This window comes from Hibiscus syriacus, unplaced genomic scaffold (assembly GCF_006381635.1).
Source record: "Hibiscus syriacus cultivar Baekdansim isolate YM2019G1 unplaced genomic scaffold, ASM638163v2 tig00110163_pilon, whole genome shotgun sequence".
Classification (NCBI taxonomy): Eukaryota; Viridiplantae; Streptophyta; class Magnoliopsida; order Malvales; family Malvaceae; genus Hibiscus; species Hibiscus syriacus.
This window is the reverse complement of record NW_024062610.1, coordinates 1,658,832-1,730,920: the sequence shown is the minus strand read 5'-3', so window position 1 is coordinate 1,730,920 and position 72,089 is coordinate 1,658,832. Positions and strand designations below refer to the sequence as shown.

The window sequence follows — 72,089 nt, the reverse complement described above, 5'->3', positions numbered from 1 at the left end:
TATACAGAGACTTTATTAGCAACAACTGTGTTTTTCGGGACCTCAAAAATCTTCAACGTTCTCTAGCGTTTAGGTGATCGCTTTTCATGGGATGCGTAACCTCAAAACTCGACCGGCTGCCGGCGGTCTGTTTGTGCCGCGACCGCGACAGCTTCCTCCGGAATGCTGGAAGCTACGCCCTGGCCCATGCACACGTGGCATACATGCAGTCGCTCAAGACTGTGGGCCCAGCTCTCCACCATTATTTCGATCAATGTCTCAAATCTACGGCCGGCGGTGACTCCGCCGTCTTCTCCGAAAAGCCTCCGACGCTAAGTTCGCCGCTGTCTTCGCCTGACCACTCTTTTTCGAACTCAAACTCCGATTCGCACATTCAATTCGATACTGATTCGGAAGAGGAAGAATCGGGCGAAGATTTCAGTAAATATATTTACGAAATCCATCTAAATTATCTTAATCAGGGAATACTAACATCCCATCCTTTTCCTAATCATGATTATCACGCTAATAGTGGGTCAGGCTTGAAAACACCTCCACCTCCGGGTCCGAGGAGCGCGGCTTGGGATTACTTGAACTTCTTTGATGAAATTTACGAGAGATACGAGGTGCCTAATTTTTGGACCAAACCAGTGAAGAAATAGGAGGAAATCCGAGCGGAGAAGCTGTTTCAGTAAATAACGGTGATACCGAGATTGACAAGTTTCAAAAGAAGGCTGATATAGATGAACCCGAAAATCAAAGCGCCAAAAAAAAGTGTCTCTGAGGTAATCACAGAATTACAGGTCCTTTTTTAGAAAGCTTCGGAGTCGGAAAATGAAGCACAACTAGTGAATCAAGTTCATGTAGATGAGAAATCTAGTGCAAATTTTACAAAAGAAATAGGAGGAAATCCGAGCGGAGAAGTTGTTTTAGTAAAGAACGGTGATGCCGAGATTGACAAGTTTCAAAAGAAGGCTGATATAGATGAACCCGAAAATCAAAGCCCCAAAAAAAGTGTCTCTGAGGTAATCACAGAATTACTGGTCCTTTTTGAGAAAGCTTCGGAGTCGGAAAATGAAATTTTGGATATGCTTGATATTGGAAAATTTCGCTACCATCACAGAAAGTCTATTTATCAAGTATAGTATTTTTTAGCATTATCTTAACTAATTTATGGTTTGGTATTTCAATTCAATAGTTAATTTTTCTGGTTTCTTCAATTAAAAGGTTTATTTAGGTTCTGTGTGTTACGGAAGACGGCTATCGGATAGAGTAAAATCGTAACTGATAATTTGAGAAAATAAAAATGAAGATAAAGAAGACACAAATTTTACGTAGAAAACCCCTAAATAATATAGGGTAAAAACCACGGGCAACGGTAGAAGAATTTACTATGAGAAAATAGGAATTACAACTTCTCTCGATCTAACAAGGAGAAAACAATAACAATTTTCTCTTGATAAAAAGGAGAAAACAACTCTAAAGAAAACTCTCTAAATTCTCTAGTATTGGGAGAAAACTAGAATGATTTGGGATGGTTTTGAAGCTAAATGAGCTAGAGTATTTATAGTTGAAGCTTAAAGACTAAACTTGTAAATACCCTAAAGTACAATGACTAAATTATGATTATCCCTTTACTAAAAAATCAACAATTGCAAGCTGTATAATTTCGGTGCATTAATGCACCGAAAGCCACCACCGAAATCTATGTTTAATTTGTCAATTTAAGCTGCCACCATATTTGACTTTCAACAATCTCCCACTTGAAGATTTGATTAGAACAATCATATATTTACACCATTCTTTCTACCTTGTATCTTCATGTTTATTACGTCTCTGACATGCCACAAGAGGATCGACACCAGGTAACTTTATCATCATTTATTGCCTTCGTCATGAAATCTGCTATGTTGTCTTTGGTATGGATCTTCTGCATATCTACCGTATCCTCTTTCACATTTTCACGAATGAAATGGTACTGAACTTGTATGTGCTTTGTCCTTGAATGAAATATTGGATTCCTTGCTAAATGCAAGGCGCTTTGACTGCCACAAAAAAGAGAGACATACTCTTGATTGTGCCCAATCTCATCCAATAACATCTTCAACCAAATTGCTTCTTTACTGGCTTGTGTAGCTGCTACATATTCTGCCTCTGTTGTGGAAGTAGCCATAACTGACTGCAATTTTGAAACCCAGCTTACATCTCCACCAGCAACTTTGAACACATATCCTATAGTAGATTTGCTTTTATCCAAATCCCCTGCATAGTCAGAATCAACATACCCATTGATAAGTAAATTTGATCATCCGTAACATAATGCAACATTTGAGGTCCCTTTGATATATCTTAGGATCCTCTTTACTGTATTCTAATGCTCTTTGCCTGGATTCGCCATGTACCGACTAACCACTCTCACTGCTTGTGCAATGTCTGGTCTTGTACATATCATAACGAACATTAAACTTCCCACTGCCGATGCATACGGTACTCGAGGCATCTCCATCCTCTCTTCTTCACTACTAGGACTCATACGGGAGGATAATTTGAAGTTAATAGGAAGAGGGGTAGAAATTGGCTTACAATCTTGCATGCTGAATCTTGACAAGATCTTCTTTAAGTAATTCTTTTGTGAAAGCCAAATCTTCCTATTATTGCATCCCTAGAATCTTGTTTGCTGATACCAAGTCCTTCATGTCAAATTCCCTAGCCAGTTGTGCCTTCAATTCTTTAATATAATCTTTGTTGGGTCCTGTAACCAACATGTCATCCGCATACAACAACAATATAGCAAAATCGTTATCATCAGACCTCTTGAAATAAGCACAAGGGTCTGTATTAAGTCTGTTGTATCCAAGGCACATAATGAATGAATCAAATCTCTTATACCAATACCTCGGCGTCTGCTTTAGACTGTACAAAGATTTGTTTAACATGCAAACCAAGTTCTTCTTTTTTTTTCTTCAAAACCTTCAGGCTGGAGCATATAAATCTCTTCTTCAAGATTTCCATGAAGAAAAGTTGTTTTAACATATAGCTGCTCTAGATGTAAGTTCAATGTAGCCCACATTGCCAAGACTACTCGAACTATTGTTAGTCGAACCACAGGAGAAAATATTTCATTGAAATCAATACATTCTTTTTTAGCATATCCTTTGACCACCAGTCTTGCACGATACCTCTCCACTTGATCGTCATCATTTCTCTTGATTTTGAAGACCCATTTGTTACTAATTGGCTTCCTTTCTTGTGGTAGTGGCACAAGGTCCCATGTATTATTTTTATGAAGGGCTTCAATTTTTTCTTGCATCGCCATCATCCAAAGTGAAGCATCTGAGCTGTTTATTGCCTTCTAGTATGTTGATGACTCACCGTTCTCTGTTAAAAGATAATATGCAATATTTCCTTCTATAACATAATCTGAGTGCCAACTGGGACGTCTTCTCACACGATCTAATTGACGAGTTGTTGGAGCTTCAGAACTCTCTGGTTCTTGTTCATCATGTGCTGGTTTTGCTTCAGAAGAATCTCATTGTTCAACCTCCTTTTCCACATGTATCTGTGTAGTCTCTAACTTTTCAACGCTATCATCGTATTCTTTTCTTTGTAGCTTATCTTCTACAAAGATAACATCTCTACTAATGATCACTTTGTGGGCAGTGGGATCTCACAAGCGATACTCCTTTACACAATCAGCATACCCCAAGAATTTGCATTTCCTGGATTTTGGATCCAACTTTAAAATTTCTTGGGAGTTGTACATCATGTACACAACACTTCCAAATGCATGGAGGTTTAAATAATCAGCTGGTTTACCAGTCCACAACTCCATTGGTGTTTTCAGCTTTATTGCAGTTGATGGAGCTCGATTCACCAAATAACAGGCGGTATTGACTGCTTCTGTCCAGAATGATTTTTCTAGGCCTGCATCCCTCAACATTTCTCTTGTTATTTCTAACAAGGTTCTGTTCATCCTCTCTGCCACTCCATTTTGTTGAGGAGTGTTCGCCACTGTGAACTGTCTTTTGATGTCTTATTTCCTATAAAATTCATCAAATTCTTCACTTGTGTATTCTTCTCCATTATCTGTTCTGAAACACTTGATCTTATTTCCAGAATCAAGTTCCACCCGCGCTTTGAAGTTTTTGAAAGTGGAAAACACATCTGACTTCTTTTTAATAAGGTACACCCAACATCTCCTGGAGTAGTCATAATAAATGAGACAAAATATTTTGCTCTGCCTAGGGATGTAACTGGTGCTTGCCACACGTCAGAGTGAACCAATTCTAGAACACTTTTGCCTCTAGAATTTGATGTGTTGAATTTCAACTGGTGCTGCTTACTTGTTATGCAATGCTCATACAAAGTAAGTGATACATTCCTGGAAGTAGCTTTTGCTCCACAAGGACTTTCATTTTTTTATTTTGACATGTGTCCAAGTTTTTAATGCCATAGCATTGCAAAATCTGAACTACATGAAGCAACAGAGGCTTATGCTTCTAGCAAAGTCTCTCACTTCAGCATGTACAAGTTTGCTGCTATCTTTTCACCTTTCATCATCATAAGCGCTCCACGGAACACCTTCATGATTCCTTTATGTGTTTCAATCTTGCTTGCATTATTATCCAACAATCCGTAGGATAATAAATTTTTCTTCAGGTCTTCACGTGCAACACATCTCGAAAAACTTTAATTGTTCCATTATACATCTTTAATTTGATGGTTCCAACGCCAACGATCTCTAAGGCATGATCATTGCAACTATTCACAGATCTTCCTAAGACAGGTTCGTATTGATGGAACCATTCTATTCTTGAGGTCATGTGATATGTTGCTCCCGAATCAATAAGCCATATATCTGCAAATCGTTTTCTACCTTCCATGGTGGTTGACGCTTCACAGCATAGAGCATATACATCACCTGAAGTGTTTGCGCTATTGCCTTGTGGATTGGAGTTTTTATTTAGACTCCAACAATCCTTATTCAAGTGACATTTCTTTCCACAGTTGTAGCACTTTAAATTCTTCTTGCTTCTCGACTTCGATCTACCATATTTGTGACTACTGCTTTGGCCACGTTCTGTTGATCTCCTTCTCATCGTTGTCAACGCTTTTGCTTGTTGCAGATTTACTTGTCTGTCTTCCTTGTTCTTGCGCCGATTTTCTTCTTGTAGAACAGCAGTTGCAACGTCATCGAAGACTAGATTGGTGATATTATTATTTGTCATGTTGATGATGAGTTGATCATATGAATCAGGTAGACTTTGAAGTAGAAGTTCAACACGTTCTTGTTCTCCTATTGTACATCTTAAGGATGTAAGCTGAGAAAATAACGTGTTCAGTGTATTTAAATGCTCCGTCACTGAAGTAGATTCTGGCATACGGAGAGTGTACAATTTCCTCTTAAGGAAAATTTTATTGTGCATTGATGTGGCCTCGTACAGTTTGGTGAGATGATCCCATATTTGTTTAGCTGTCTTCTTCTCCTCGATGCTTGACAATACTTCATCTGCTAATGCTAGATGAAAGTTTGTCATAACATTCCCGTCCATTTCGATCCATTTGTTGTCATCTGTGAAATCTACCGGCCTTTCACTGATAGCTGCTAGACAACCGTCTTTCCTCATGATGGCCTTCATCTTCAAGTTTCATAATGAGAAATTTCTCCCATTGAATTTTTCAATATCAAATTTCATTGCCATAATTTCTATTACGGATAGCTCCTATTATTTCACTATCGTGAATAGTTCTCTGGAACCTTCAAAGAATGGGTAATACCTTCTTACTTTCTTATGTTAGAGGATCCACCTTTTGGTGGCAACCACAAAGATAATAAGTAGATATTACATACTCAGATCTGGCTCTTGATACCAATTGTTACGGAAGACGGCTATCGGATAGAGCAAAATTGCAACTGATAATTTGAGAAAATAAAAATGAAGATAAAGAAGACATAAATTTTATGTGGAAAACCCCTAAATAATATAGGGTAAAAACCACGAGTAACGGTAGAAGAATTTACTATGAGAAAATAGGAATTACAACTTCTCTTGATCTAACAAGGAGAAAACAATAACAATTCTCTCTTGATAATAAGGAGAAAACAACTTTCAAGAAAACTCTCTAAATTCTCTAGTATTGGGAGAAAGCTAGAATGATTTGGGATGGTTTTGAAGCTAAATGAGCTAGGGTATTTATAATTGAAGCTTAAGGACTAATCTTATAAATATCCTAAAGTACAATGACTAAATTGTGATTATCCCTTTACTAAAAAATCAACAATTGCAAGATGTATAATTTCGGTGCATTAATGCACCGAAAGCCACCACCGAAATCTAAGCTTAATTTGTCAATTTAAGCTGCCATCATATTTGACTTTCAACACTGCGAAGATATTTCATATGATTACTTCAAGTTCATCGGAAACAAAGTCGTTACTGTCAAAAGAGAAGATTGGTTCTATGGATAAAGATGAGATTTTGAGTTCACAAAATCTTTCTTCTACTATGAGGTAACTGTGCATGTGGGAGAAGAAGCTCTTTGATGAAGTCAGGGTATGGTTCAAGAATCAATATGCTTTTGAATTTTACTTTATCTTTTCACTTTTTACTTTTTAGTTCATGGTTGTGTGTTTTGAAAAGATGAGTGACTTGGTAAATATTAGTCAGAGTTGATATGCTTGATTTATACTTTTAAAAGTTCAGTTTCCAACAATAAGCTGTTTTATATTTGGACAAAAAATTACCTACTAGAAAAGGGCATTAGCCATTGGCTCGAATTGTTTGAGATTAACTCAGTAGAGAAGATTGTAGAAATTTTAAAACTGAAGGGTAAAAACATCACTTGTTTTGATTTAATATAGTCCCTGAAAGTACAGTGTTTCACTAGGATTAGGTAACGCCTTTATATTTTTGATTTAGTATGTTCGATTTGATTGTTGTCCAATATAATTAAATTTTCCCATTTTTTTCCTTATTTACACAAGGTTGCATTTTTAAAGATAGCGAGTCTTATTTACTTGTATATTTTAAAGGCCGAGGAAAAGCTGCGTATAATTCATCAAAAAAAGCATAGCAAGATGAAAAGTATGGATCAGAATCTGATGCTCAACGAGTTGACTCCACACGAACTTCGGTTAGGTCCTTATCTACTAAAATGAGAGTTGCAGTTCAAGTTATTGACAACATAGTGATTACTATAAATAAGCTGATGGATGAAGAATTGCGGCCACATATCAATGAACTGATTCACAGGTAAATTGAACTCTAAAGAGATTACTCTGTTTTACATTGTGCAACTCTCAGGAGCATAAGTGAGACTTCAAGAGTACATCATTGTTCAACTTGTCAATACACCATAGTTCTTTAAAAAATAGAGGACAATTAGATTGATCAACTTGCATTTAAATTAGGAGGCTTTTGCAACTAGCTATATTTTGAACTGATTCATTTATTATAATAGTTGAATTCTCACACTAATAAGATGATTTGAGCTTGCAATAGTTCCAAAGTCTGTGCTAGATTTAGATGTTCACAGTAGATACCGCAGATTCTGGTTAGTAACACGGGAATAAGTGTTCAGTCAATTATAACCAATAGAAAATGGTCTGATAATAGATAGATACTTTTGAGTTTGAAAAGAAGCCTTAGAATAACTGTAGCTTCAATTGTTTGTCAGTTAATGATGGAAGTCAGGATGAGGGAAATCAATCTCATTGGGAAAAAATAAAAAAAAATTCTTGTGATTAGATGAATCTCGGTCTCTTTTTTTACCTTTTCATTTTTGAAGTGACAATAAATTGCTTGGTTTCTGAATTTGGAGAGGTGGCTAACTCCAATTAACTTGTTTTAGATTGTTTCGAATGCGGAAGGTAATGCTAGAGTGCCATAGCTGTCAGTTGACTCAGTTCCAAAAGGTTGTGGAATCCAAATGTTTGGATGCCATCACTCTAAATGAAAATCTTAATGACACTCATCTCGAAGTGACAATGAAACTAAAGCTCGAGCTTCAAAACTGGATTCTTAGCTTCTCTAGTTGGATTGAAGCCGAAAGGGACTATGTCAAAGCTTTGAATGGCTGGCTACATAGAGGTCTCCTATATAAACCCAAGGATGTAGTAGCGGATGGTGTCTCATCTTTTGCTTCTAATGTATGCGGAGTACCCCCAGTATTTGTGATCCTTAACCAGTGATCGGAAGTCATGGATAAATTGTACCAAGTGTTGGAACACCATAATTCGACTTTGCCGCAAAGGATTATTGCTGATAAGTATATGATAATAAAACTGAAAGACCTAAAAAAAGAGGAGCAAAAGATGCAAGCTCGAGTAAACCAGGGATACTCCTGCTGGTTTACAATATGGTCTAAAGCAGATTTTCATGGCAATGGAAAAGGTTGCTTCCGAGTTCAAGCAAGCTTACGAGGAGCTTCCCCAATGCATTGAAAAGTGCAAGGCCATGGCCTCTCAAGAAAATGCCTAATGTCCTTATCAATTCAATCTCATGGTTAGGCACATGGGCGGCTTTTAAATTGCTTAGCTATGAAGCTTTAGTTATTAAGTATTCATTTGTGGATTCTGATGACATCTCATATATCTATTAAGAACTGGTTGATTGAAACCTGTTTTACACAGCTGATTCTGATTTTTAGCTGATTGGTTGCCTTTCAATTGCTGAAAGCCAACGAACAGAATTTGTGGTTCCTGATCCTGTTCAAGCTGTTTGTACCTGGTGGGGGAAGGATTGCTTCACAAATGGATACTACTCCCATATTGCTATTGGTTCATCGGGGGCTGATTATGATTTTCTTGCTGAGAGTGTTGGGGATGGCCGAGTCTTCTTTGCGGGCGAGACAACTAATAAGCAGTATCCTGCCACAATGCATGGAGCATTTTTACGTGGCATGTGAGAGGCTGCTAACATGCTTAGGGTGGCAAGAAGGAGGTCGTTACATATGACAGACAAAATTAATACTGATTTTGAAACGTGATAGTTCGAATAAATTGCTCGAGAACCCTGACATAACATTTCAGGAGCTTCTCAGCTTTGTATGATCCCCATTCAGATGATATGGGATCTCTTGCATTAATAAGGGTCAAGTTCCCGGGGATAAATTAGAGTTTGGTCACTTGTGTCTTTATGGCTTGATGATGAAGAAGCAAATCATTAAGAGAAATGAATGTGTTATGATTTAGGATAAAATTGATAGAAAGAAATAGGGATTTCAGAAAATAGAGAGAAAGAAATACAGAAAACATGTAATTTCATTCCATAGATGATCCTTAAAGGATTTGGTACAATTTATATATAGACAAGAACCATACAGCTGTCAGTACAGGAAATCTAACAAAATAACTACCATATTGGTGACTCACCCAATCCAACCCTCTGCTACAAACATTGAGTCAGTTTAGTCTCCAAGCCCAAAAGGTCTACTGTAACACCCCAAGCCCGTACCCGACCCGGATACGAGTCTGAAGTGTCACATTGACTTTTCAAACTTTGACACTTAAAGAAAAACATGGAAATTTTAAACTTCCATTAAAACAAAATACGTTAATTTACATAAAAGAGACCACAAAATACAAAATTGATCAGAGCATTTATAATTAACAACTTATTACATGCCAACACTCTATACACAACCCAAAATACCTACTTTGTCAATTACTTCTGATCTGATCTATTAGTAGTGATGTTGTCCTTGCCACTTCTATTCCTGCTCATCTTGTTTCTTGATACCTACGTGTAAATCACTTACACGCTAAGTCATAGACTTAGTGAGACATAATCAAATATAGAAGAAAACTCTAACTATTTAAACATGCATGAACAGGTAATCTTGTAATGCCGTAACAAACAATTATAACATTAAATATAATGTAAGGTATATATATATACATATCACACATCGTTTCCATCACAATTCTTACTATCATATGTATCTTGTAATTATATCCTCTTGTACCTAACCTTTTAATAAACATCTGATTCATTTAACTGAGCAATACATATATCATCCGATAAATCATACAATTAATATCACAAAAACATATACAACACATGTTATTTATTTATTAGCCCATGTATATAAGTGAGAACTATAGATATGTGCGGCTATTGAGGTTGTGCACTATGCTGTCACCATAGCTCGTATGGGGTCCCACTAGGGGCTATGAGATTTGTCCTGAAGGACCACTATGAAATATCCCAAAGGATCACTGTATGTCCCGAAGGACCGCGTAGACCCTCGACTCTTGGCATGCCAACTATACCTATAGCTCTCGTATTATATAACATGGGCATTATTATTTATTATTTCATATCTCCACATGTATTTATCACTGCTCATATGATTTCATATGCATATATCACGTAACTTATAACACTTCTCTTGTGTTCATATAACATGTATATCATTGCTATTTATTGTTCACATATGTTTTCTATAAATCCCATAATACTCTTATATCCTTTTTCATATCATCATGTGTTCACATATACTATATACATTCATCATGTATCATATAAACCTGTATTCACACATATCATTTAACATATGCAATAACCAATAACGCGCATGTATCATGTCAAACATATGCTCATATTAATGTGTTCATGCATTCTACTATAGGTAATAGACTTATCGCAAGTCTTACTTCCATTAAACATAACACACTATCTAATATGCACTCACATTGTCTTCACTGATTACTAATTATTCCTATGACTTCCTTCCTTTCGATTGAATTCTAACTCGGTGATCGTTCCAAATCTTGCTCGATTTCGGTATCTACATAATCATACATGGATCCATATCAGTATAATAATTGATATATTCTAAACTATCACTCCTTAGGCTAAAAAGAAAGCTATTTTTATCTTTTAATGAAGGTATGCATCGATGCACTACACCATGTATCGATGCATCCCTTGACGGGTGCATCGATGCACCATCTATGCATCGGTGCATAAATCTCATTCGATGTTTTGTATTTTAAGCAGGTGCATCGATGCACTCCTTATGCATCGATGCACTAATTGCATTCGATGTTTATCTATTTGAGAGTGCATCGATCCACATTGAATGTGCATCGATGCACACAACCCAGAAATTGTATTTTAAGCCCGAAAATCATCAATTCTTCACTCAATTCCTCTATTTAAAACCCCTATCATGTCATTAAACCCAACCATCACTACTTAAACCAACTTATATCCATGAAAATCATATTTAACCTCAAAATCATATCTCTCATATGTAATTCAAGAATCATACTCAAATTTCAATATGTTCTAAATACAATTCTAACACTTCATATTCCTTAATTAGCACGATGACAAGTCAAATTCAATTTATCAACTCTTTTCCATAAATTCATTTAAAAACCCATTTTATTTAATCTCTTATAACTTCCTCACCTTGTGGCTTTAAAGCAAATTAAGCTTTCCATAAGCTTAATTAGCATCTAAGGATCAAAACCAGACTTAAATTTCAACTAACACACAACTTATGAGAAATCTCACCTTTGCTATGAGTCTTTACGTTGGGAGGAAAGAAGAGAAGAAGAGAATTCTGGAAGCTTAGATATTTGCTTCCTCTCATACACGTGGCCTCTAATATACCTAACCAAATTAATTATTTTCCTTGTAATTGACCATTTTGTCCTTCCATATTTCATTCTTTAATATTTAAATCCTACACAACATTTTTCACGTGATTCCCCAAAACTTTCAATTTATCCACTTTGACCAACAAATTCGAAAATATTTCAATTTAGTCACTCACCCGATATTGAGGATGTTACAAATATCTCGTCCTTTAAGAAAATTCGTCCTCGAATTTTCATTGTACTAATAGATTAAACTACTGTCTACCCGTCTCATATTCATATTCACATATTACCTCTTTAGTTAATCTCGAATTATCATAACCTGACTTTATATATCCATATCATTTGCAACACAACAGACTTATCCTTCACTATCTGAACCGAGAGAAACATTCTTTCAATTATGCTTTAACTTCTTTAATACATATAACTAAATCATTATCTACTTATCTATAACATTTACTCCTCATCATAATTGGTGAAACCTATATTCTAAACTAAACCGTGTTTCCACAACACTATCTATCTTTTCCTTACTTCCTTATCAAACCTATAATGCACACTTTACACTCATTTCCAATTAATTTTTTTATATCTATTTTATTCTTCATAAACCACCATCTTCTTATCTCATAAATCACATCTTTTTCCTTATGCTTCCATAATCCTTTCATATCACTTATATTTATCTTTAAATAACAGTCCTCATTGTATTTCCATAATTATGATATTTAACACTACTTGCACAACCTCATTCCTTGTAAAATCCTTATTCAATCAAAACATATTTATTCCTCATAACATATATCTTCCAACACTGATATTTCTCATCCGTCTAAGCTGATTAGTTGTACCTCTTCCTAATTTACAATCATCATTTGCATATTAACTATATAACTAGCCCATCTTCAATATTATTATTTCCAATCCCTGGAAAATAACTCTATTGGATTAACAGAGAATTCAATTCCCTGAATCCAAATGGAACACATTCCACATATCTTGTTTACTTGAGCATTGTGCCCTACTAAATTTGTCACTTTATCTTACTACAAATGACTTCTATCTAAATTCCCAATTCTCTCACCCATTCACTACTCATATATAGATATGCAACTCGGATCAACCAATATCATAACGCATTTACTGTACAATAGAAAAATAAATGCTACTATCTCTGGGTCATCACAATCCTCATTGATCTGGAGATTATATACTCTAGCTGTGGAGCTTTTTTCCTGTTGAGTAGAAGATTCAGTCTGATTTCTTCCTCTACCTCTACATCTACCGCGTCCTCTCTGAGACATCAACGAAAATCGCTCTGACTGTACAAGCTCTCTATCCCTCAACGAACAATCCTTCATGTAATGCCCTATTTCTCCACATCGAAAACAGGCTCCAGTGATCACTCTATACAAATCTAACATTGTATAATTTGACTCTGCTGTGCTCGCTTATCACTAGACCTTCCATACTGAGTTTGTTTAACTCTCATTTGATTTGATTCTTTAACGGAGGATGCCATCGATTCTGACGGTGCTTGAGATCGGAAACTCGAATCTCTACTTTTCTTGGGTGGTACCATACTCGATGAAACCCTAGTTCTTTTAAAAGATTGAACTCTCTGCTCCCCAAACCGTTCATTCTGAGCTCTTTCAAGAGCTTTCGCACGATTTACTACCTCTTGAAATGAGGATAAATTTAACACGATTAACATTTCTTTTAATCTCAGGCGCAAGCCCTCTACAAACCAATCACATGCATCTTTCTCGGTTGGAATCAACTCAGTTGCAAAAAGACTTAACTTGTTAAACTCGCACTCATACTCATACACATTACGATTCATCTGCTTCAAATTCAAAAATTCTTGCTTCATTTGCTTGATGAACTGATCTCATATATACTTGTGCTTAAATTCTTCCAAAAACAAATATCAAGTTATCTGATCACTTGGCATCCTCAAAATGACATTCGTCCACCAAATTCTCGCTTGCCCACGCAGCAAGGAGACTACTCCATCTAACTTTTCCATATCAGAACAATGGATTTCTTCAAGCATGATTTTCACATCGTTAAGCCAAAGGCCCGCAACAACTGGACCTTCATCGGCTTCACCTTTAAACTCATGAGCTCCTAATCCTTTTAACTCTTTTGCCATATTCATTCTCTGTGTTGAGGAAATAGGAGGTTGGAAATGCGCCAATATTGCGTCTAACGTCCTAAAGAACACATCTTGATCAGCTACAGGCACTCCAGAAGGAGCCCATTCTTCACCTGGCCTGGCCAGGGCAAGTGAATTATTACTCTCAGCTAACCTATCATCTCCCGCTTTACCTCGGGAGCTATATTGTTCGGACATCTAATAAAATATAATCAAATCGTTCTATTAGCAAAACAATATACTTACTATTATATCAGATCAAAAGTTTTCATTATTTTGTTAGCATGTATACTTTATATGGCACTCTAGACTCCGATTTATGCCGAAAATCGACTTAATCGTAGCTCTGATACCATTAAAGGTAACACCCCCAGCCCGTACCCGACCCGGATACGAGTCTGAAGTGTCACATTGACTTTTCAAACTTTAATACTTAAAGAAAAATAGGGAAAATTTAAACTTTCATTAAAACAAAATACGTTAATTTACATAAAAGAGACCACAAAATATAAAATTGATCAGAGCATTCATAATTAACAACTTATTACATGCCAACACTCTATACACAACCCAAAATACCTAATTTGTCAATTACTTCTGATCTGATCTATTAGTAGTGATGTTGTCCTTGCCACTTCTATTCCTGCTCCTTTTGTTTCTTGATACCTACATGTAAATCACTTACACGCTAAGTCATAGACTTAGTGAGGCATAATTAAATATGGAAGAAAACTCTAACTATTTAAACATGCATGAACATGTAATCTTGTAATGCCATACCAAGCAATTATAACATTAAATATAATATAAGCTATACATATACATATCACACATCGTTTCCATCACAATTCTTACTATCATATGTATCTTGTAATTATATCCTCTTATACCTAACCCTTTAATCAACATCTGATTCATTTAACCGAGCAATACATATATCATTCGATAAATCATACAATTAATATCACAAAACATATACAACACATGTTATTTATTTATTAGCCCATGTACACATGTGAGAACTGTAGATATGTGAGTCTATTGAGGTTGTGCACTATGCTGTCACCATAGCTCGTATGGGGTCCCACTAGGGGCTATGATATTTGTCCCGAAGGACCACTATGAAATATCCCAAAGGATCACTGTATGTCCCGAAGGATCACGTAGACCCTCGACTCTTGGCATGCCAACTATACCTATTGCTCTCGTATCATATAACATAAGCATTATTATTTATTATTCCATATCTTCACATGTACTTATCACTGCTCATATGATTTCATATGCATAACGTAACTATAACACTCTCTTGTGTTCATATAACATGTATATCATTGCTATTTATTCTTCACATATGTTTTCTATAAATCCCATAATACTCTTATATCCTTTTCATATCATCATGTGTTCACATATACTATATACATTCATCATGTATCATATAAACATGTATTCACACATATCATTTAACATATGTAATAACCAATAACACACATGTATCATGTCAAACATATGCTCATATTAATGTGTTCATGCATTCTACTATAGGAAATAGACTTATCGTAAGTCTTACTTCCATTAAACATAACACACTATCTAATATGCACTCACATTGTCCTCACTAATTACTAATTATTCCTATGACTTCCTTCTTTTCGATCGAATTCTAACTCGGTGATCGTTCCAAAGCTTGCTCGATTTCGGTATCTACATAATCATACATGGATCCATATCAGTATAATAATTGATATATTCTAAACTATCACTCCTTAGGCTAAAACGAAATCTATTTTTATCTTTTAATGAAGATATGCATCGATGCACTACACCATGTATCGATGCATCCCTTGACGGGTGCATCGATGCACCATCTATGCATCGGTGCATAAATCACATTCGATGTTTGTATTTTAAGCAGGTGCATCGATGCACTCCTTATGCATCAATGCACTAATTGTATTCGATGTTTATCTATTTGAGAGTACATCGATACACACAACCCAAAAATTGTATTTTAAGTCCGAAAATCATCAATTCTTCACTTAATTTCTCTATTTTAAACCCCTATTATGTCATTAAACCCAACCATCACTACTTAAACCAACTTATATCCATGAAAATCATCTTTAACCTCAAAATCATATCTCTCATATGTAATTCAAGAATCATACTCAAATTTCAATATGTTCTAAATACAATTCTAACACTCCATATTCCTTAATTAGCACGATGACAAGTCAAATTAAATTTCAAATTCAACTTATCAACTATTTTCTATAAATTCATTTAAAACCCCATTTTATTTAATCTCTTATAACTTCCTCACCTTGTGGCTTTAAAGCAAATTAAGCTTTCCATAAGCTTAATTAACATCTAAGGATCAAAACCAGACTTAAATTTCAACTAACACACAACTTATGAGAAATCTCATCTTTGCTATGATTCTTTACGTTAGGAGGAAAGAAGAGAAGAAGAGAATTCTGGAAGCTTAGATATTTGCTTCCTCTCATACACGTGGCCTCCATATATACCTAACCAAATTAATTATTTTCCTTGTAATTGACCATTTTGTTTTTCTATATTTCCTTATTTAATATTTAAATCCTACACAACATTTTTCATGTGATTCCCCCAAACTTTCAATTTATCCACTTTAACCAACAAATTCGGAAATATTTCAATTTAGTCACTCACCCGATATTGAGGATGTTACATCTACCCCATAAGTTGATGAGTATTTTGGGTTGAATTTCGATTGGCCCATCAGGCTAAATTATCTTCATCTTCTTTGGTCTGCATTTCCCAACCGAGTATCCCATCCATTTCCTTTGCTTCACCCATCCCCTCATCTGGTAAATTCTTAATCCCTAATTGCTTTTGATTCTCCCCTATTTTTGGCTGCTCCATTCCCAATTCTTTTATTCGATTTTCCCCAATTCACCACATTCAAACCCTAACTCACCTTCCATTGTGACAATACCCCCTCCATCAGATGATCCTTGTCCCCAAGGATCGAAATCAAGAAACTGGATCTTCAGCACTGTAAAATCTTCCCAGGTGGTCCCATATTCGTCCACTGGATAAGAAATTGAGTGATTGTCTGATTTTGTCTCTTCACTAGTCTCTTATTCAAAACAGTGGGTAGATAAATTTTTAGTTGACCATCAGATGCTACTTCTGGAGGATTTATCGAGGTAAGTCCCTGTTTTCCAACTTTCTTCTTAAGTAGGCTTATGTGAAACACCAGGTGTAACTTGAACTCTAGTGGTAATTCCAATTTATAAGCAACCTGACCAATTCATTTTTGTATTTTGTAAGGACCAAAATACCGAGCAACAAGCTTTAGGTTTTTCCTTAAGGCAAGGGAAGTTTGTCTGTATGGTTGAAGTTTCAGGTAAACCTCATCTCCTATATGAAATTCCTTGTCAGTGCGATTCTTATCAATAATTTGCTTCATTCTATTGCTTGCTTTAAGTAGTTGCTCGCGTAGGAATGAGTTTAATTGATCCCTATGTTACATCATGTCATGTACTGCATCAACCCTTGATTCTCTTGACCAATTCAAATTAGGGACCTTATAACCATATAAGGCCTCGAATGGGGTCATTTGTAGGGTTGTGTGGTAATTAGTGTTGTACCACCACTCAACTTGTGTTAGCCACTTCGACCAAGAGGTTGGCTTTAAAAAACACATGCACCTGAGATACTGCTCTAGACACTGATTAAGTCTTTCAGTCTAGCCATCTGTTTCTGGATGATAGGCAATACTAAAATATGTAGTTGTCCCCAATTGTTTAAGTAATTCTTGCCAAAATAAACTGGTGAAAGACTTATCTCTATCAGAAATAGCTACTTTATGAGGACCATGCAATTTATAAACTTAATCAAGGTACACCCTAGCAACCTACACCACTGTGTAGGGATGAGACAATGACATAAAATGAGCATACTTAGTAAATTTATCAATCCCCACCAAGATACAATTGTAATTTTCTTAAGGTGGCAAGCCTTCAATAAAGTCCATTGTTATCACTTCCCAAGCATTATTTGGGATTGTAATAGGTTGTAACAACCCTGGCTTAGGAATATGCTCACTTTTAGTCCTCTGACAAACTTCACACTGCTTAATATGTTATTGAATTATAATCTTCATTCTTGGCCAGAAAAAAATAAGATTTAATTCTCTAATAAGTAGCTTGAATACCTGAGTGTCCTCCTTGTGGGGAATCAAGTAAAGCTAAAATGATTATTTGTCTAAGCTCTCATTTGCTACCTATATAATTCTTGTATTTAAAGTATAAAACTCCTTTAGCTAATTTCCAGTCCTCTATACTGTCTGGTTGAAGAAGCAAAATATGAATTTTTTCTTGAGCTATGACATCATCTTCATAACTTTTTTTCAATGTCATGTACCAAAGTAGGAGTTATGGCTGTGACCCCCATCTGTAGAAATTCATCAGAATCCATTTGCTATCTAGAGAGTGCATCTGTTACCTTATTAGATTTGCCTTTCCTGTACTTAATGGTATAGTCAAGCCCCAATAATTTTGTAAGTCATTTCTTCTGTATAGTTGTAGTTAACTTCTATTGTAGGAGATGCTTTAAAGGTTCATGATCTGTCTTGATTACAAATGAACCACTCTCCAAATAGTGTCTCCAGTGAGATATTGCCATTAAGATATCCAAATAATCTTTCTCATAAATGGAAAGATCTGCATGTTTAGGACCCAAAACCTTACTCAAATAAGCTATAGGCCTACCTGCTTGAGATAGAACAATTCCAATTCCTCTAGAACTAGCATCAGTTTCAAAAAAAAATTCTGGTCAAAAATTAGTAAAGCCAAAACTAGAGCTCTACACATTACACTTTTAAATTCTTTAAAAGCTATTTTGGCTTCTGGGGACCAATGAAATCCTTCATTTTTTAACATATTGGTTAAGTGTTTACTCAATTCTCCATACCCTTTGATAAATTTCCTATAGTACCCTATTAACCCCAAAAATCCTCTCAAAGCTTTCAGATTTTTAGGTAAAGGCCACTGTTGCATAGCCTTAATCTTAGCAGGATCAGTTGTCACTCCTTGAGCTGAAATTAGGTGCCCCAAATATTCTACTTGTTGTTGTCTAAAAAAACACTTACTTTTTTTTGCATATAACTTATTTTTCAATAAAATCTCCAAGACAATCCTTAGATGTTGTTTATGCTCTGCCAAACTAGGACTATAAACCAGAATATCATCAAACAACACAAGAATAAACTTCCTTAAATAAACTCCAAAAAAAAAATCATTCATCAAAGCTTGGAAAGTAGCTGGAGCATTAGTAAGGCCAAAAGGCATGACTTTAAACTCATAATGCCCTTGGTGAGTCCTAAAAGTAGTTTTATGAATATCTTCATCTTTAATCCTGATTTGCCAATAACCAGACCTCAAATCAATCTTTGAAAAAAAAGCAGCCCCATTTAGTTCATCTAGTAAGTCTTCTACTATAGGAATATGAAATTTATTCTTATTTGTAGCAGAGTTAAGTTGTCTATAATCCACAAAAAATCTCCAAGTTTCATCATTCTTTTTAATAAGAAAACATGGAGAAGAAAAAGGACTTTTACTTACTTGTATGATAGAAGAGGATAACATTTCAACAATCTGTTTTTCAACTTCAGTCTTATGATGATGAGCAAATCTATAGGGTCTTAGATTGATTGGTTATGTTCTTTGTTTAAGAAAAATGGCATGATCATGTTTTATTCTAGGAGGCATCCCTTTTGGTTTCTATAATACTTCCTGGAACTCTTCCAATAGATCTTGTAAGGGTAGAGGAATTATACTTTCTTCAACTTCAGCATTCAACAAATAAATCTCCCCACTCAATTCAACATCTTTTTCAACTAACTTCTTAAACTTCTCACTTGTGATGGGTCTGATTAGTGGTAATTTTTTAGTACCTCTAATAACAACAGTCTTCTCATCCTTCTCAAAACTGATGGTTTTACCTTTAAAGTCCATCATTATGGGATTAAATTCTTCCATCCAATCTACCCCAGTACTATATCACTGCCTCCCAAAGAAATACTTTAAAATCATGCTGAAATTCATAGGCTTGCATCTTCTAACTCAACTTATTGCTTCTAGTAATACTGAACAACTTTTCACCATTAGCTACTGTAATTACTAATGATTGAGTATGCACTAATTCTACTCCTTCCTTGGCCCACTTAGGAGTCACAAAGCTATGAGTGATGCCACTATCAATCAGTACATTAATAGGTTTTGCTTTGATGAAACCCTGAATTCTTAAGGTAGTGTACCCTATATTTCTTGTAATAGCATTGATAGAAATATCCAAGGCTTCTTTTGCTATTTCTTCCACTCCCCCAGACTCTCCTTATGTCAATTCATGTTCATTGTATTCTTGTTCTTCCTCCATGCAATTCAATTGCCTGACTTTGCACTGATGCCCAGGAGCAAATTTTCCCCCACATTTAAAACACAAATTATGGGCTCTCTTATATTCCACCAAACTCTACTTTGGATTTGTGTTGGGATAAGTCGTTTTAGGCATAAGACTCTTATTCCCACTGTTTTGTTGACTGCTCGAAGGAGTGAGAAAAAAATTTATTAGAAGATTTATACTTCTTTCCTTCAATCTCATTAGCCAGCTCATAAAGTTTTGCTTGCATGTAAACTTCAGATAATTTCTTGGGCTCTAACACCTAAACTTTATGTTTTAATTCTTCTTTGAGACCACTGATGAAACTAGAAACAAAATAGTCTTCCCCCATATGCATATTCTGTTGTCATAAATAAGGTCTTAACTCCTCAAACTTCTCTTGATACTCCTCTACACTTCCCTTATGCATTAATTTATTAAATTCTTCAATAATGTCAGAGTAGTTTCTGTCACAAAACCTGTGACGCAAATCAACTTCAAATTCAAGCTAGGTGACCCTATACTTCTGCATAATGTAGCCATCAAACCAGGTCTCAGCCTTCCCAGTTAAATACATAGCAGCTATTTTCATTTTTTGATCTTCTGGTATTCCCAACACATTAAAATACTTTTGGCACTTCCTAATCCAACCTCTAGGATTGTTCCCATCAAACATTTTTAGCTCCAATTTTGGTCTAGGTAACACATAACTGGTGTTCCCAAAAGAGCCTTTAGAGAAGTTTCTAGTGTCAACATTTTCTTCACCTCCCATTTTAATTTCACTAAAACTACCCATATTATTTTCTTCTTGCAATTTCTGAGTAAAAGGTGTATGACTTGTCAACCCCACTGGTTTAGAAGCTAGTACCCCTGGTTCATTAGGTTGGTAAGAATATATTTCCTTATCTCCTATTACTATAACTTGTACTGATTTCTTACCCAGAGATTTAGAAGCATCAAGTTCATTTACCTGGTTATTTTTACGCTCAACACTTGTTTCCTCTTCAGAAGTTTCCTCCCCTTCCATACTCCTCAGAATCTTCAAGATGCTCGACAAATAACCTTTCTGCTATGCAAACTCAGCTTCTAAACTATCCAACCTTTTCTCTTTCTGTTCCCACCATTTTGGCACCTTTGAATCCTCCTTAAACTCTGCCATCTGCATTTGTAATTCTTTAACACTTTGTTGAATGGCAGCCAACACTGTCTCTTCTGCCATTGTTTGAACTTTCTTCTGCTTTCCCAGTTTTTCTAATTGCCAGGAATCAGGCTTTGATTACCAATTTGTTATGATTTAGGATAAAATTGATAGAAAGAAATAGGGATTTCAGAAAATAGAGAGAAATAGAAATACATAAAACGTGTAATTTCATTCCATAGATGATCCTTAAAGGATTTGGTACAATTTATATATAAACAAGTATCATATAGCTGTCAGTACAACATATCTAACAAAATAACTACCATATTGCTGACTCACCCAATCCAATCGTCTGCTACAAACATTTGGTCAGTTTAGTCTCCAAGCCCAAAAGGTCTACCCCATAAGTTGATGAGTATTTTGGGTTGAATTAACGTGTAATTTCATTCCATAGATGATCCTTAAAGGATTTGGTACAATTTATATATAAACAAGTATCATATGCTGTCAGTACAACATATCTAACAAAATAACTACCATATTGCTGACTCACCCAATCCAATCGTCTGCTACAAACATTTGGTCAGTTTAGTCTCCAAGCCCAAAAGGTCTACCCCATAAGTTGATGAGTATTTTGGGTTGAATTCCGATTGGCCCATCTGGATAAATTATCTTCAACTGCTTTGGCCTGCATTTCCCAACCGAGTAACCCATCCATTTCCTTTGCATCACCCGTCCCCTCCTCTGGTAAATTCTCAATCCCTAATTCCCCTTCAATTCCTAATTACTTTCGATTCTCTCCCATTTTCGGCTGCTCCATTCCCAATTCCTTTCTTCAATTTTTCCCCAATTCACCACATTCAAACCCTAACTCACCTTCCATCGTGATAGAATGGAGATGGGCACATGATGAATTGGTTACATCGCAACTTTGGGGTGAAGTTGGTCGGTAGGAAAGGCCGAAAGGGTATTAAATATCGGGGAGTCTCTTATCTCACGCATCAAAGTAGCTAAATTCAGGCAAAATGCAGGCGACAGAACCTAATCCTGTGTCATTTTCACCAGCATTTCAAGCAATAGGAAGATGTTTTTTTTTGTTGGACAATTGGGCATGCCTTCCATTTGACTTTCTTTCCCTTTTACCGCCTAGATTCATTGAAATAGTGTGTACTGGTAATAAAATTCATAGGGACCCATATTAGTTAAATTTTGATATTGAAAAGTAATCGTTCTATTGCCTGATACTCCTGATGCGTAGTTTAATTCCTTGGAGGAGATGCTGTCAATCCTTCTCACAGCAATGTGCAGTTATTGTTGTAGTATTATTATTTATTGAAATTCGTTTTAGATTCTTGGTTGATTCCAGTACCTCTAATTCCATTTATGTGTCTGGGATATTGGAAGTTTGGTGATTTTGGTCTTCTCATGTCTGGAATATACTTTGTGTTGCTCAGATAAAGGGCAAGAATGGTTCATGCTTAAAGCTATTGAATAATATTGGCCGCTGGGCATTATTCTTTGACATTAACAATTAGTTATATTTCTTGGTTGTCCTTTAGTTTCAAGGTTTTGCCTTGATTAATCTGGATCGACCCTGTCACACTCCTAGTTTTTGTGGGTGAGTCTTCTAACGGAGATTTTCTGCATACACAAGAACTCGAACCTGAGATATTGCTTAAACGATATCAAGTTGCTTACCTCTTGAACCATCTCTATTAGTAACAATTAGTCATTATTCAAACAGTTGGTATTATGGCATTGAACATGAGTTAGAAAGTATCTTCTACACCGACAATGTTCACGTTAAGCCAAATAAACAACTGGAGTTCGATTAAGTTGCAGACCCCAATTTTAAAATTCTTCCCCTCAGCCGGTTTTAGTTTTCAATTACATATTTGCTATTGTTGCAATTGATTCCCTGTAATATAACTCCAAAGTCTAACCTCTCAATATAGTAGGTGGTTGCTGGCAGTCCAGAAAAAGCTTGTTCAAAGTCGGCAAGGGGATATTATGGGTTTAGACCAACCGTCCCAAATCTCCAGGAAAAAGAAACAAGGGACCATAATGGCCAATAATTGACAATTTTATCATTTGTAAAAATGATACATCACCTAACAAAGGGAAATCCATTAATCCAGTGCTTCACTGTGGGCGCCAGCCACCAGGGACCAGCCTTGGCTTTCTTTTGTACTGTATGTTATGGTATACGACTCACGACCAGTCGTTAACTGAGGGGTGTAGAAAAAACAGGATGACAAAACGCCTTTAATTATTATGTGGGGGCTCAAACAAGGCCTACTTGCAACTATACTGGGTCCAGAAGGACCACAGGCTCATTAAGGAATCCCAAAAACTTTGCTAAACTCTCCTCAGTGCCACAGAGTCATTTTCATTTGGAAGGGAAGAAAATTTGGGTTTGGTTGGGTTGTTTTCAGGGTGATGTGGAGGAGAAGTAATGCACTGGTGTTGGATGGGGACTGATTCTCTTGGTCTCGACTCCTTTGGCATTTATCCCATTAATTTGTTTACTGGTTATAAAGGCATATTGTATCTGGAGTTCCCGAGTGCATGCATTGGGACCAGTGTATTAAACGTCGATGAGTCTAGCTTATCAAGTGGGGATAGTATACATGAGCTGTATTCCTCCAGCGGAAGAACCAATCTGTGTCGTTCGCTGTTGAATCAAGTGTTTTTGTGCTAAGGATGCCATACTATTTGTTAATCAACATAAGATAATTACAATTGTAAGGCAATTTGAGAGGGGAATGGATAAAGTGAAGATGATCGATGGGAGAAGGAAGCACCGAGCAGCAAGAGGTTGATAAAGACGGATCAAAATAAATCTGTGACATGCAAAAAGTTTACGCTTAAAAAAAGGGTAGTGGTACAGGCTGAGATCGGTTGCTCGTTGTTGGACAGGGCAGAATTCGGATAAGGTACGCGTGTGAAGTGGTTAGTTTCAAATATCAATGAATTCGTTTGCACCAACCAGAGTTAGAATTCAAACTATAAAATCGTACAACTTTGGACACTGGAGTTTGAGTCATATACCTAAATCGGTTTGTAAAATGGAAGGGGAGAAGTAAAACCATCCCAAATGCAACAAGTAGAAAAGACAAACATTTCTATCTACACGTAAATTAGAGTTGTAAGAAAACACAAACATCAACTGTTATCCTTATAATCTGAGTTGATTTTTGTTTACTCGTTAAACCCAGTCTCTTGCCCTGGAAAGAAATAAGATGATGACAACTCTGATATAACTATATATTAAGCCCAATGGGAAACCCTTGGATGATTAAGTGTGCATTGGTTTAAGATGTTTGGTCACATTCTCCCCATTGTGTCTACCTGCACACACATCTTATTTTTTAAATTTACTTTAAATTCTCATAATATTTCGACTGTTTTCAGATTATCCTCGCTGTCTTCCATCGAACAATATACTTGTTCTTTAGCAAGTAATATTTTATTTTTTTTTGAGGATTTCTTTAGCAACTAATTATATCATCTTTCACAAATTTCCTTATTATTTATCTTCATCACTCTTTTAAAGTTCAGATATAGTTGTGGAATGTTCGATGAAGTTCTACAGTACGGCAACTTAATATAAGGGTTAAAAAAAGACGTTATCGATTTTGTTATTATTTAAATAACAAAACTGGTAAAAAAATTACTTAAAACATTATTATTTTTACTTAAAATATTAATTTTTTTAACATTTTCAGTAAAAGTGTCCAATAATAACAAAATTAATAGAAAAAATAACAAAATTGGTAGTTTTTTAACAAATCCGGTAAAGCGCTCAATAATAACAAAACTGGTAGTGCTTTATCAAAATCGGTAAAGAGTCCAATAATAACAAAATCTATAAAAATAATAATGTTTTCGATAATTTTTTTATCGATTTTATTATTTAAATAATGACAAAATTAATAGTATCTTTTTTAAGTCGTATATTAAACTGTCGCAAATGAGTATTTTCAAGAATGTTCGTGGTGATTAAAAACTTTTTTTTTACCTAAATCATTTGTTTCCCGAGCTACCACTTTAATACGTAGTTGATTGTCACCCATTGTACAATGTTGTCATTATACTATTGTCGACTACCTTTGCTTTTTTTTTTAAAGTTAAATTTACTTTCTAAAAAAATTATTGAGTGAAATATTTTATTCATTTAAAAAACAACAGTGCTCCAATGAGTAGTTTATTGATTGATTTTCTTAAATATTATAAAAGTTCGCCTTAGTTCAAATTGGAAAAAAATAATAATTTATTTGAGTTAATTAAAAAAATGAATAAATCAAATGACTAGATTTGATTAATTCAAAAATAATTTTTTTAATTTTAAAATCGAATTAAATATTTGTCACATCTAATGATATGTTGATTAGATATGAGTAAAAATTGATTTAATTTTAAAAAAATAAAAAAATGGAATTAATCAAATTTAATTATTTAACTTAATTTAAATTAAAGGAATTATTGTTCCTAAAGCTCACGAGTTTGAGCATCAACGACTACAATTAGGAGCATTTATTGTCAAATGATTGAAAATATTTAAAATAGATACTATTATGTAATCACATTAACCTAATAAAAAATTAAATTAAAATAATAAAATATCATTGATTAACTCAACTTATTCAAAAATTCTTCATTCAATTCTATCCGCACCAGGCCTTAAAATCAGCCCTGTCACCTTTTGACCGTTGAATATTTGGCGGCATTTGAAAAAGATAAGTCGTCCCCTACCTCCCGACTCCTTGAGTCCTTGTAGACTGATAATGAGCCCAAATTTTCTTTAGTTTTGAAGCAGTCATAAAAAAAACTTTAAATTATCAAGGTCTTTAATCTTGAACATGTCATGCAGATAGGTTTTAACTTGAAAATTTTCTTCCATATCTGCACTAGCAAGAGTAATATCATCAACATATATGACCAAGGCTGTAAACTTAGAACCTGTCCCCTTAAAAACATAGAAGAGTCAGAAACAGCCTGTATAAAATTCTGAGAAAGCAAAACGGCAGTTAACTTCTCATTCCATTTCTTACTTGCCTGTTTTAAACAATATAAACTCTTATTCAGCTTACAAACAGCAATAGACTGATTAGTATTAAAACCAGGAGGCAAATCTATGTACACCTCTTCTTGCAAATCACCATGTAAGAAAGCATTATTAATATCCAACTGACACAAATTCCAATTTTTTATAGGGAAAATCCTCAAAAACCTACTTTTATCATCAACTACAGTAAAATAATAAATATGTCCATATATGCTCTTAACAGGAAAAGGTTCCCACACATCCATATGAATTAGATCAAAACAAGCATTAGAAACACTTTGACTAACAGGAAAAATAAGTCTTTTATGTTTGGCTAAATGACAAACTTCACAATCCAAAGTACAATCAATAGAAATATCACTGTTCAACTGAGAAAAAAAAAACTCATACTCTGCCTAGCAGGATGTCCTAGCCGATTATGCCAAAGACTATTACTCATAGTAGAACAAGCAGAAGATTCTTGAGGTTCACTAGTTTCCAATTCATACAAACCATCAACTAGATTAGCTATACCAGTCGTCTTCCGAAGATTCAAATCCTGTCTAACACAAGAAGTAAATTAAAAAATCAAACAGCAAGAACCATCTCTTGTAAGCTGTGAGGTAGAAATTAAATTGAAAGTGTAACCGGTATAAAGAATACATCCTTGAGAATTAACTTGGTGAAACTTCAACAGTTCCTATACGAGTCACTTTAACTAATTGATTATTAGGAAGACTAAAAAACTTGTTATCAATAGGATAATATCCCTAAAATAACAAATGGAATTCACAATATGATCTGTAGCTCCCGAGTCTACAATCCATTTAGCTCTAGGAAATTGACCAAAGCAAGAAAAGCCATAGCTGACCCAGACAGAGATGCTGCACCAAAAACCGAAGACAGTGCATTGACTTGAGATGCTAAGGTCTGTGAAACCTCTTTCTATTTTATCAAAAATAACAAGCTATTGTATTGTTCCTTAGTAAGGGAAACAGAACCACTTGTTGCGTTCAAGGAATCAGAACTTATAGATTCACGCTTATCAGAATAAGAAACTTGACTTGCTTTTCCAGTCTATTCTCAATTAGAAGTTTTATAGCCAGGAGGAAAACCATGCTTGCGATAACACTTATCAATAGAATGCCCATAGACACCATAGTATGTGCAAGTTGGGTTTTTTTCGAGAATTAAAGGGCTTCTTTGAATTAAATCCATGTCCAGAATTATCAAAATGGGTATTCCTATTATTATGCATATTCCTTCCAGCAAACAAAATGTTACTCATTTGCAGAACCGCTAACAGTAATTGACCTCTCATGTTGAACAACAAGAGCAAAAATCTCATTTATAGCAGGCATGGGTTTCATCATTAGAATATGTGATTTCTAAACAAAGAATTCTCATTCAAATCTTTCAAGATTTAACTATAAAGTCTTGCTTCCTGTATTCTTTTACAGTACAATCGCATGCAGTCAATGGCCGCAAATTGCACATTTCATTCTGTACTATTTTCAATTGCGTGTAATAAGCAGTCACAGTACGTGTATCTTGTTGTAAAGAAAATAATTCTTGTTGCAAGTCGGAAATTCGCATCAAATCTCCTTGAGAAAACCTATCAAAATGATCAACCCAAAGATCGTAAGCGTAATCGATCCACATTACGTTTTGCCCAATTTCGGAATTTAGGGTTCATTGAAGCCAAGAAAGGACAAGATTATTGCACTTGAATCACGCCTGATACATCAGATCGTCTTCTCACGGTGCTTTGATCGAACCATCGACAAAACGCAACTTGTTCTCGGAGATTAACGACATCCGCATCGACCTCGCCCAACTGTGATAATTGCTTCCAGTCAACAAAGCAGACGTTAGAACAAGTGAAGGATTCTCATTTGAGTGGATGTAATATTCACTACTCGGGTCATCATTCTTGAAAGACTGAAACGAATCGCCCGAATTCAAAGAAGCAGTATTCTCTGATACCATAACAGCGTTTGTAGAAAAGAGGAAAAGAAACTTTTTTTATTAAAAAGTAAACTAAGCCTTTTACAATTATTTATACACTGCTATCAACACCAAGTATGACTAACTATAACTACGTAAGTTTTTAACTAACCATACACATTAACACACACTGTTAACGAATACTCCATAAGAGATCGTTACATTATCCAAACTCCAGAGGCTGAAAAGATTTGGTAGAAGCAAGCAATAGCGTGAGAGATGGGGGTCTCTGCACAGCACTAGAACGGAAACAGCAGGCGTGGAAAACAGAATTTAAAGCTTTTATGGTTTTTGCTTGGTGTTCTTTTCCAAAGGAAGCATATATATGGCACTGAAAATTACCAACATCCATTTCTGTCCACAAAGGAGTTAAAGTTAACAAGAAACAACCATGAACATATATTAACAATTTTGATTCATTAATTTTTCGTCCCATGGATTTTCTTCTTTCTATCCTCCACAGTAATACAGTTGACGCAAAATTTGAAAGGATAAACCCTACCCTACCTACTTGCTTACTTACATTTGCAAAATATTTTTTTTAATTAAACAAAATATTAAAATTAAAAAATTAAAAGGGAGACCATTGTTATCTTTCTTTAGCTAACAAGCAATTTCAGTTTGCAAAGATGAATTGAGCTCCAATTGTTTAGCCTCCCACCTTGCTTTAGCAATAACTCCATCATGCATTGGCACGTATTCCTATATATATATATATAATATATATATATATATTCAAACAAAACGCTATCCTAAGTTTTCGGAACACATACATAAATACACAATAATATAATTGAATAATATGAAAAGCTGAAAATAAACCCACCTCGAGTTTTTGGACAACTTGTCTTGCAGTTGGAGCAGAGACAATGATATTACGTTGGGTTGGTTTGATGAAGCCATCATCCACGGCTTTGTCTAGGAAGGTGAGCAAATAATCATAGTAGCCATCCACATTAACCAAGCCAACCTGTTGGCCATTACATGAAACAGAAACAAGTTAAGAATGTTGGAGAAATAGTTTCAGAAAACCAGTTTCGACCAACAGATTGATTCATCAGGATGATGAGACATGAAATGTCTTTACAGGCTTGTCGTGGATTCCAAGCTGGGCCCATGCTGTGACTTCTAGCAACTCTTCAAGGGTTCCATATCCACCTGGTTTAATTAAATTTAGTTGAAAATAAACAATAATTAAGTTAATTAATTACTTATAAAGATACAATTCATGAGTGGCTGTGGCATACATTTGAAAGTTGAAAGGGACCTGCCTGGTAAGGCGATAAAACAGTCAGAATGGCGGACCATCTCGGCTTTCCTTTGGTGCATGTCTGCAACAGCTTTCACCTCTCCCACTGTTTCCCCAGTTATCTGCTTAACCAAAACACAAGGGCATTAACATTAAGAAATAGGAAAATCAAGATTGAGAAAGTATATACCTCTTTGTTCATCAGTGTTTTGGGGATAATTCTGCGGAATGAATCAAAGAAAAATCAACAAACGAGATATGAAATGTACATAACAGATCCCAACCAAGAGAAGAATATGCATGTATTGGTATTTGGTACCCTAAAACGTGGCCTCCACCGCGGTGGACTTCCTGAGAAACCAAACCCATTAACCCCACGCTTCCTCCTCCATAAACAAGATCCAACTTGCGGGACACCTTGAACATGGAATGAAAACCCAAGGAATCGAGATTAGTCGCAAGTTGTTAGCATGTTACGAGGAAAGAGTAGAGTACCAGTTCTTGTCCCAGCTCTAGGGCAGCATCGCGATAGCAGTTTCTCTTGCCGGGGCTGCTTCCACAAAAGACGCAAACTCTTTTGAACCTGCTGGAATTCAATGCTTTATTCTCATCCATATCTCTCTTTTCTTTCTATTTTCCTCTACTTTTGGTGCTTGATTTTGCTGCTCTCTCTGTTTTGATTGATTTAACCTAAAAGCTAAAGGTTATATCCAAAGTTTCTATCAGCAAGGACGACCCTATAGCCGAAAGGGAACATGGGAATACACCATTTATAGGAGCCCCCAAATTTGTAATTCAATACTGATCATTTTTGTTACACGTGGTACCACGCTGTGCCTCGAAAACCCCGAGATTTTTGCTATACCAAATTCGCCGACAGTATTCCTTTTTTTCTTTTCTCCTACAAACAAATTCTAAATACACTTAATCATTTTATAATAAATGATTAATCATTCTAATGTAATTATTAATGTTCGAACTCGTGATCTTTAATAACAACATCAGTTCCTTTTAATCATTATAGTAAGTTGATTCTGTCTTTAATAGTATATTATGATTTTGGATATGTGTGAGAGTAGTGTCCATCAATAAATAATAATGCAATCACTATTGGTCTATCTTATAAGCCTATCAACATTATGATGACGAAGCGAATGGATCCGTCACTAGTGGTGGAACTTAGTGATAGAATCTGGGGCGAGTTAAAACTTAAAAAATGGGAGGTTTAAATTAAAATTTGTAAAAATTTTGAGGGGTTTAGTTTACATTTTAAAAAAAATTAGGGTCTAACTAAATCTTTTGAAATTTTACTAGGCTTAATAATAAATTTTAAAATTATGGGAGGATATTTAATTAAGAATATTAACAAATTTTAAAGTTTAATTTGAATTTTTTTAAAAATATTAAGAGGACTAAGTTAATTTTTTTTGAAAACTTTAAAGGTATGAATTATAATTTTTTAAAGGATAAACTACACAAATGGTCACTAATGTTTGAGTAAATTTTTGTTTTCATCATTAATGTTTCAAAAGTTACAAATCGGTTACTAACGTTATCGTTTGTTACAAATTGGAGAACACACATTTGTTACTAACATTTTCATCATTATCGTTTGTTACAATCGTGATGGAAAACACACGTAGACCGTTATCTGCTTACCTATATTGTTGATCACCATAGTGGAGAATTGTTAAAATCCCTTTAACATGTGCTTTACCAAATATTTAATAAAAAATAATTAATAAATCAATTAACGGTGGAGAATCAAGATTTAATAATAAAAGAAAAAGGTCTAACCTTTTTCAAATTTTTAACCTTTTCTTCTTCCATTTCTCCATGAGATAATCAATTTCAAAGAGGGTTTGAGAGAGAAAAGAGAATCTACAATTCTCCTTCACTTGAAAGACTGAAACTTGTTCATTCATCGAAAACCCCAAGCAACACAACAGCCAAAATCGCCTTCCCATCTCTGTATAAGCTGTGAAAAAAGCTGTATCTGGAAACCCACCATTGATAACAAGCTTCCTCTGGTTCAAGTTCCCAAAAAATGAACATTCCATTCTAGGATGAACAAGCTTGAGGTATTTGGCTACGACGAACTTAGCAAAAGAAGAATATGGGTTTTGAACTAGAAAGAATTTCGGCTGAGCAGTTTTCAAGCTCTTGAATTCGTTGAAATATTCCTCCTTTGTGACCCCGAAATCATGAGAAACAAAGCCTTCTAACATTGTTTTACACACAAAAGATTCAAAGACAAAGCATCGATGGCTTTGTTTTGCCAGAATGGTACCAGGTTCAATACTTTTATGAGTTACATCAACATCCCATTTTGCTTTCTCCATCTCCTTCATCATCAACCTCACGAACTACAAACAAATTTTATTGTAAAGTTCAAAACTTGAACGAAATCACTTGGATTCATCGTTGTGAACTTGATATTATCGAACATTGAAAGAAGTCCACTTTCGTTTAGTTTCTTCTCCATGGACCTGTTTAAAAAGGTGCAATCTTTAAGCTGTTTATGGTGTAAAGCAATGTCTACAACTTTTCTTTCGATATCATATTCCAGCTTCTTGATATTGATCTCGGCAGTGCACATCAAGCTTTGTTGTTCTTGGATCTCGGCGAGCATCAAACTGACTTGTGGTGAAACATCAAGCTCATGCTTTAAAAACTTGTGCTTCAGCTCCGAAAACACTTTGAGTTGTTCCACGACAACTTGGTCGGCGGCTTGAATGGCGTCGCTGTTATAAGGGTTTTGAACCATTTGTAGCTCGGCGTAAGCAGCTTTGATGGAAGTGAAACTGGCGAAAACCATGGCCACCAGAGCTTCCAAGGCAGCACCTCTTCGGTTAACATCGGAGGCACTGTGGGAGCCATTTTCAATCCCATTGCTTGAAGCAATTTTTGTGGTGGTTATTAGGTTGACGACCCTTTGAAAAGTTCTTGCTAGTTTGCTCTTATGGTTGTCATTGTTGAAAGCTGGTTTGAGTTGGATTGTTTACATTGTTGAGCTTGAGCATAAAAAAGAACAAAAGTGAAGATGGTATGTTTGAAAAGCAACAAATGAACAAATTTATTATTAAACCTTGATTTCCCCATTAATTTATTTATCAATTAAATTTTCATTAAATATTTGGTAAAGCACTGGTCAAAGGGATTCCAACATTTCTCTATTGTGGCGGTCAACCATCCAGATAAGCAGATAACGATCCACGTGTATTTTCTGTCACGCTTGTTAACGGCTGTTAACGTCGAGTAACTAATTTGTAACAAACGATAACGTTAGTGACTAATTTGTGACTTTTAAAACATCAATGGTAAAAACAAAAATTTACTCAAATATTAGTGACCATTTGTATAGTTTACTCTTTTTTAAATTTTAGGGGCTATGACCCCACTAGCACCTTTTTAGTTCTGCCGTTGTCCGTCAAGTGTATGTCATGGATGTGTCAAATAACCTCATTTTAAAATAATTTAATATTCTCTAATAATTTTTCCAAAGGATGTGTTACCAAGGCACAACCATGCGTAATAACATATAGTGGGAAGGAAAAAAACAAATTTAAGGATGGAATTGTTGAAACCAAACTAATTGGAAGTCAGTGAAATTGCAAATTTGGGTCATAAGATAGTTCCAAAAGTAGTCACACGTATGGAGCATGTTTTTGAGTGGGGGACACAATTGCTATATAAGTCGCCGTTACATTACCATTTAGTTCCCAATGCCGATCCCAACTTCATAAAGCCATTTCGATCTATAATATATCAACATTACATTCCAATGATTACTAATAAGACGAACTCTCAGTGGTTTTAATGATATGCACTATGATAAAAGGGCAAATGACAATAATCACAGTGCACTGCAATATGAAATTTAATTAAATGATAAAAGGGCCTGTGGAAACTGGAATAACTACTACTTACAAAATCCAAGTGAGAATGCTACTTTAAACCACTATTTTATTCAATTATAACTTGAGGAAAATCTCGAAGCCAAGTGGAGAAGGCGCGAATGGCCCACGGAAAAAAGACAGGTGGTCCGGTCGCAGAGCTGGCAAATGAGAGGCCCATTTTTAAAAAATTGATCAACTTCTGGGCGTCGACTAGTTCCGTATAGCATCCCAAGTCCAACAATATTACCACACGTGGCGTAGATAAGAAACACTTGGATATCCTTTCGGAACTTTACAACCCACAAATTTACGCTTCCCCAGTTACCGTAGACTAGTCCAACGGAGTTGGCTTATATAGCAGTCAAATTCGAATTTTTTTATATTTGTTAATGTTTATTGTTCTCATTATTTCCTATTTTTTTTTATTAAAATTGTATATAGACATATCTGCTTAAATTCTCAATTTTAATTTTATCTTTTATTTGTTTATAATTAATTATTCTGATTTTGATTTTTGACTCATCCTTCTATTGAAGCGAATATGATTCAAGTAAGAAGCCAACTACAGTGCCAAGTATTGAGCCTTATCAATGGAGAAAGGAATGGGGTATGGCTGTCATTTTCTTCAAAGGAAAAATGGTTTCTTGAGTTGAAAATAAGGAAAGGATATATATGCATATGGTATATGATAGGATGTCTTATCCCCAAAATGATTTTCAACTAATTGAGCCAATCCTCGTCTTGGACCTACCATATTCCTTTTACTTCAACAGGGCCTCCACCCTACCCACCAACACAATCACATCCAAATACAGTAGTAAATATTAACTAATTCTACACTAATCTTATTTCGTTAATCTTTCTCAAAATATGTTGCATCTTAGTTGCAGGAATTTTCCTTCGTCACTTCTAGTTGCTGCAACTTGCAAGTATAAAAACAAAACCATGTATAGAGGTCTAGGTTTATATATATATACACTTTGATATTTTTCTAGCTATGCCTATATATATCAAAAGATCACTCGACCTGATTTCAATATACTATATATATCTTAATAAATAACTCTATGTCATTTAGTTATTGGGTTCACGTCCATTTACACAATATAATTTTTTTAGTTTTACATTAATTTAAGATTATTGGATGAGTGAAGATAGGCGACTGAGATTATCTACTCATTATTTTTTTCAATGAATAACTTCTCATTTCATATTATATTAATCTCAGTTGTCTATTTTCATTCATTAAATGACTCCAAATTAGTGTAAAATGTTTTGGTTTTAAATTGTGTAGTTGGATCATACTTATTGATTATTATATCGATTATAATACTTTATTTTTTAAAATTATATTTTAGTTATTTAACTAAAAGTTATTATAAACATGCCATTATACTTTTGAAAATAAAAGGAAAGTTGAAATGTTTAACGCAATATAGTATAATAATAATAATTTTAGTCTTCAAATTTATAAATCTTGTTTAGTTCAATTCAAATTTGAAAGAATTTAATTACTGTAATTTTTTATATTTAAAAAGATAAAATACTAAAAATATACCTTAACTGAATAGTTATTTTAGTATATATCTCTTTAAACACTTTAACCGATAATCTTTTTGTTTTTAATCAAAATATTCATTTTTGGGATAAAAATCAGTAATTGAGTAAGGTAAACACTTAATTTTATGGTCACGTTTGATATGAAAATATCATAAAAATATTAAATTGATAGTAATTTTTCTAATATAAAATATAAATTTATTGAATTATTTTAAAATTTAAAAAATAATGTATTAAACCGCATTAGGCTTTCATTTTAAATATAATGGTAAAAATAATCAGTTTGTAATAATAATTTAATAAAATTAACAAATTATTTTTTTTACTAAAGAAATATTTGTTTGTAATTAAATTAATAATTGAATGACTTAAAATATAATTCACCCTGTATTATTGTTTTCATTTTGGAGGCAGAAATTTGCATATGAGATTTGATATCCATTATATATATTTATGCCTCTTTCGTGCTCATCAGGTTTATCTTTAATATAAGAAAATTATATTTGTTATTTTGTGCTTTACGTATACAAATTTTTAAGATTTTTGTTTTCCAGAAAACATTTTGATTCCTGGTCGCGTCACAAGCAAACAAAGTAGCCAGTCATTTTAGGCGTTATTATATTAAAAACCCTCAATAATTATTTTTCTTAAAAAATAATCCCCTTAGTAAATTTGTTAGAAAAATATCTTTCAAACTGTGATGATGACTTCACGTTCTGTAAAAAGTGATGTTAAATCTTACGTTTTATGAAAAATGAGTTTTATGCATTTATTATTAATTTATCTAATATTAAATGACTTTGTCTAAAAAAAGTTTATAGATTTCTCTATTTATAAAACACGAGATTTATTAAACAAATTTTATAAGACTCAAGATAATCTTACATGATCCGTTTAAAGGTATTTTTCTAACAAATTTAATAAGAATGTACCATTCAAAAAAAATTATGAGGAATTTTTATATAATAATGTCTCGTTGTAGTGGAAGCCTTTTTAGACCTTTTGCAGGAGAAAAGAAAAGTTGTCCCATTAAGCTTTTTGGTCTGTAATGATATTTAACTTATTGGCTGAGACTTTTGAGGTTGGAATAGTAAATAAAATTTTAAATTAGTTTAAGGGTCATCTTTGTCTCTATAATAGATCAGATTTATTATTTTCACTCATATCGTATTTTCGTATTAATTTAGTCATCAATGTTATTTAATTTCATTATTCTATATCATTCCCCTAACCTAAAATCTTAAATTATAAATCCTAAGTTAGTGTTTATAGGTAATAGGATTATGATTTAGGGTTTAGGCTTTATAATTTAAGGTTTTAAGTGAAGGGTAGGGTAATAGAATGATGTAATTGAGTAACTTCATGAGTTAAATTAATGCGAAAATAGATATGAATTAAAATAATAAATTAAGTCTATTACAAGAACAAAAGTTACCCTTTTGCTTCTTCGGTTTAAAAACATTGTAAATAGTGTCACGAAGACTAGCTTTGTTCCACTCACCTGTCAAATAGAGAATTTAATCCTTTAATAAAAATTAGGAAAATTATTGTGTGTATGTTTTTTTTCCCTAAATATTTTCATAAATGTCCAACAGTCGCACGATTTTGAACTAAATTTAAAATCAAATTAAGTAAAACCCTAAATATGAGGGTGCAATCAATTTTTCCTCAAGTAACTAAATATGGCATTTTCAATTAATTTTGTTAACTTTTGCATTATCTTTATTTACTTGCTGTTATTCGCTAAATGTGAGATTCATTCCCACAATATTAAACCCAGCGAGCAAATGGATCGAGACCACAATCACATATTTCATCCTCTCATGGGATCTATAAATATTGAAGAAACTTCACAAAAGTTTATTGGAAATTCCCCAGGAGGATTATTATTGAATCAAGTTTTACATACAGGGTAGACATAACCAGCTTATTTACAACTCTAACGTCAACTATTTCTGGAAAAAAAAAACAAAATATATAATTGGAGCTTCAGTTTTCGTCTCATCATGATCACAGTCCCATTTCATCATCACTTTATTTAAACTGGAGAAAATTAACAGAACACATTCAGAGCAGCATCTGCGCGGGTCATCCATAAGAAAATAATCTTCTTCAGGCTACGGCTAAACACATTGCCACTAATCATTGAAGTCGAAAGCAAGTTTCGTTCATGTCGCATTTCATTCTATAGTAAGTACTTCCTAAACATGCTTATATGCACATCTTTCTATTGACAACAAACACATAAAGAGGGGGAAAAGAAATAACCATCGACTGGCAAAACATATTAATGTTAAACTTCCTAACTCCAAACTAAATGAAAAAAAAAGGAAAATATAAAATTACATAATAACTATATAGCTATTAATGCTGATGCAAGTCCTAGATTTATCTCTCCTCTATTCTTGTTTTAACCATGATCCTAAATTCTTTATGTATGCAAATGTCATCAATTATGTTACAAATATAAACACCATTACACTTTCAACTTATAGACTTGAAGCAATGTATAGTCATAATAAACTAGTGTTACTGAAAAATAAATAAATAAATAAAGTTTTCGAGCATCAAAGAATAAATGACTCCCCTTCCACCTGTGTTAAACTAACCTATCAGAAATGTGCCAAATTACACAAAACAGAAACTAAACAAGTCATGCTAGGCGATCACATGAAAACAAAAGCGGTACCTAATGCATGTCTCCATGGTCATAAGAGTGGTCATCATGGCCCTCCCAAGGGTGTCGCCAACCCTAAGATTAAGAGACAAAGTCAGCCCAAGAATGAAATGAAGTTACAACGAATAAGGAAGATTATGAAGACAGTTGAAAAGAGGAATCTCTTACCAAAACTACAGGACCATCTTGCTTAGCCCGATAAAGGACCCAAAACCTGAACCACCAGAATTTGAGAAACTTTAGAAAATCCACCAGCATTGTAGTATCAAAGTTTTCAATTTTGCAAGGAACTTTCTACTACAATTATTATTATTATTATTATTATTATTATTATTATTATTATTATTATTATTATTATTATTATTATTATCTGTAGCATAACACACCAATAATAAATATTCGAATGAAAGTCACAACTTCCATGGATCATGATCCCTAACGAAAATTTTGCAGCCTAACCCGGAAAACAAGCGAAGTCTAAAACATAAACTCCCTGAAAATCAAGTTAATTTGATTCAAATTCAATCCTGTACTTTAGAAGTTGATTCTTCCCTCTCAAGGTATATCATTCTTTTAGCTGTGCTAATTTAAATTGCACCCAATTCGCCGATGAGTAGCTCAGCATATCCATTCAATAAAAAAGCAAAATTGACGGATTGGGAATTATATAGTTAAGCGTGTTTTATTCGATAAGACAGATTTAAAGCTACATATTGACGAAAAACATGACAAATGAATATTCAGATTGAGGCAAACTAAAAGGGAGGGAGGGAAAAGAAGAGATTACCACATGACAGCGCACAAGACTTTTCCGGTGACGGCATGCCATCTCTTAGGGTGATGCAAAGTTACACCTTTGTACCTCCATGACTACCTCCCATCCCTCTATCTCTCCGTTAACTGAACCCAAAATCACCAGAAATGGTCTCAGATGTTCGAAGCTGAAATTGTGGCTCTCGACTCAAACTCAGCTGAGTTTATCACTAGATTGTATTGTATCTTTGATTTGAACGATCCCAACCGTCGATGGGAAATTGAACAATGAATCCGCCTGATTCTTATATGTGCTGGACAGGATCATGAGCTCGTTTCTGATACTGGGCTTTTGGGTATTTATTCTTACAATGAGATCCACTGAAACCCAAGCTCTTTTTCATCCGCTGTGATCTTCGTTGAATTCATTGTGAACTCCGTTGTAGGCTCAGCAAAATCCAAAACAAAGCAACGCATAAACGTACGCAAATATTTCTTTATAAAAAGAATCATGCATAACTCTTTGGTGACACCATTATATCATTGTAATCAAACGGTAGTTAAAGTCATCATTCAAGCTATATATGCATATATTCATATTAAGATCATATGTTTGGTTTCCCTTGCATATTCCTCGATTTGGGTTGATTGTTTGACTTGCAATTCAGGACAAATTGTTAACAAAAGTCAACCATGCTTGCATAGCATGAAGAAAAATAAATTCATAGTTATCTTCATTAATTTGTTGAGTATTCTATTTTTAATATTGTTTAAAAAAGTGTATGTACTCATAAAAATATAAAATTATGAAATATATTTAAAATTTTGCATAATATAATTTTATAGTAATAAAATTAATTCAATAAAAGATAAAATAATAAATTATAAGGTGCTTGTTCCACTAAAAACAGATTTTGAAAAATGTTAAAATTTATCAAACAATGCAAAATAGTTTAACGGTATCATCCAAAAACCATAAAATAATTTATTTAAACTGTTTTTAGTATGTACTGGCAGAGTTATTCGTACCAGAACCTGTTTACAATTTTGAGACAGAAAGAAAAGCTAAAAACTTTCTTCTTGTGACTGCCACTGCAGGCCGTGTTTATTCGCATAATCAGCTCAAAGAAACTGGTGGCCCTAGGAAGGAAGCGGAAAACGGTGGCTGGCATTGGATTTGGAAGAGGCAAGTCATTCTGTCGATGAGACACGTTTTGTTGTTCCCTTGGCGAACATATCTCCGCACCAACTTTTTCAAAAATCTCTTCAGATTGTCGGAGGAAGAGTTCGGATTGTCTAGAATGGCCCTAAAACTTTGCCAAGTGAGCTGCATTCTCGGAGTATGTAGTTTCATTGGTTCAAAGACACGTCTCCGAATTACCAGAGGCATTGTTCGTGTTATCGGACTTGACCATTGCTTAACAAGAATTTTGTTGAAGCTCATTATGCCGTGAAAAAAAAATCAAAATTTGATTTTAGAACTACTTTAATTGTATAATGATTTTTCATTCGAAAAATGACTAATTTAAAACATATGAATAGTCAAATAATACATTTACAACTCTTAATAATTGAAAAATCATTTGTATACTTTACCTTTAATCTTTTTGTCCCGTGATCGGGTTAAAAAGGAATTTACACCATAAAAGTCATCTCACAGTGCAAAATGACGTGGATGATTTATATGCCAAGGGAAGGCTTGATTGGGGTACCCCAATCAAACAAGAGACAAGACTTTGATTTTCTGCGTTCTAAATGCCCTGGGGATCATTGCTTTTGCTTTAAGAGGCCATACACTGACTTGAATTTCAGGTTTTTAATAAATTCCCAAGAGATTGGATGTCTCGATCAAAAAGTATAAATAGATAGAGAAAAGGAATTATTAAGTATTGTATAATTTAATAGTGGACAGTAGAACTCTTCAACCTACGTGTACTATTGATCTGTTGCAAATCAACTTTACGGGTGTATCATTCATACATGCAAAAATGTTTCAATCACTCACGGCATCTACTCCTATTCTCTGATGTCTTTATGACCACAACCAAGTCTGCATACGTTACAAAATAAAGCAAACATTGTTTAATACATTCCCACCTGGATCAGCATTCTAAATTTAATTTCTCACAGCTACGAATAGGGGAAAAAAGGTAGTGAGAACCGCCCTGTACCTTAAAATTAACTGCTACCCAGTTCAATTAGAGCATCCCAACTTTCCACCTCAATTAAATTAGACTCCCCAATGGTTCCTCAAATTTTGAGGTGATCATATCGAAACCGTATTCCAGCATCAGCTAGCCTTGGGCCAATTCACATTCTCTTTACCACAGTAAGCATGAACAAAATGCAATGATCAATAGATCTCAAATTTAAACCACAAGTTGATCCCTTTTTTTTAAAACCCAAGCCAAGCTTCATGTAGTTCTACATAGATAACGGAAGAAGCATCCTCCTTTTCTTTTTCCTATCCAATCTAATTTGTTTTGTGATTTTCATGCAGAGAAGCAATAGCATAGTTATGCATACTAGGATAAAGGCAAGTTGCATATGCCTAAAATATAAAGAAACAGCTGAAAAAACCAGGAAAGCTAAAATAACAAGTTCCCATATAACAAAGAGCACAACATCGACCCTGCAATCACGAAACAAGAAAGTGCAATGATTAGATAACAGGGCAAAGAAGACCAAATGAAAGGATCACAATAAAACTAGCTAGTCTGTATGTCACATTCTCAAATAATAGGTTGGAATCTCCTGCCTCGTATAATTTATTTAATCTAATTGTAACCCTACAAATATTTCAAAACTTTTTGGAACTACACATGCATAAGTAGCAAAAAACATCAAATGAACACATGCTGCAAAGTATAAGTTCAATGTCAACAGCTTAATGTTTTCAACTTATGGCATCAAGGCTTCTCAATCTGAGCAATAAGGACACCTAGCCTAATGTTCAATGATCTCGGATAATCCAAACAAATTCTGAAGAACCTATTCCCAAGATTGATAAGCATTCTGCTCTTCTGGATACTTCAAAGCTGAGAAAAAACTAGAGATACACATAATATACAACCGTTACAGCTGAACCAACGGCATCTACCATCATACAGTTAATTCACACTAAAACCACCCAATTCATTGATTCAGTTGAAAATATAAAATGTAAAACCCGGCAGACAAGTAGAAAAGTAAGGGTTAGCAAGATAACAACAATGTCATAACTCATAAGTACACCTAAAGCTGATTTGCGAGGGCTACCGTATTATCAGAACCTGTACTCATCTCCACAACAAACTCTCAGTCCCACGAATCAGCTACATGATACACACTGGAGGAATTTTCTAATTCTCTGGTCACCCCCAAGGGGCAGGCTTCTTCCAGCCATCTTATTTCTATTTCTGATGAAAACTAAGATGAACCAACGGTTTCAAATATTATCGGTCTATACTTTTTGAGGGTCTAATTAACATATTTCGGCCTCAATAGCAGTCCATAAAAACTAAGAGTTAATTTCGCTTCTTGAACCAACTAAAATTTCAAAGTATTTCCAAACAATAATTTGATTGCTCTAAAAATCTTTGCTCCGCCCCAATTCTTAGTAAATGTATCATTGGATTGAAAAGTGGAATTTATTTTTGAAAAATAAAAAATATAGAGAGAACCACAGCTGAACTTTTTATCTGAATTATATTATAAACGCAAACCGGTAAAATTTTCCGATCGAAGTTCAAACTAATGGAAAAAAAATCATAACCATACCGTAAAGAACAAAGATCTTGATATAGAATCAAAACCAGGTTAAAACAGTTACGAATTCCAACGTTATATTCGAAAGAGAAAAATTAACGGAAAAAATACCGAAAAACGCAAATAATGGAATTAGATATACCTAGAAGAAGTAAAATTAGACGTTGAAGTGAAAATCGAAACGGAGGCCCAATCGTGCTTGGATCGAATCTGATACTCTCTCAACTGCTCTGCTAAATTTGATCGCGTTATCATCGCTTCCTTCCTTCTTTCCCTGACTATCGACCTTCTGTTTTGCTGGTGTTTGGAGGTTAAAAATTCGTTGAAATTTGAGAATTTACTGAGCAGTATGCGGATCGGAGCTATAAAAAAGTAGGTGACAGCATCAATTTTAGATTCAATTTTGGCCTCGGTTCGTTGCGTTGGCATTCCGTAGACCCTCTCTTAATTTTCTTTCTACCTCACTCCAATCCTAATTTTTTTTTTGACTCGAAAAATTGTTTTTTTACTTTATTCGATTAAAAAATTCAACTCAAAAATTTCATAAATTTGAATCTACGGGAAAAAATTTAAGTTCAAATCGAGTTGTATTATAACTTGAATAATTAAAATAACTCAAATTTTTTAATAATTAATAGAATTTTTAAGTTTGAGTCGACTCTATTAATTTTATATAATATGTGTATATCACATATAAAAAAAATATATATGTATTGAATTTTTTATCAAAAATCACACATGAATAGATTATATATATATATATATATATATATGATCATAAAAAATCATTAAATTGAAATCAAATAATATAATAATATTATAAATATTAATAAATAAATTTAAACACAAACTCAAAAATTTGACTCGATTCGAAAAAATTTTAAATCAATTCCGAATTGAAAATTAGGATTCATCAACTAGAATAACTCGAAATTTTTTTTCTCAACTTGATCGAATGTTTACCCCTACCTCTAATTACCCTCTCATTTTCATTTTTTTTCTTTTCTTTTTTATTCCCCAAATAGCTGAAAATAAAATAATGAATTCCTTTAAAAGAATAGAAGCATAGCCGGCGTGTTTGACGGGCTTTAAGTTCAACTGAGCATGGTTTTTTTACCCAATACCTTAGGCAGGTAAATTACTTAGGGTATTGGGGCTACCCAGAAAATTATTTTGAAAAATATAACATTTTCTACATTGAATATCAAATTTGTCACGTCGACGTGATGAATTCATTCAGATATTAATTTTTAATAGTCCTTGCATTGAGGGCCTTATGTGAGCCATTATTTTATTTAGATTTTAATGACTTGTCACGCTCAGGTGACGAGTCCAATAAAACTATTTTTTTTGTAAAAAATGTATTATATATATATATATATATATTTACAAAAAAATAAAGGAACTCGTCAACTCGACATTACGAGTTCGGATGGATATTTCAAATTTCTAGTCGTTGGAGGTAAGATTATAAATAAGGGTTTGAGGTTTTGTGTTGAACTTATATTTTGATATAAATAATTGTAAAATTGATTTTTAGACTTAATCAGATTTTTAAAAAATGATTCAAAGTCCAAAATAACTTGAAAAATATGTGTTGTTAGCTGCTTTATATATATTAAATGTTTTTGAGTTAATTAAAATAGATTTAAAGTGTTTAAAATGTATTTAAACTTTTTAAATATGAAAAATACTATTCAATCACTATTTAACATTATTCATGATATTGTTCATACACTAGTATTGTTCTTAGTTTGGAAACTTTGTAAGAGTTTAGAAATTTTTATTAAGAGTTTTGAAACTTTACAAAAGTTTCGAAACTTTGCACCCATAAACTATTTTAACGGCTCGATTTTCTTCAACGGTTATATTTTTAAGCAAGAGTTTCGAAACTTTCATCAAACTTTCAAGAACATTATGTTTAAAAGTTTCGAAACTCTCTCAAAAGTTTCTAAACTGCACGTGCATGTGGCTTTTATTGCATGTTTTTAAAGCTTCCCAATGGCTATAATTTATCCCTAACGATCATAAACAGCTAGCAACTCATACCACACAATAAAAACACTCCAAGGACACTTGAAGAATGTTACTACTATTAGAGTATACCCAAAGACCAATCATATGATGATTGTAATAATACTTTTATTTACCGATTTTAATTGAATAAAGGCATTGCCGCTATTATTGTCATTTATATATATGTGTTTAACATAAACTGGAAGATAATAAAGTCCATATAATGATATAATTGTTATTATTAAAAGATCCCTAGTCAAGTATTATTATGGGCATGGACAATAATAATACGCTTAAGACTAACATGTTATTGATTTATGACAATGAGTTGTCATTGATATAGAGATGTCAGAATTGATACATGATTATATTGTTAGAGAACAATGTATTGGATTGACCGACCATGAGCATATGTTTTGGATTATTATGTGACAGTTATAACATTGCTCATGGTGATGACTATATGTATGATCCTCATACTTGAGATCAATACTATCCCAACATATATTATTGTATGTTTTGATGCAGCTAAACAAGCTCCGTAACTGGTTGCTCTATAAAGACTGTTATTGAATATATCTCAATATATGTAGTGGGTGTGTATGATTAAGATAGGATTTGTCCTTCCTACATAATAGGAAATATATCACATGCCACTTGATTGAGTAAGACTAGAAAAGCATGACCATGCTCGAATAAGTTTATATAAGATATCATAAACTATTCGTTAATTAAAGTCTACTCTAAATATCAAGCAATAATATATGGGCTATACAAGTGTGACTATTCTAAGACTTGTGCCTATTCTAGATATAAAGGACATAAGGATGTAATAAATAAAAGAGTAATCACCAAGATGATATGTCGAATCATATTTTCTTGTAACTTAGGTGACAATGATATATTGCTAGATGTCACTCATTGTATGTAATATTAGATATGTTCTAATAATTATTACTAACGTTACAAGAACCTACAAGGTCACACCCTAGGATTGAAACGAGCAAAGATGTACAATTTGTTGTACGTTACTAAAATATATATCTAGAGTTAATTAAATATATGTTTTAATAATCCCGAATATTTAATTTCAATTAATTAAATATAGATTTAATTAATTTGAAATAATAAAATCCCTAATATGATTAGGGTAACTTGGATATAAGAGGATTATTAAATTCCAATTAATTAGATATAGATTTAATTAATTTGAAATAATAAAACCCTAATATGATTAGGGTAACTTGGCTATAAAAGGGTGTGTTAGGTCTAGCAGCTGTTTTACAATACACACTCAAAACCTTCAGTCGTTTTCTCTCAAAAGAGTTTTGGGGAAAACAAAGATTGCTCTTAATCGGGTGAACTGAATAGAGGCCGAGACGTGATTTCGTGGATGCTTAAGATTCGAACCGATCTAAACCACCAGTATTCACTGTTGTCCTTGCTGTTTTTCAAGGAACCCACTGTAAGTATTCACATCTCTTCCTCTCGATTTCAGCTTTTTCGTACTTAGATCGCTGGTGAGACCGTCTATTTTTGTTTCCGCTACGCCATGGGGTGCGCCGACGGTCCCAACAACTACACCTATCCAAGCTTAGAGATCAAGAGAAAATAGTTTTCATTCATTTTTCACTTGTACATAAGTGTATAGAGCTTAATTAAATATCTTTTGTTTTTATTCTTGTGAGCTTAAATCTTTGTAAACACCTACCCTGTGAGGTTTCTTGTTTACATTTCTTATCCTTTGTAAAAAGAGAGTGGTTATAGTTTAGCCTTGAAAAACTAGAGAATTGTAAATGTTACTCTTGAGCCTAGAAAAAGAAAGAACAAATTAGTGAATTTGTTAAAATCCTTAGTGTGGAGCTAAGGTAGTGGATGAAGACTTTGGTTGAGAAAGTCGAACCATTATAAATCTTGCGTTTAATTCTTTTCTTTTATTGCTTCCACACCAAAGTTTTTTAAAGGCCAATTCACCCCCTATTGGCATCTTCGATTGCTCGTACGAGCTCAACAATTGGTATCAGAGTGAGTCACAATAAATGATTTAACAACCTTGTGAAGATCCTAGAAGCACTATAATAATTTCTTATTCAATCGAAAAGATGACTTCCACTTCATGCTCATTCTACATGGAGGGCTCCCAACCGATCGACAAGCCTCTATACTTCAATGGAGCTAACTATGGTCATTGGAAGAACTTAATGAAGTTATTCATTCAATCCATTGATCTTGGAGCATGGGAGATGCTCTTGAATGAATATTCTTCTCCAAGAAAGAAGTTAAAGAAGATGACCAAGAACGAAAGAAATTTCAACAAAATGCCATGGCCATGCATATTTTATTTTGTGCATTTAGTCCTGATATATATAAAGAAGTTTCTTTATGTTCTAATGCCAAGGATCTTTGGGATAAGCTTGAAGAATTACATGGTGACAAGAAAGAAGAACCATCAAATTCAAACCTCCTCTCAAATCCAAAGGTGGTGTGCTTTATGGCTCTTGAAGAGCCGAATGTATCTTTTAACCCTAGTGAATTTGATTTATATTATTTTTAATGAGTTAAAATATGCATATGATGAATTATTTTTAGAGTTTGAGACCATGAACTCCAAATACAAGAAATTGATTTCAAAATTTAAAGTTGAAAATGATTTTCTTTTGAAAGCTAAAATGGATTTTAAAAATCAAAATGAAAGTTTGAAAAAAGATTTAGAGCTTTCAAAAATGAAAATTGAAAAATTTGAAAAAGAAAATTATGATTTAAACGTTAACCATAAATGTTTAACAAAAGAAAAAGAAATATTTTTAAATAATTCATCTAGCTTAATAATGGCAAAATGCTCACATTGTCATTATCATGGTCATGATATACATACTTGTCCTATTAAAAATAGAAAACATTTTAAAATTAGACAAGTGTGGGTTCCTAAGGAAACTAGAGATATTTGCACTAGCCATACAAGATGTGTGGGAGCAATGATGACAAAAGTGAAGAAATTCAAATGCTATAGCCATACAAGATGAAGAATGGGTAACCTCTAAACTTAATGTTTTTTATTTTGTCTATTGATTGCCTATTTTGTTTTATGCATGCATGAGTATTGAGCATGAATGATTACATGTTGTTTGTTATCTCATGTATATTGAAAATGTGTTATGATGGCCTTTATTGATAGCCATACATGTTGTTTGTTATCTCATGTAGATGACCTTTATTGCATGTTTTTAAAGCTTCCCAATGGCTATAACTCATCTCCAACGGTCATAAACGACTAGCAACTCATTCCACATAATAAAAACACTCCAAGGACACTTGAAGAAGGTTACTACACCTATCCAAGCTTAGTGATCAAGAGAAAAGAGTTTTCATTCATATTTCCTTCATTTTTCTCTTGTACATAAGTGAATAGAGATTAATTGAATATCTTTTGTTTTTATTCTTGTTAGCTTAAATCTTTGTAAACACCTACCTTGTGAGGTTTTTTGTTTACATTTCTTATCCTTTGTAAAAGGGGAGTGGTTATAGTTTAACCTTGAAAAACTACAGAATTGTAAATGTTATTCTTGAGCCTAGAAAAAGAAAGAACAAATTAGTGAATTTGTTGAAATCCTTAGTATGGAGCTAAGGTAGTGGATGTAGACTTTTGTTGAGAAAGTTAAGCCACTATAAGTTTTGTGTCTAATTCTTATATTTTATTGCTTCCATACCAAAGTTTTTTTAAAGACCAATTCACCCCATCTTGACATTTTTGGTTGTTCGCATGAGCTCAATATTTTGGTTTTTCAATAAACCCTGAATCTAAAAAATGCAAAAATTCATACGTTCTGTCAAAAATTCGCACGTTCTGTCAAAAAATGGCAACCCGAGAGTATATGTTACGACTGGATAACTCCTATGTTTCATCGATCAAACACGTGTTGCACAACAATGAGTGGAGTATTCGTAGTCGGGGGATGACAACTAGAGAGTCATATCAGCGGATGATGACGTATCTAAATCAATCCGGTCTATTTTTTACATCGCTTCAAGGTGTATTCGGTGTTGATCGAGGCTCTGATCGAACTTTAATGGCCCGGGACACACATGTTCAACTTCTCGAGTGGTAAAATGAAATTTACTCTAGAAGACGCTGCTTACCAATTTGATATTTCGGTGAATAGGGCCCTCGTGGTTGCGTATAAAATATGACCCCCGATGTTAATTCATCAAGTTTTGGGGAAATTGTAACCATCTAACCTTATTAGGGGTTATCAAGTAATGATAACGTGGTTGGAGTCCAAATTCTAAGTCACGGATGAGTCTACCGAGGCGGAGGTTGTTTTCGCCTCCCGAGCATTTCTTCTCCAAGTGATCAGAGGGCTATTATTACTGGACAAATCTTGTAATTTGGCAGACACACAATATCTACAATATTTGGAAGACGTCGTTGTGTGTCGTAATACCAGTTGGGGCTCGATGATTTTAGCATTTCTTTATCAGGAGCTTTTCAAGGCCGCACTTGCCCAACCGGGTCGACCAGCTGATATAGCAGGCTGTCTGATGTTGCTACAGTCCTGGGCTTGGTATCGCTTCCCGTTTTTTACGCTAGTTACAAATGCCCTGGTCGAATTTCCGCTGGCTGCAAGGTAATTATTTAACTTCATTTATTTTTTTAATTTTGTAAACTTAATTTTTTTTGTTTTCTTTATAATATTTTTATTTTTAAATATTTTAGATGGTGCAATAAAATCTCCAAGACAAAGTTGGCGGGTGCCACTACATGAGATATACAGTTGATGATTGACATCGCCGGTCGATTTGTGGTATGACATGAATTTTTTTATTATTTTCTTTGAATCTTTTTAACTTTATATATGTTAACTTTGATGTTTAATATTTAAAGTTATCTAGTTTTTCCGTATATCGACGAAAAGATCAACCAGTTATTATCGACGGGATTTTTTAGGGGTCCCCCTTATGGTGTAACGTGACACTGTTGTTGCATCATGCAGTTGTAGAGTGGCACGCAGTAAACAGATTGATGCGACAGTTTACGTCGCATCATTTGATTCTTACGCTTACGGTTGAGATGGACGCACTCCATACAATCGATAGCGTGGGAAACATACCGAGAATTGGTCGGTGAGGCACGCATTCTACATCGAGTAATAGAATCAGCGTGACCAATCACTCCCCCCGTATCAGGGCATCACACTGCTGGACCTCGATTTCAACTATTCTCCCTATCTTCGAAATTATGAAGCAAATGGAAAACTATATCTGACGACACTAGAAAAATGGTAGAATGGAAAAATCATCAAGCCAGACGCACCAAGTCGAAGTCCAAGAAAAAAATGTCGTCGTCTTCTACTTCAGCATCTAAGAGACTGGATTGAATTGGGTTGGATGTTCATGGGCCCTATCGCAATACACTAAAGGATCTTCCACAGAACATGCGGTTGCGGGTGAGTAGGACCATATCCTATATGGTCACCAAAGCCAAGTCAAAGCAATTACGACGATGATGGCGTCAAATGTTATAAATCCACCAACGTATTTCGAAGGTGGATCGTAGAGTGTGTTAAGTAGACCTCATCAATAAAACAACAATGATGACTAAAACCAAGGCCTACGACCCTGACGTACTCGACGAGCCTCGCGATATTATCATTTAACAACTCCACGGCATTATCAAGAACTTCGAAGACATAAATAAATTTTAGTTGTAATTTTCATGTAAAAATTTATTTATTGTATTAATAAATTAATTTTTATTTTTAATTTATTTTTTTAAAATTTTACCCGGCCGAACTCATCACGTCGAGGTGACGAGTTTCATGTGACCATTACTGCCCGACTGACCATTGACCAATGGCTAGAAAACGTCTAGTAATTTTGAATTTGAAGGAACTAGTCACCTCGACGTGACAAGTTTCTCTATTTTTTTGTAAATATTTTTTTAAAAATTATTTTTTATTAGACTCGTCATCTCTGTTTGATGAGACATTAAAATCCAAATAAAATAATGGCCCACGTGGGGCCTACAACACAAGGACCATTAAAAATTATTTTTTATTAGACTCGTCAACGTGACGAGTTCGGTGTTTACTGTAGAGAATGTTGTATTCCCCAAAATAATTTCTTGGTAGGCCCATTACTCTAAGAGGGTGTTTGGATCAAGGAATGTATGATTCCCATGGGAATGAAATCCACATTCCCATATTTGGTTGGCCGAGAATCTCATTCCCGATAATTTTTTATTACTAATAGTAGATTTTTTTGGGTATATTACCGAGAATGTCATTACCTCCATTTCCTTAGGTATTGTTGGATTACCGATATTTTGGACTAAAATGCCCTTAAATTTTTTTTCTTTTAAAAATATCATTCTTCTGTCATTGAATAATAAAAATTCTACGAAGGTTAAATTACAAATTTATCCTTAAACTATTTTAGATTTACAAAAAAAATGTATAATTAAAATTTTATATGAAGTTCAAGGCTTAAAATAAAATTTTACCATTTCATTAAACATTTTTATATTTTCAATTTTGTAATATATATATATATATATATATATATATATATATATATATATATATATATATATATATATATAAATTTTATGAATTTAAATTTTTTAAAGAAAATATATAAATATTTTCCAACTTGTTAAAAAAACAAATATATAATAAGGACAATTTGGTCAAATATACATTGCAATAATCTTTTATTCCTTTAACCAAACACGGTAATATTACATTCCTGTTAAACCAACCAAACACAAAATACAACATTTCCCAGTAATTCTATTCCCTGGTAATCTTACATTCTCACTGGTATTATTACATTCCGTGAACCAAACGCACACTAAATAATTTTGCTGCCTGGGGTATTGGGCAAAAAAAAAAAACACTGAGCACAAGTCTTTTCGACCCAATAGACCAAACTGTATATATACTTAAAAAATAAGACACACAAGTTTTTATTTTTGGATTTACATTATTTTCTACCGTGTTCATGGAACTCGTCAGTTTAAGGTGACGAGTTCCAATAAAAAATATTTTTATTCAAACTTATCACATCAAGGTATGAATTCTAATAAAATATATTTTTTATTAAATTTTATCACATCAGAGTAAATAGTTTAAATAAAAAAAATATTTTTTAAAACTCATCATTTCAATGTGACAAGTTTCAAGTCATTACAGTAAATATCGTAGATCTCATAATAAACTTTCACATGTCCTATTGAGCTAATTTTTTTTTATTAGTTTTGACTTATTAGGCCGAAAAAAACCTTAAGCACGACCAGTCAGGCCTATAGTTGAATGGGCTACGCACTTGGATTGGCATGGGCCAGCCAGATTTTGAAGATATTAGTTTTCGAGTAAAATGCATCCATCATCTCAAACTACATAGATTTAAAATGGCATAATAATAAAATTCTCTCTTAATTTTTATGTAAACGATCAATTTATGTTTGCTCTTTTTTTGAAACATTTTAATCTTAATAATCATCTAAAAAATATTAATTTTGTGGTTATACTATTTTATAAATTAAATATAAAATATAATAAAACTAATTTAGATTACTAGCCTAGTTCAAAGTGACATAGATTCAATTCATGTTAGTAGCATGAATGATATCTATCATTTTATTCTCATAGTTGTGATGCGTCATCATCTAATTAGTTAAATAAAGTTAATTAAAAAGTTGACAAAGATGATGTGAAAACTAAAAATATAATAAAAGTATGTTATATCATGTCACGCTAATATTATTATCTTTAACGAAAGTTATTAAACTGACAATTAAATTTAAAATTTTAAGATATATTAACCATACAATGATCCTTAATTTTTTTAATGTTTATTTAATAAAAATAATTTAATTAATTGTATACTTAAAATTGTAAGCATGCGACCTTTACTATAGATTCGTCCCGTCATAATATTATATTTTTCAATGGAAAAAAAATAGCAGTATATATTTTTTATTTTAAATCCGTAGAGTCCCAAACCTCCCAACTGACAGTCGCATAGGCACAGCCCCAGGTAACGTATCTCTGTCTGGGTCCCTACACCGACCTTTGCAGGCCAAAGCCGCCCTCCACATTATTCTTCCACGTGTCAATTTGGATTGGTCCCATGCTCGCATGACTTGTAGTACAGACTGTCTTCTTTTTTCCAGTCTTTTGACTGTTAATTTCCACCAGCGCTAGCTTATAAACGACTACAACAATCGATTGTTTTATTTGACACGTGTGCAAAATTATGTTTGGAGAGTATATGTTTCAAATTTTTTATTTTACTTATATCAATGCATGATTTGCGCTCGATTAGCTAGCCCGTTAGCTTCCGTTAATTTTGGATGTCTCATTTTTCTAAATCGCGTCTGGTCCGCGTTGCGAATGAGGAGGCTTTGGATGCTATAAAATCCCAGCTCCCCATTTCCCAAAATCCGCCAATCACTACTCAGTAGCCAACTCTAAAGAAGTGCAGCGCAGCACTAGCTAGCTTTGATCATATTTGATTTTAGTGCTTCTTGATTCGCAAAAAATGGCAGAGGAACATACCAACAAGGCCCCTGAGGTCGAGAGCAGCGTCGCCGGTGAAGAAACAGTTGAGTCCAAGGACCGAGGGTTGTTCGATTTCATGGGGAAGAAAGAAAAGGAGAAGCCCCAAGAGGAGGTGATCGTGACTGAGTTTGACAAGGTTAAGATTGAAGAAACGAAGGCAGAGGAAGAGGGAGAGGAGAAGAAGAAGCATGGTCTCCTGGAGAAGCTTCACCGAGCAGATAGCAGCTCCAGTTCTGTAAGAACATTAACAAGTTTCCATTTGCGGATCATACTTTAATTATTCCTAACATTTAATCTGTTTGTCTGAAACACGCAGTCGAGCGACGAAGAAGAAGGTGAAGGAGGAGAGAAGAGGAAGAAGAAAAAGAAGAAGGAGAAGATCGAAGAGGAAAACAAAGAAGAGGACACAGTAGTCCCGGTCGAAAAGTATGATGAACCAGTGGTTCAGCCAGACACGCCTGAAAAGAAAGGGCTCCTTGAGAAGATCAAAGAGAAGCTCCCTGGACAACATAAGAAAGCTGAAGAGGTGAGTAGCCCACCTCCAGCAGCAGCTGAGCCTCATCATGAAGGCGACGCAAAGGAAAAGAAGGGAATTTTGGAGAAAATCAAGGAAAAGCTTCCTGGTTACCACCCCAACGCTGATGAAGTGACAAAAAAGGAGGAGGCTTGAATCTCAAGTTAAAAGAAGAATGGTGATGAACTTGTGTGTTTCTTAAATTGCTGTATGTATTTGTATATTTCATATAAGTTTCCCATGCTTTTAGTACAATTCATATGTAAGAAAGGACATGTTTCTCTACCTTTCTTTTTGTGATTTGAGCAGTACTTGCTTTATCGTTATCATTTCGAGTCCCACCTGTTTTCTTTACTCTGTTCTAAATAAATTATGATCATTATTGGATAGACTTTAGCCATTTTAATAGTTCCATTACATCACAACTTGCTTCTATGAATGAGACATCCACTAAAATCGATTTATACTTTAAATTAGGGTAAAGAATATAAATAGTCTTTAAACTTTTAAAGTGTTAGTATTTTGATCACTCAACTTTTAAAACTTGTAATATCGTCATTGAACTTTTAGTTTATTTTCACTAAGGTCGTTAACTTCCGTTAGTTTTTTTATGATGTGGCAATTAACTCCGCTGTTTCCGCTGATGTGGCAGTTAAACCCCCCTCCCCTGCTTCTTTTTCTTCTCTCACAAATCTTGTGAGAAAAACCCTCACAAAGCTTGAAACTTTGACACCATAGATGAGACCTTCAAAGCTTCAAATTTCAACCCCTTTATACAAATATTCTTCTTCTTGATCAATCAAAATCTATGGCTATGGGAAACTAATTTACAAAACAGAGATCGTAATTGAAAACAGAGAACCTAGTTGAAAGGCTTGAAGAAGGTGAAGTCGATGTAGAAGATAATAGATCAATTTTAGAAGAAACAGAAAGCATTTTAACCAGTTTTGAAGAAGGTGTGAGCTTGACAGTTGTTGATTGTCATAGGTCGCCGGAAAGCTGTGTGCTTAGAGTTTTGGATTCCGAGGCGTCGCCGACTTTTTCACCGGAGATGAGATTGAAAAAAGGAAGTGGTTTAACTAAAGGGTTGTTTTATAAGGTTAGTGTATAAAGTGGGAGAGATTTGGTTAGTAACAAAAAGGGTGGTTCGAGATAGGGATGACCACTGAACCGAACCCGACCCGAAAAATATATAATTTTTTCTTATATATTTAGGAATAATTACAATAATGGCTTTCTATATATAATTTTTTTTTTCAATTAAGTCACTATTTTTATTGAATAATTTTTTTTTTTTTATTTCGGGCCGGGTCGGGTTTCTAAGTCATATATTCAGGTCGGGTCGGGTGAGACCTTATTTTGGTCGGGTTAAGTCTCGGGTGGAGGTTCTTTTGTTCTCGGGTCGGGTGGACCAAAAACCTGACCCGACCCATTGCCATCCCTAATTCGAGAAGAGATTGGTGGTGGAAGCAGGATCCTGGAAAGAGAGAGATTCAGAAGAAAGAGAGTAATAGGAAGCCGAGAGAATGGTAGAAAGAAGAATTTTGTGAAGAAATAGAAAAGAAGAAGAAAAAAACAGGGCCTTCAAGTAACAATGGAGAACTATGGTGGCAAAAAGATGAAGAAATGGTAGAAAGGAAAAGGAAAAAGAATAGCAAATGCAACATTGATTGGTGGTTAAATGGGTTCAGTGGTGAATTCAAAATGAAAATTTCCTTAGATATACTAGTTGAATTTCTGTAATAAAATGGGTTAAATTTTGAAGCTATGAAGGTCACATCAATGGTGTTAAAGTTTCAAGATTTTTGAGGGTTTTTCTCTCAAGATTTTTTTAGAGAAGAAGCCGGGGAGGGGGTTTTAACTGCCATGCCGGCAAAAACGGCGGAGCTAACTGCCACGTCTTAAAAAAAATTAACCAGAGATAAGGACATGAGTCTTACTGAAAATGAACTACAAGTTCAATAATTATATTATAAATTTTAAAAATTGAGTGACTAAAATGCAAGCGTCTTAAAGTTTGAGGATTAATTTTATACTTCACCCTTTAAATTATTGAAGTTTTCATAATACTTTTAAATAAAATATGCATACGAAGCCCATGTCATGTACTGAAAACATCCGATTGGAACTTACCAAGGAAAATGATGATACATCAGCTAAGACTGTTATTTTCACATGTCGTAATCGGTTTTCGTTCGGGCACGAATTTTTTATTCGGCGGGAAAAGTGATATGAATAAATGTTTTTTTAAAATGATTTGGGAGTCGCCATCGACCTTTTGGGTCAGGTAGGTCGAATACCTAAAAATTATCTTTTAAAAGAGCTTTTAAGAAAACATCGATTAAAAGATAAACTGATCTGCGTTTTAACCAAAAATTCGTTCTTTTTAATAATAAAAAGGGATTCGTGGTCGGTTACGTTTAGGGAAGGATTAGCACCCCTACAACGCCCAAAATTGGTACTTTTTAATTATAAATTGTCTCTATTATTAGAAATTTAAAAATTCAAAATATATTTAATTTATAATCCTATTATTTCAAAATTATAATTATGAAAAAAATCTTAATTTATATATTTATAAATAAAATATTTATTTATTTATAAATATCAGAAAAGGACTTCTAGGTGCCTTAAGACAGCTATTTTCTTTGATATTAAAAAATAAATAAATAATTAAAACAATTAATATATAATTTAAAAAAATAGGATATTTATTTATTTAAAAATATCAGAAAATGGACATCCAGTTATTTTAAGACTGCCCTTTCTTAATATTGAAAAATAAATAAATATATATTAAAATATGATTATTAAAAATAATTTATGAAATAGGATTTTAACGAATAAACAAATATTATTTATTATATATATATATATTTATATAAATAATAAAAATAATAATAAAAAATAATAATGATAAAATAATATTGCAAATAATGATTAAAATAAAAGGAATTAAAAATATAGTATTAAAATACAAAATATTAAAAAAAATCAAAAATGAAATTTTAATGATTAAAATGTAAAATTATAAAACTAGAGTACTAATTCGAAATATATAAAAGATGGGCATTGAAAGTGTAATTTAACCATAATTCATAATACGGGATTAAAATAATAATTACTAAACTATGAGGGACTAAATTTGATATTTACCCTATATATATATATGCTGATAAGGATTAAATTAAAATAAAATAAAATTAGAAGACTAAACTAAAATAATCAGAAATCAATTTCAGTGACTAAATTGTAATGATTACAAACTAAGATGGCTGCGGAAAGGATTTTTCACGCGCGAAATTACAGATATACCCCTCCCAAAACGGCGTCATTTGGGAAGGGGTATAAATACCCGAAACCGGCTGGCCCTACGGGCCATTCTCTCATTTCTTCCTTTCTCTTCTCTATCAAAACTGAGAGAGCCAGAGTTCTCTCTGGCTTCTCTCTAAAACGAGAGAAGCGGCACCGGCCGGCAGCCGTTCGCCTCCGCCGGCCACCGCATCCGGTGGTCGGGAAATTTTATTTTTTTTTACCAAAACGTAGATCAAACCGTCCTAATGATGGTTCCGGTGACCATTTTTCTTAAAAAGCTCCTGATCGGGGCAAATCTATGAAAATACCTTCGAGTCTTGGTTGTTTCCAGCGACGGTTGGGGTTCTCCGATGACAGAGTAAGGTTTTTTCCTCTTTTTTTTTGTTGTTGTTAACTGGGATCGTTGGTAGTTTTTTTTATTTTGTTTCTGTTTTTTTTGTTGCTCTCCGTCCTCTTCTCTGTTTTGTAGGATCCGGTGGCTTTTATAACCACCACAGAGCCATGCTCGGACCGGTCCAGAGGGGGAAGTTCGGTGAGTCACCGAGCTATGTGGTGACTCACCCCATAGCCGCGACATGTGGGGGGGGAAGCTGGCCTTCTGGAATCCTCTGTTGGCGTCGTGGCAGTACTGAAGTGTCGACAACGGCTGGACGAGACATCTGGCTTGGGCTTCTGGAGGCGTGGGGTGGCTGAAACTTGGAGCGGCGTCGTGGATGTTCTGGAAGTAACGGCGACTGGGATAGGGTTGAGAAATTCTAGCTGAAACCCTAAATCAATTTAGGGTTTCTATTTGAGTCTGGGCCGGTTCTGGTTGGGCCTGGAATTTGTATTTGGGCTGCCGCTTTGGGCTTTGTAATAATTATATAATAATAATATAATATATATAATAATAATAATAATTTTAATGATAATAATAAAAACAAAAATGAACAAAAAAATTAGTGTTTACAACTGCTCCTCTTTGCTTATTCTTGTGTTAACAAGAATAGAGCAAAGACGATAAAAATAATAATTTTTTCATTTTTCTTCTTTTGATTAAAATTGAAATGTTAAAAACATCATTCCAGAGGTCCTAAAAACATCATGCACTGAAGGGCTTACAGATGACCCTAAGGCTTTGAAAACATCAAAAAGCACCCGAAGGCTTTTTGGAAACATCATGCACTGCAGGACTTACAGATGACCATAAGGCTTTGAAAACATCAAAAAGCTCCCGAAGGCTTTTTGGAAACATCATGCACTGTAGGACTTACAGATGACCCTAAGGCTTTGAAAACATCAAAAAGCTCCCGAAGGCTTTTTGGAAACATCATGCACTGTAGGACTTACAGATGACCCTAAGGCTTTGAAAACATCAAAAAGCTCCCGAAGGCTTTTTGGAAACATCATGCACTGCAGGACTTACAGATGTAGGAAATAGTTTACTAAGTAAAAAAAACTAAGGAAATCGTTTTCTTACTTTTCAACAATTTCATTTTAGAAAAGATAAAATGAGAAACTATGAAAATCGTTTTCTCATTATTTTTCAAAATAACATGTTGATTGGGTAACATGACCCAATCTCAAGATAATGTTCATTCTTGTGGATTGCGTCCATCTATTCTTCAGATGTTTGCGTGATTCCTGTATTTGCGGTTTTGAATATCTTCTTCTTGTAAGGTATTTTTTTTCCATGAATCTTCTTGTTCTTCTGAAGATCTGTAAAACTTCATGTTTGAATGCACTCAGATGTATCAATGTAATGCATTGTCTATTGTGTAAATGATATTCTTATGAATGCATGAATGTTGATGCAATCTTCATTTGACTTCAAAGTGGTGAACTTGGTCTTCCTTCACTTCATCATTTATTGCCAAGGTTACCTCTGGATATCAGTGTAGAAACTTATGCTATCAAGCTTGCATTTCTGAAGAATCATCTGATCAACTTGTGTCTTTGCGTTTTCTTTGCTTCATGAAAGTCTCAGAAGAAATGTTTTATTTGTGGAACTCTTGCCGTAGTCAGAACTATGACTTTGATGCCCCATTTTGTCTTTGGTAACATCGGTTTTCTTTGTCTGGACTTGTGTAGAAATCCAATAAAGCTTTCATCTTTGAAAAGAGAATCTATCATCTTTAAAAAGAGAATCTATCATCTTTGAAAAGAGAATCTATCATCTTTGAAGTGTGTAGATGTAGATATGCCTGACTCAGCAGGGATTAATTAAGAGAGTATAGTCTATTCTAATTTAACTCTTGAAACACATCACAAGGAAGATTTATTCCAATTCCTTTCATGTCTCCACATATAATCAAATCTCGAATAAGGCAACTTGGACCATATCATGTTGAGATGCTTAACAACAACCTGTAGTTCAACCTTAGTTGGCATCATTAGTTTCTTGTTTAAAATTTCAGCTCTCCTTATATGGAAAGAAATCTTCATCATATCTCAATTCTAATCTTGGGGTTGAAGAAGACAAAATTTATCTTGGATCAATAAAGGAAAACCATATGATAACAACATTGGTTTAGCATCGGAATAACTGGTTAGTAAAACATTTGACAACACATTCATCATTTCCTGTGGTTTCTACCCAGATGTAAAACATTTGACAACACATTCATCATTTCCTGTGGTTTCTGCCAAGATTTCTCAATCATTGAAACTCTTTGCATATTTTTTCAAAACTTTTGTATGATGTCACAAGATCACTTGAGAACAAAACTCAGTGGGGATACAAGTGAAATATTGGTATGACAAAAAAGTTGGTCAAATTCACAAAATGTGCTGGTGTCGAATTGAATAGGAGATACTAATTGATCTTGATATCATCTCGGGCAAGGGCAAGTGTAATACTGATCACGTTTTCTTCTGTAATGAGCATTGTAGAAAGTAGAAACACTTCAGCTATAGGATCCATGTACAGAAAGATATCCGTGGAATTTTTGCTGCTGGGGATGAAACGCACATGATAAAACCCAAAATAGATAAAAATTCAGTTCAGCCTGGCTGGCAATGATAACCCCAGTAACAGCGGGAATAACAGTAATGTAAGTGAGTCGAGTCTCCCTTTCTAATGTCATCGATTAAGCGAAAACTATTGTGAAAAACAGCTTCGTAATCCCAACAGTATGGTTGTAACTAACTGCCAGGAATCTCAAAGAAATATTTCCAATCATTACCGGCACACATAATACAAAATTCAAAGCTGAGATCTTGAGGAACTGAACCCTGGATTGAGTAGTTTACCTGGGGATCATCTTTATTCATGCAATCATGATGTAGTTTATCAAAGAACACATTGTCATGTGACACATGGTTTAAGAAGATTGGGTATTTGAAACCATACTTGCTGAGTAGATATTTGTTCAACAACAGGACCCTAATGCAACTGCCTGATGAACGAAGCAATATAGTCAGCTCGACTGTCACTGTTTTATCATTTTCATTCTTCATACCTTTCTATCTCATTGGAAATTTTTGCTCAAATCAATGATCTTTAACACATAATGATGTGGGCCTTCAGCATGCCCCAACATTTGCTGATATGAATATTCAAAATATTATTCCAATTTCTGATTGAAATGGGCTTTCAGCATGCCCCGACATTTGCTTCTTGTTAATCTGAGCCTTCAAAATGCCCCACATGGATCTGTATGAAGGAACCTTTAAAATACCCAACATTTGTTGATACAAATGTTAAAAGTGTGCTCAACATTACTTCTTGTTGAGATGAGCCTCCAAGAATGCCCAAATATTCATATTGTTGTGAGCCTTCAAAATGCCCCAATATTCTATTTCTGGTTGAAATGGGCCCTCAAGATGTCCCTCTAGATATGTTTGATTTACTCTTAATGTCTGTTTGACTGAAATGTCATGATCCCCACGAGGTCCAATTTTGACAATGAACTGTTGTAGGTACTTGTAGCTTTATTCGTGCCCCAAATTTGTTTATCTTGAATACTCTCATTCTGGTGTCACTAAACAGTAATATTGTCAAGTAATTGGAGAAATTCTCTTCATGTTGTCACAAACTTAAGAAGTACTCAATCCTTCTGACAGAAACGTCTGAGATATGTGTCTTCTGAATGAGGTGACGATTTCTGTATCTGGAGGGATTTAGTCAGACAGAGCAATATAAATAGCTTGGTAATCTGTTCCAGGCTGACACAGTGGCTTATCATCTTTCAGTGAAGGCCATCTCTGAAATATACTTTTCTGTGGGAGAGAAAATAATTTATGCGAACAGTAATCTGATGCAATAGCAATACTACATATACAGTGGTACAGGCTCTTGAAAAATCCACACCCATGCAACATGTTGATTCTGATAACAACTCATCTGATTATGAAGCGATCTTTCAGGATGATTTCACAGATATTGATAGTTCTTTCTGATACCGAGGAAATCCTGAATTTTGATTCTGATGAGGAGAATAAACTGTTATACTTGACAAAAATGGAATACTCAGAAGCTGAAGCTTCAATAGCCATGGAGAGATGTAATTCAGATTCGTCAATTGCAAATTTGACAGATTTCATATGTGCTGCTCAAATATCGAAGGTGCTGACGCACTTCTTTCAATAGAAGATAGGAAGAAATTATGCAATGGCCCCAATTACAGGGAAAAGGTAAAACTTAGGCAATGATTTGTGGAAAATGAAACAAAGGAAGCTTGAAAAGAAGCTTCTTAATGAAGATGATCATGCAGTTCATCTTTTAAACCCAATGATTGGTTTTGAGGTTCATATTGAAACAGATCAGATAACTCAAAGAATACTCCCAGAAGATGCTATTGAGCCTCATTATTTCTACTATGAGAAAGTGGCACTTGTTCCAGTTGGTGCTTGGACTGAAATGTCATAGTACTGATGATGTAAAACCAGAACTTGTAGATTCAAAGTATTTTCATGCTGCTACACTGAAAAGGGGCTATGTTCATAATCTGCCAATTGAGAACAAATTTCCTCTTATTCTACTTCCTTCATGTGCCATACATGTTGCTTTTCTATTGACAAAAAATGGTGGCCTTCCTGGGCTTCAAGAACAAAGTTGAACTGTTTACAAACATGTACAGGAAGTGCCAAATTGACAGAAATGATCCATAAGGCTCTGGAAACTTCTGATGATGAGCCACCTTCGAGTGTCCAGAAGTATGTTCTTGATGAGTGTCGAAAATGGAATCCAGTATGAGTTGGAAGGCATAAAGCTTTTCCATTTGAACCTGATGAAGTGGAAATGCTTCTAGGTTTCCTTTTGAAAACATAAATGAGGAGGAGGATCTGTTAGAGACATGTTCCCCGGTGGTATCAATGTTCTGTCTCTTTTCTCTGAGATTAGTGATGCAGAGGTTGCCTTCTACTGTCTTGGCATACCTTTGAAAACAGATGTACAAGAACTGAATAGTGATCAGTTAGAGCAATTGATGAGTAGATTTGGAGGATTCAACCTTGTTGTCGATGGCATCCAATGTAACAACCTTACTGGAAGAAATAAACGTCATCAGGATGAACTAGAAGATTTTCGTTGGTGTCTTTTCTTGCAATGACTGCTATAACGACTGTCTTTCTATTGATCCAAATATGTACTGCAATATCCCACTCTTCCCGAACCATGGAAAGGTTTTAGTTGATAGTAAAACTGGTTATCTCATCTTTTGGAATCATGTAACCAATGTTACCCAATATGAAAGACATACAAATGTAGAATCTGTTTCAATGTCTTATTCTGTGCCATAAGTTCTCAATCTCAAATTTAACAATCTTCTGAAGGGCATAATGGATATCATCTTGACAAAGAAAATGATCGGCATTAAAGAAGTAGCAATGATGTATCAAGACTTGAGTCAGCATCACAGTATAACCAGAGTGCAGGTAGTGACTTGTTCATGGCTCTATGATGTAATCTTCTAGAGAACATGGATTGATGGCTGGGGAAAAGAATTTGTCTGGTGATGCTTATCGACCTCAGCATGAGATAAACGATAATCTTTCCTGATGGATTGCTAATGATGTCATAGGAGAGTGTCACAAGTTCACTTATCCAGACTTTCTGGCTTCTTGGACCACTTGCTTTCAAGAAAGTGAAATGATTCATCATTCGGGCCTCGTTCATTCTTTTTCTACAACAGAGGTAGAATATGCATCGTCTTGCTTCAAGGACCTTCCTCATTTGAGACTTTCCTGTTTGAAAATGTTTTTTCTCATTTCTTTATTGAAGAATGAAATAATTTTGTAAAATGTTGCCTATAACAGGTTCACAATAGAATCAAATCATAAGCATGAATTCAAAGAATATCAAAAGAATCAATAATTCTTTAATGTTTGAGAATTATAGCTCTTTGACAAGTATCAAAATTTGGTTTGATTTCAGGATGGCTTTCCTATTTTCTATGTTTACATCTATTTATGATGTCACTCCTCTCTCTCTCTGTGAACTTTGTCACATGCCTCACTTTAAGAACTTGGTATTTTAACCAGATACGTACAAAATAACGCAACTAGGATTGCCAATTACTAGACCTTCTAGAGTCTTTCCATTTCAATTCTCTGGAATCTTTCATTTAGACTCATCTAATCAAAGTAGTGCGAAAATATCGGTCTAAAAATGAAATTTCTGGGTGCTTGTGTGAAGTTGACTATAACAGGTATTTCGTAACTCCCTTAGTCCATTTGTTAACACATTTGTCATTTTGGCTAGCTGAATTCAGCTTTATTGTATATAATATTATAATCACCTTTATCAGGTTAATTGAAACGTATCCATAAAGCTAGGGCTATTAACCAATTGCTCTAGAGGAACAATTTTATTGCATATAATAATATAATGGGTTAGCTGAATATTATTCATAAAGCCGGGTCTATTAACCAATTGCTCTAGAGGGACAACTCAAGCTTTATTGTATAATAATATAACATGGGTGTTCAAATCCAATTTCTTAAGCTTGTTAAGAAGAACCTGTTATAGTCTAGGTGTTTTGGTGGAATTCAGAAAATCTCTTTGTTAGAATTCAATTCTCAAGCAACTGACTTAAACTAGATTTACCTATTTGTGCAGATTACGTTCATCATTGAACGTCATCAATAGAAAAATACTCTAGTCGGTTTTGTAATGTAATACACCAATGATGCCCCATATTGTACGCTCTTATATATAAATACCAATCCTTTTTGTAATTCCTTTCAATAGGAGTAGGCTATCTTATATTTGTAATAGGATAGTGTTTGGGTGTATTTCTTCTGAGGTAAGGTCAATGGTCCTTGTTTTTCTGGTTTTCAATCCTGATATTCTGTCAAAGATTATAACTCTAATCATGCAGAACTTTTTAATCCAGTTGATATTCAAAGAACTGCAAGATTGCAAAATTGACTCAAAGCTCATAACCATAAAAGCAATACATATTTATTTATTACACAAAAGGTGGAGAAAGGAACAAAAAAACAAGTTCAAACAAGATGCTGAAAATAGAAAGTACTATAGTGGTAGATAACACTTCCACTTGTTTATGCATCATGCCTCATTATTCCTATAATGTTGGGTATGTAATAGGATCAGGGTTCTTTTTTTCATTCGCACCCCATTTCTTGATCATTTCTTGTGTCAAAACCCCTTTGTCAACAAGCATCTCAATTTCTTTTAACAGTGGCCTACAATTGCCTGTAGAATGCCCCTTTACCCCCAAGTGGAAATTACAAACATTATCTTGATCATAGCTATGAGCAGAAGGGTTTGATGTCACTTTAGTTGGTCTTGGTGTGATGTATTGACCTTTAACCAAATGAGGATACAAGTCTGAAATGGAAGTTTGGAACACTTCCAAAGTTTTTCTTGATCGCATGATTTTCTTTGGTCGATTCGAACAGTTACTTGCTCTTTTTCTTTTGCAAATGCGGGAACTCTGGATGCGACACTCATTCACATGATCAGCTTTTGCTTTTTGATCCGTTGGGCTCCTAGATGTGACTTTTGAGTTTTCTTCATTGATTACATTCTCAATTAAATCTCCACTTGTCACAAGATTCTTGAATTCCTTTGTCGGATTTGCCTGCATTAACTTGAAGAAAGGCGCTGGAAGGGAATCACGAAACATACGTGATATTTCTTCTTCTAATATGGGAGGTTGAACTTGTGCTGCCACTCCTCTCCATCTTAAGGCATATTCTTGAAATCTTTCGTTGGTTTTCTTCTTTACTCTTCGAAGATCCATACGTGTTGGAGCTAAGCCTTTAACATACAGATATTGTCCCAAAAATGCATCAACTAGATCAACCCATCTCTTGATCTGTTCTTGGGTCAACTGATTGTACCAGACTACTGCTGGGCCAATAAGGCTATCATGGAAAGAGTGAATTAACAGATCATCAGAACTTAAATATCCTTCCATTTTTCTGTAAAACATTCTCAAATGGATTAGGGGACAACTGGTGCCATCATATTTTTCAAAATTTGGCATTTTGAAATCATGGGGAATAACCAAGTGTGGAACCAAACTGAGTTCTCTTGCTTCTAGTTCTTTGTGGGAATTATCAACACATTTCATATTTTTGATTGCTTCATCCATCCTCTTAAATCTTTCTTCATATTGTGAATTATGAACGAGGCTATTCTTTGGGTTCAAGTGGGATGCCCCAGGGTTTATTATCTTTCTCGACTCTTCAATCCGATAGCACGATTTCTCTTTATCAATTATATATTCTTTATCAGATGCCATACAATGAATAATATGATTTGATCCATTTGGTACTGAATCTGATGTTTCTTTCCTTATATCCTGAGGTAACCCTGTCAATTGTTCTGGCCATTGATCTTGTAGTCCCTCATAAGATTGCTTCATTGTTTTCATGATGATGGTAAAGTAAAATGAATGAATGACCTTGGTTTTACTGTTACAAAACCTTTCATTAATTACTTACATGTTTTTATATTTAATGTATATAACAATACTTTAAATAAAAAAAATGTAATGTAAATGCGAAAATGCATAAATGGCAAAAATAAAAATGCAAAATGTGCAATTCAAAGATATAAAAAGTAAGAATACAAAATGAAAATGCACAGATACAAAATGTAAATGCATGTATGAAAAGATGTTACTCAAGAGTGATCATCTTAGAACAGATTTCATTGAACACAAAAGCTTCGGTACATCAAACAAAACTTTTACATGTAGGGGATAGCTTTCACTCCTAACTTCTCTATTTCCCTTAAAAGCCAAACTAACTTCCACTCATGCTCAGGTGTGGAGTTCTCAATCTGCTTTAATTCTCTTGCGAAGCTAGCTAAGTCCACCATCTTATGATCCACATTGTTTGCTTGAGCAGCGGCTTCCTTCATGATATTGTCTTTTTCCTTCATCTTTTGCATTAACTCTCGAAGTTGTAAAAAATATTGTTCATTTTTTCTTGTGAGAAAATCTTTATGTTCAAGAAGTTCTCGTACAAGATCTCCATAATCATCTACACATTTCTTCAATGTTTTGTTCTTGGCCATAGTGGCTTTTAATTCAGTATCTATCTCAAGCTGATGAATCTGATATGATGCTTCCATGTTGGTCATAGCACTATTCAACCTTTGACTTTCGACTTGACATCTTTTCAATTCACTAACATACGTATTGCATCTTTCTTCTGTAACTTGTGAATTATGATAAAACTTCTTGGCTCATCCTTCATGTATGTTACAGTTCTTCTTCAGTTTGGTGACCCCTGTTATCCACTCTTCTGGGGTGTTCCCTATACCAGCATTTTGAAAGGCTTGACTGACCTTCTGGAAATCTTCTTGTATGATTTCCATTTCGGTGCTCAATTTATCGTTTTGATCATTCAAATGACATATTTGGGCTTCGAATCTCAACAAATCTTCTTCCTTCTGGACGTCCCTACTGATGCTATTACCTTTGAATACATTTGGTGTTGATCTGGCAGGATCTTCAATTACCAAACTAGGTTGATCATTTATCATAAACTGCAAGATTCCCTAATCCAAAAGACTTTGGACTCGACGTTTGAAGGCAAGACAATTTTCAATGGCATGTCCTTGAGCTCCGGCATGATATTTATAATAAACGTTGATGTTATACCAATTCGGATACGGAGGTTGGAACGATTTTATATAATATGGATCCACTTCTCGTGCTTCAAGTAACTTCTTATACAACTCTTTATATGATATGGGGATAGTATCAAGATGAGAACCACCTTTTGTCTTGGATTGAACCTGAGTTTTAGACGTCGGGAGCAGACCAAACTTTGATGATTTCTTATTATATGATTTCTTCTCATCTCTGGGAACTTTTACAGTGGTCACCATTTCTTTGGTATCTCCAGACGATTTGTGAATACAAATGATGATTGTCTGCAACTTCTCAAATTGGTTAGGATCAGAAGTCCCTTGCATATCTAAAATTGCAGGATTATCTTCATTAAGCTTTCTCTCTTTCTGTGCAGGAATCTCTTCTCTTTTGGCCAAAACAGATATTCTATCCATCATCTTGGACATCTGCTCTCTTATTTCTCGTATCTCCTTTTGCTCTTCAATGGGCATACGATCTTTGGGTGCATAGTTCTTATCTATCTTCAGAGTTCCCTCAGGATGTCTTTTCTTGGCCGCATCATATTTTGTTTGATCATAGAACTTTTTGTCCATTTACGATTTCTTTCCAATATAATGAACAGTCTTTCAAGTAAACACCTTTTGGTTATGCCATGATCATGCAATGTAAACAAAAGAAATCAATATGAACATATTAGAGCAATGTAACATGCATGAAAAAAAATAAGAAAGAAAAAAAAATAGAATAGTTAGTACCAACTAATGGAAAAAAATCTATCTATCAAGGTATAAATCTTAACCTCATGTTTTCTAGTTCCATGCTTTGTTTGGAAAAAATTAACCTAACCGCATGATTTCTAGTTCGCATACATTTATTCAGGAAAAATAAAATGAAATAAAATAAATTAAAAGCTAGAGCTTATTTCTCCTTTGTGTATACCTATTGACAAAATTTCGGCATGGTTTCAGATCGGGAGAGTTTCTAGGGTTTATTATATGCAGGTTTTCAGTTCTAGGAGTAAAGGTACTCGAACTGTCCTTGTTGATGCCCTCTTGGGCTGTCAACCCTCAATCCTAGTCCATTACAGACTTAAGCAGATCGAGTTTAATTCGAGGGGACACATTTCTCTATGCCTGACACGGAGAATAAATTCTCACGAAGACATAGAGCATATGAACCCCGAAAGTTACTTGCTAGGTCTGACACGGAGAATAAATTCTCACGAAGACGTCGCTTTCACTCCCACTTAAAAGGGACAAGCTTGATTAGAAAGCTTATGTTATGCAATGCAAGTGTTGTGTGTGAGGAGAAATATTCAAACCTTTGACAGACAAATAAAATAATTAATACTTGAAAAATAAAATGAAACATTAATAAAATAATATACATATAAATATTATAAAAATAATAAGTATATATAAAAATTTTGAAAAGAAAGAATTATAAATTAAATATATGATTTTTTAATTTATAATTAATAGAGACAATTTATAATTAATTTTAAAGTTTGATTAGTCCCCAGCGGAGTCGCCAAACTGTCGTAATCGGTTTTCGTCCGGGCACGAATTTTTTACACGGCGGGAAAAGTGATGTGAATAAATATTTTTTTAAAATGATTTGGGAGTCGCCATCGACCTTTTGGGCCAGGTAGGTAGAATACCTAAAAATTATCTTTTAAAAGAGCTTTTAAGAAAACATCGATTAAAAGATAAACTGATCTGCGTTTTAACAAAAAATTTGTTCTTTTTAATAATAAAAAGGGATTCGTGGTCGGTTACATTTAGGGAAAGATTAACACCCCTACAACGCCCAAAATTGGTACTTTTTAATTATAAATTGTCTCTATTATTAGAAATTTAAAAATTTTAAATATATTTAATTTATAATCCTATTATTTCAAAATTATAATTATGAAAAAATCTTAATTTATATATTTATAAATAAAATATTTATTTATTTAGAAATATCAGAAAAGGACTTCTAGGTGCCTTAAGACAGCTCTTTTCTTTGATATTAAAAAATAAATAAATAATTAAAACAATTAATATATAATTTAAAAAATAGGATATTTATTTATTTAAAAATATCAGAAAATGGACATCCAGTTATTTTAAGACTGCCCTTTCTTAATATTGAAAAATAAATAAATATATATTAAAATATGATTATTAAAAGTAATTTATGAAATATAGGATTTTAACAAATAAACAAATATTATTTATTATATATATATATTTATTTATATAAATAATAAAAATAATAATAAAAAATAATAATGATAAAATAATATTGTAAATAATGATTAAAATAAAAGGAATTAAAAATATAGTATTAAAATATAAAATATTAAAAAAAATAAAAAAATGAAATTTTAATGATTAAAATGTAAAATTATAAAACTAGAGTACTAATTCGAAATATATAAAAGATGGGCATTAAAAGTGTAATTTAACCATAATTCATAATACGGGATTAAAATAATAATTACTAAACTATGAGGGACTAAATTTGATATTTACCCTAAATATATATATATGTTGATAAGGATTAAATTAAAATAAAATAAAATTAGAAGACTAAACTAAAATAATCAGAAATCAATTTCAGTGACTAAATTGTAATGATTACAAACTAGGATGGATGCGGAAAGGATTTTTCACGCGCGAAATTACAGATATACCCCTCCCAAAACGGCGTCGTTTGGGAAGGGGTATAAATACCCGAAACCGGCTGGCCCTACGGGCCATTCTCTCATTTCTTCCTTTCTCTTCTCTCTCAAAACTGAGAGAGCCAGAATTCTCTCTGGATTCTCTCTAAAACGAGAGAAGCGGCACCGGCCGGCAGCCGTTCGCCTCCGCCGTCCTCACCGCCGGCCACCGCATCCGGTGGCTGGGAAATTTTATTTTTTTTACCAAAACGTAGATCGGACCGTCCTAACGACGGTTTCGGTGACCATTTTTCTTAAAAAGCTCATGATCGGAGCAAATCTATGAAAATACCTTCGGGTCTTGGTTGTTTCCGGCGACGGTTGGGGTTCTCCGATGACAGAGTAAGTTTTTTTCCTCTCTTCTCTTTTTTTTTGTTGTTGTGTTGTTGTTGACTAGGATCGTTGGTAGTTTTTTTTTTATTTTGTTTCTGTTTTTTTTTTGTTGCTCTCCGTCCTCTTCTCTGTTTTGCAGGATCCGGTGGCTTTTATAGCGCCACAGAGCCATCCTCGGACCGGTCCAGAGGGGGAAGTTCGGTGAGTCATCGAGCTATGTGGTGACTCACCTCATAGTCGCGACATGTGGGGGGGCAGCTGGCCTTCTGGAATCCTCTGTTGGCGTCGTGGCAGTACTGAAACGTCGGCAACGGCTGGACGAGACATCTGGCTTGGGCTTCTGGAAGCAACTGGAAGCGTGGGGCGGCTGAAACTTGGAGCGGCATCGTGGATGTTCTGGAAGTAGCGGTGGCTGGGATAGGGTTGAGAAACCCTAGCTAAAACCCCAAATCAATTTAGGGTTTCCATTTAGGTCTGGGCCGGTTCTGGTTGGGCTTGGGATTTGTATTTGGGCTGCCGCTTTGGGCTTTGTAATAATTATATAATAATAATATAATATATATAATAATAATAATAATAATTTTAATAATAATAATAAAAACAAAAATGAAAAAAAAATTAGTGTTTACACCACCAAGAAAACAGTGTATAGGTGGTAAAGAAATCTGAATTTTTATGTTATTTATTTATTTTATTAAGGTTGTTTACTTTAAAATATTATTTGTATTTATTTTATTTAAAAATTTATATTGTTAATATATGTTTGTTCACCTTAAAAAATACTTTTAGACCTGTATAATCTTCTTTATTATTTGACCAACCTTTATAGTGTCTTATTTACCCTTCATAAAAACTAATTGATTCAATTTTTATTTGATGGAGCTTCGATTCTTTAATTATTATTTTATTTAATTATTAATATTTATTTTATTGATTGATTAATCTGAATCAAAAATTAAAAAATTATATTATGAGACTATTTTCAATCTAGTTTGCTTATTCTATAATGTTATAATTCAAACTTGACTTGGAATTTAATAAATTAATTTGTAGTTAGTATATCTTATTTCATATTTAAGGGATGATTTATTAAATGATTGAAAAAATCTTTAGAACATATACGATATTATAATCATTCATATTGATTAAAAAAAACCTTTATAATACATCACCGCGATATCCAGAAGCTAATGACAACAAGAATCGTGTTCTTATCAATAATCACTCCAAATACAATGTCACTATCATGAAGAAAAAAACATAGTATTCCCTCCATCCCAATTTTTATGTTCATTGTTGATTTTTCATGTAGGTTTAGAAAGAAAAAGTTTGTGTAAGAGATGTGTTTTAAAAAAATTAAAAAGATAATTTTATTTCAGAAAAATTAAATTTTACTTTATTAAGAAACTAAAAAAAAAGTGATAGAAAATAAAATATGACTAGTAAAAGAACAATTTTAATGGAGTAGTATACTTCACTCTAGGCAAATGGGAGACTGAACAAGAAAGAACGAACGCCAAAAGCACTATCTCTACCACCAAAAGGATAAATGAACATTTTGAATGAACTTTGAGAAAATATTGTCTTCGGTGGGAAGTCGCAAAAAAGACCAACCCTGCCGATTAAACAGCACAATACATTTGAAGAATAGACAAAGCCCTCGCTTTGTCATTCTCCCTGATGCGGAACAACCCAAGAAATGATGCTCTTTTGCCTTCTCAATTTTCAAACTCCTCAATAGTATAGACAAATCATGCGTTGAATCTGTTCAATATATACTAAGAAAGATGGTCGTCTCTGAAAATCCAAAGATACCATTACGGCATTACCAAGCTCTATATATATATATATATATATATATGTAGTTTCATGCTTGATGGATTATGTAGTGAGGATACTCACCGAACTGAAAAAATGCATAAACACTTGTATTTGTTACCAATTGTTGTTACTATATGTGCAGCTTTTGCCTTGGTAGATGAAGTAGATGGCGAGTACTTGATCGGAGTCGGTAGCTATGATATGACGGGTCCTTCAGCCGGGGTTAACATGATGGGCTATGCTAACATAGAGCAGAGCACCGCCGGAATCCATTTCCGACTGAGAACAAGAACTTTCATAGTTGCTGAAAGTTCCCAAGGTGCGAGGTTTGCTTTTGTTAACCTTGATGCAGGCATGGCATCGCAGCTTGTTACTATCAAAGTGCTGGAAAGGCTCAAAACAAGGTAAACCAAAGCCATGCGAGCTAAAATTAACATATAGAATTCACAACGTCTTAAACATCAAGTGCTTCCCTTTGAAGGTTCGGAGATTTGTATACACAAGAAAATTTGGCAATCAGTGGCACCC

The 72,089-nt window shown here is 34.1% G+C and overlaps 4 protein-coding genes and 1 pseudogene across 5 annotated transcripts in view; 2 read left to right on the top strand and 3 right to left on the bottom strand.

The window, feature by feature from the left end:
- Positions 1–26,079: 26,079 nt before the first annotated feature.
- On the bottom strand, positions 26,080–42,652 carry LOC120216719. 2 transcript variants are annotated; one of them, XM_039214067.1, is made up of 4 exons: positions 42,403–42,652; positions 40,928–41,145; positions 38,966–38,977; positions 26,080–26,091 (listed from the first exon to the last, which is right to left on the bottom strand). In XM_039214067.1, the coding sequence occupies exons 1-2, from the start codon at positions 42,513–42,515 to the stop codon at positions 40,938–40,940; spliced, it is 321 nt and encodes a 106-aa protein (XP_039069998.1). In that variant the 5' UTR covers positions 42,516–42,652; the 3' UTR covers positions 26,080–26,091; positions 38,966–38,977; positions 40,928–40,937. The 2 variants fall into 2 exon arrangements, 1 of the variants encoding a protein (XP_039069998.1); XR_005525076.1 differs by lacking the exons at positions 26,080–26,091; positions 38,966–38,977 and adding an exon at positions 40,618–40,824 and having other exon boundaries at positions 40,869–41,145; positions 42,403–42,550.
- On the bottom strand, positions 28,927–30,297 carry LOC120216717 (cytokinin riboside 5'-monophosphate phosphoribohydrolase LOG5-like). The gene is made up of 7 exons (XM_039214065.1): positions 30,120–30,297; positions 29,944–30,041; positions 29,815–29,845; positions 29,647–29,746; positions 29,463–29,533; positions 29,202–29,345; positions 28,927–29,077 (listed from the first exon to the last, which is right to left on the bottom strand). Exons 1-7 carry the CDS (start codon positions 30,237–30,239, stop codon positions 28,979–28,981), a joined length of 663 nt encoding a protein of 220 aa, XP_039069996.1. The 5' UTR covers positions 30,240–30,297; the 3' UTR covers positions 28,927–28,978.
- LOC120216786 lies at positions 30,420–32,613 on the bottom strand (annotated as a pseudogene).
- A 10,068-nt stretch (positions 42,653–52,720) lies between the features above and the next one.
- Positions 52,721–53,740, top strand: LOC120216718 (phosphoprotein ECPP44-like). Its single transcript, XM_039214066.1, has 3 exons — positions 52,721–53,072; positions 53,154–53,483; positions 53,522–53,740. The coding sequence occupies exons 1-3, from the start codon at positions 52,818–52,820 to the stop codon at positions 53,531–53,533; spliced, it is 597 nt and encodes a 198-aa protein (XP_039069997.1). The 5' UTR covers positions 52,721–52,817; the 3' UTR covers positions 53,534–53,740.
- A 17,884-nt stretch (positions 53,741–71,624) lies between these two features.
- Positions 71,625–72,089, top strand: part of LOC120216751 (neutral ceramidase 2-like) — a 3,155-nt gene continuing 2,690 nt past the window's right edge. Inside the window, exons 1-2 of the mRNA XM_039214093.1 lie at positions 71,625–71,965; positions 72,043–72,089. The exon at positions 72,043–72,089 is cut by the window's right edge and continues 162 nt beyond it. Coding sequence (XP_039070024.1) covers positions 71,655–71,965; positions 72,043–72,089 — 358 coding nt within the window. The 5' untranslated portion in view covers positions 71,625–71,654. The remainder of the gene's footprint in view (positions 71,966–72,042) is intronic.

What these genes read in the sequence shown, in the direction of transcription:
- LOC120216719 (XM_039214067.1), bottom strand. Translation starts at nt 42,515, where the DNA reads ATGATAACGCGATCAAATTTAGCAGAGCAGTTGAGAGAGTATCAGATT. An exon ending in TCTAATTTTACTTCTTCTAG is followed by an intron (nt 41,146 to 42,402) that starts GTATATCTAATT and finishes TCGTGATTGCAG; the next exon opens with GGTCGATGTTGTGCTCTTTG.
- LOC120216717 (XM_039214065.1), bottom strand. Translation starts at nt 30,239, where the DNA reads ATGGATGAGAATAAAGCATTGAATTCCAGCAGGTTCAAAAGAGTTTGC. An exon ending in AAACACTGATGAACAAAGAG is followed by an intron (nt 29,747 to 29,814) that starts GTATATACTTTC and finishes TTGGTTAAGCAG; the next exon opens with ATAACTGGGGAAACAGTGGG. An exon ending in AAGTTGTCCAAAAACTCGAG is followed by an intron (nt 29,078 to 29,201) that starts GTGGGTTTATTT and finishes ATATATATATAG; the next exon opens with GAATACGTGCCAATGCATGA.
- LOC120216718 (XM_039214066.1), top strand. Translation starts at nt 52,818, where the DNA reads ATGGCAGAGGAACATACCAACAAGGCCCCTGAGGTCGAGAGCAGCGTC. An exon ending in CAGATAGCAGCTCCAGTTCT is followed by an intron (nt 53,073 to 53,153) that starts GTAAGAACATTA and finishes TGAAACACGCAG; the next exon opens with TCGAGCGACGAAGAAGAAGG.